The sequence below is a fragment of the Ptychodera flava genome, chromosome 5 (genome assembly GCF_041260155.1).
Source record: "Ptychodera flava strain L36383 chromosome 5, AS_Pfla_20210202, whole genome shotgun sequence".
Lineage (NCBI taxonomy): Eukaryota > Metazoa > Hemichordata > Enteropneusta > Ptychoderidae > Ptychodera > Ptychodera flava.
The window spans coordinates 29,317,289-29,389,377 of record NC_091932.1 but is presented as its reverse complement, the minus strand read 5'-3'; the positions used below and the strand labels follow the sequence as shown (position 1 = coordinate 29,389,377).

The 72,089-nt window shown below is 37.8% G+C and overlaps 2 protein-coding genes across 2 annotated transcripts; both read right to left on the bottom strand.

The window, feature by feature from the left end:
* Window positions 1-39,575: 39,575 nt before the first annotated feature.
* On the bottom strand, window positions 39,576-41,585 carry LOC139133630 (uncharacterized). Its single transcript, XM_070700378.1, has 3 exons — window positions 40,203-41,585; window positions 39,727-40,075; window positions 39,576-39,593 (listed from the first exon to the last, which is right to left on the bottom strand). The coding sequence occupies exons 1-3, from the start codon at window positions 41,570-41,572 to the stop codon at window positions 39,576-39,578; spliced, it is 1,737 nt and encodes a 578-aa protein (XP_070556479.1). The 5' UTR covers window positions 41,573-41,585.
* A 3,717-nt stretch (window positions 41,586-45,302) lies between these two features.
* LOC139133629 (uncharacterized) lies at window positions 45,303-65,160 on the bottom strand. Its single transcript, XM_070700377.1, has 4 exons — window positions 64,926-65,160; window positions 48,578-48,658; window positions 46,857-47,075; window positions 45,303-45,724 (listed from the first exon to the last, which is right to left on the bottom strand). Exons 1-4 carry the CDS (start codon window positions 65,158-65,160, stop codon window positions 45,303-45,305), a joined length of 957 nt encoding a protein of 318 aa, XP_070556478.1.
* Window positions 65,161-72,089: the final 6,929 nt, after the last annotated feature.

Here is a 72,089-nt window from a genome sequence, read left to right as displayed (position 1 = left end):
AAGAAGGTAATGTGACTATGCCGTCATGGACTGGATTCAATCAGCAACTCTAAGCAACATCATCCGGCCTGTCAGCAGAATTGGCTACCTACCGATGATAGGTGCCAGTCCAACAGACAAGTCCACAATAAACACAGTACTGAGTACAAGTGTTGAGATTGCCAATAAACTCCGTCTGGAAAGTGTTGTACGTAAATGGATCTGACAATTTATTTTAAAGGCACAGGAATCGGGTCTGTCTTTTCAAACACATACAAACGGCCCTTTTCAAGGCTTCCAAATTCTCCAAAATGAGAACTACCGTAATTGTAGCACAATAGCAAATACAAATTTACACAAAACTGTGTCACCAAACACATGAACAGGAAAACAACAAATACAAATTAGCCGGAAAATACGGTCCAAGAGATCAAACATAAGATCTCAAACACAATGAAACGCCGTACAAATGCCGAACATAAATAAACATAAATAACAACACGAATCTTAGATCATAAATATATATCATCACACAAGTTAACAACAACAGAAGTGATCAATGCACTTGTCAAAGGGTTGACATTCATCCAACACCAACTCGTCCTCACGGAGGTCATCCCTTACAAGACGCAAACATATTTATTAGGGGAATATCCAATACATGATGCGACACAAATTAACCAAAAAGACAAAGAGAAACAAGTCTCGGTGGACTCCACATACAACTAAAAACACAAATCGACATATTTGAATTCCTACATAGAATATCATGCCATCTGAAATCTGCACTTAAAAGCCTGATCAAAGGCGAAAAACTAAAATACATCAGAACTTGCAACGTGCAAAATAACTTGGTTTCAAAGCTCAAGTCATTAATCAAGATTAGTCGAACGTGGCTAAATCAAATAGGAAACTCTAGTCAAATCGCAAACACAGTTCGTCAGACGAATTACGCAACTAGAACACCAGCGAACAAACGAAGAAACAAAGAACTTTAGTGTTTACAAGAAAATATAGCCAATATACATAGAATACAAGCTATAAAAACAGCAATGTGCGAAAACTTGGAACACCTGAAAAAGGACGAAACACCAAGGACATTATTCTATATTCTCGAAGCAACCGTTCATCTCATAAGACCGAGTAAGAAACGTGGGTCAAAAAGGTCACAGTTGTCTTAGACACACTCGACTACGTCTACATGTCGCCATGGCTTATTTTGAATTATATCACACCAGTATTTTGATGGTGCAAATGCAGCGATCTGATTGGTTGGGGCGCGAAAAGAACCGTGGTATATTGGCGATATACCACAGCTGGCATACGCGCGAGGCTCTCAGCTTGAGCAAAAATCCGCTTTTGACGTTCCTCGCCAGAATTTCAATATACGGTTATATTAGGGGTTCATGGTTCGGTCCCTTATTATTTATCATAATGATAAATGATTTGAAACCCAATGTCCTGACATATATATTCATGGACGATACAACTATGTCTGAGTCTTTTCTTTGTCAAAGCTCCATGCAGGGGACAGTAACTTACACAACTAAATGGCCAGAGGTAAATAACATGAAAAGAGGTAAATAACATGAAATAAACCAAGACAAAACAAAAGACATGCCAATCTGTTGAGGAAAGACAAACCAGACATTCCAAAATTGTTATTAATGGATCGGTCATAGAAAGGGTAAAGGTCAAAAAACTCTTAGAGTTATGATAAATTGTACACTGTCTTGGATGAATTACATTTACATTTACAACAAGCGTTAAAACGTCTGTATTTTCTCAACCTCCTTAAAAGATCAGGGTTGAGCATAAAGCATTTACAAACATACTACATGTCAATCATAAGACCAGTGGTCGAGTATGCATGTCCCTTATTCCATAATTGCCTCACATCAGACTAAAGCACCTTCTTGAATCAGTTCAAAAGAGACCATTTCGAATCATATATCCAGGGAAGTCCTACAAAGAATATATTACAACTAAATGCAACACATTGCATCAGAGAAGAGAGAAGTTATGCCATTCTTTCTTTCATAAAATGGGTAGTAGGCTGACAAGTTGAACTACTTAATCAACCCAGTCTCCACCAGAAAGACTCGTCACTCCAAACAATATGCTACTCCTAGGTGTCGTACACAAAGGTTTAAAAATAGTTTATCCCCTACGCTACCCTATCCCGCTAACCTGACATAAAAAATCAACTTCCAGAGCCTTTTGTACGGTTTGGCCTACTGACTATATGATCCTTACAGCCGTACAGTCCTTGCAGTTTTGCTAGATACAAAGGGAATCCACTATACATTCTAGTGCTGGATTCCAAGTGCCAGGCGATGATGGATACTCTCATGGATTCTTTTGCATACCGTAAGAATCCATCAAACTGCGTTATCTCTATGGCTACAGAACATTTCAAATGGTGCAACGTGGTCTTGTACACTCTCAAAGGACACGGACGAAAGTGATTCCAAACAGCAGTAATGAATGTAACGTTACCAATCTGTATGTGTTTACATGATTAATGGGTCATTGGTAAATTGCGTCGAAGATTAACAAGTAAAGAGTAACGTTTACCAATGCTTATAAAAAACGTTTGCTTCACTCATGCATCAACATGATGACATACATGCATCGTATTGTGGAATTGAATATCGAGGAATCTCATCAGTTTCTTCGCATTCGTTCACTAACTTTATCAGTGTTAGACGACCTACATGTCTCAATAACTCTCTCAGCAAATCTAGGTTACCCAAACTTATAAAGCCTTTGTCTTCGAGATTTAGAAATATCTCAGCTGGAGAAACGTGTTGCTGGAATTCCCGCATGGAACTATAGTTGCCTGTAAGCAAATGCCGTATCATTCCCTCCTCGGTCTGGTTGAGTTCGGATTCTAAACGATTGAACAACAAACGTAATGGGTGAACACTTGACGCCATAGTCAACGTGTATGCTGTTCAGAAGGATTTTAAGTAAAGCATTCCAGGAAAACTGTAGTTGAATAAAGTGTGTTCTTCGTTTGGATAGTTGTACCAAGCCCAGCATGTTTATATCAGCATTGCCCCTGGTAAAAGTTAAGGAGTGTCCTCATTATGCGCAATGACGATTGCGCAAAATACACTTGAGACCTTATGTAGACAAACCGCATTCTCTTTGCCATTTAGTTCTAACCTCTCACCTTGTGCTATTCCTCTCTTTCATACATTTTCAATTTTTAAGAGAGACTTGCTACCGTTCATCGTTTTAAGATGGCAAAAGTTTTCAGTCTTGTTCACACAGAACACTTTAGCAGAGTATACCTACAATACAGAACTGAAGGTTCAAACAAGGGCAAGCTCTCTTATTTACAGCGGCCATGCCTCTTGACAAAAAATCTGAGTCTCGTTTACTCAGAACGATTTTATGTGATGTGATGATTATTGATATGTAACCGTTTCTGTTAATGATAGTTTCTTAATTAGTTAAGTGCCTGTTAATTGTAGCGTTCATGGTTTAATTATAGCTGTGTTTCAATTATAGTAACGAGTAAAGTAGGCATGCACTCAAGAGGTCAGTAGACGTGTCAGATGACATTCCTGGACTACATTCCAGAACGTCTCTCTGTCTTAGCATATGTTGCAATTTATCACTCCTTTCGACATTGTTTGTGCACTGCCAACGTGGCAGTGTTAATATTGAGTTACGGACTTAGTTTCTTGATGTACGCTGCCTCCCTTTCCAAGAGTAAGCCTAGGCTCTGGTGTTACTGCCGTAGCCCTGTCAGGCTGTCTGCCCAGAAAGGACAGTTCCAGTGCTCCGTTGTCATACCAACCCTTTCATTTGGCAATACTTGGCATCCCAGACATTCCCTAGCCGTCTGGTGCTGAGATAACGTTCCGGGAAGTAGGAGCATCTAGGTTTTAGCCCTTGGAAGTTAAAGATGTTACTGCATACCCTGGTGATGATGTATTTAACTATTAAAGAATCTAGGCCGAAGGGCAGAGAGCTGTAATACATGACTCACAGTGTTTTCTTGGCCTGGGCCGGGCCGTTCAGCCGACAGAACTTTGTTGGCAGTTACCATTAAGTCGGAAGTCTACAGGACCCCACAACGGTTTACTATTACTCGGGCCGGCTTCCAACATTCTCTGGTAACATACTGCAAAGCCCTTCATGAACCCTATTCACGACCATAAGACCAAAAAAAAAAGTGTCGCACGGAAGAGCAACTCCTCTTGACAAATTTAACGGCAAATAACCGACACTATCGCTTTTGTATAAAATAATCTGCACATTTGACTTTAAGGGGAGATAAAAAATTGAGGGGAAGTAAGGTAATTTCCTTCCTCTAGGGTCTATGCTGATTTCAATGATGTTTGTCATTTAATAACGACAGATTTCTACCTTGAAAAAGTATCTTGTTTATTGGAAAAAAGTAGAGTCTATTTGCTGCTAGTTTTGATCTAATGTTAAATCTTTAGAGAACATATTTCTTGAATGTGCCTTAGCAAAGCATATCTTACACAACGTTTCTAGAATTTAAAGTTGTTATTTTCATTACTGTGTGAATTATTAAATGCTGAAATAATTTTTAATTGCGATTTGAGTCAAAGTAGATCGCCAGATGTAACTTCATTGTCAATCTCCTAATTTTGTCAGGCAAGTGGTTAATACACAAATATTGGATGACAGATTTCAAATTCCTGTAAACGTTATTTTCAAGAACGAAATCATTCTCAGATATAAAGTCGAAAAAGAGTTAGGACCCGAATCTGTACACCTGGAAGAAATGCGTCATTAATGTTATTTAATCTTTCACAGTCAAACGCACTGATGTTTGCTTTCAAATAATATGTTACTTTCAGGGGTGTATCCGTTAGTGAACGATAAAACGATTCATATCCTGTTAAATGTTGTCTGGCTATTTTTGTACAATCATCATTCATTTGCTGTCAACTTGTGGAAGTAAATAACTAAAACGAGGATGTGTGGAATATGACCAGGTCTGATTAGGGAAGGCGAGGTTCCCGTAGATAAAGCACTTTTGGCGGGAAAAGTGTCTATGAGTCATGAGAAAGGCACATGATGGATTAGACATATTGTCTTAGCAGATGGAATCTCTGGTTTGTAAAATAAACAGTGTGCTGATAGGAAGCGGTGCCTCAAAGCTTAGTCTCAGAAGGAATGCTATTAGAGTTTATTACACCTCGTTCATCAGCGTGCACTGCCATTGGTTAAACACGACTCACGGGACATGTAAAAGAACGTGATGATGCCCTCTGCGAACGTGATGATGCCCTCTGCGAACTTGATGATGCCCTCTGATTTGATATTACATGGATGACGCGACGAAGTGAACGCTATACAGGCGAGTTTCACCCGGAATCACAGACTTGGCCTTCTTGCAGGGTTTGCTTGCTGTAAATTATTCATGAGATGACGTTTTATTTACTTATATACTATTCATAAGATGACATGACTAATTTTTACATATTAGGAGGAGTTACCTATTGACCCCAAGCGAGACGTGCCAAAACTCACATGGAGGTGTTGACAAACGTCGAGTGCATCACTCCAACAAAAGTCAGCACGACCTCCGTTGTATCACCGAAAAAGCGTTAAAATATTTGTGTTGTTTGTGGGCCCATATGGGCCATTGTCAAAATGCGATAATCGTCGCTGGTTATTCAAGGATGGAAAAAAGACACTGTCTCGTGAAGCAACTTTCAGTCCTCTTTCACTCAGCTTCTGAACTTGCTCTGGTGAGCGGGGAGACTACAACTATTACTGTTGTAGCCTGTTCTCTTTAATACGTGCCAATGCGATGGAAATCAAAACAATGAGAATGAGGAGTGACTTCCCACAGTATGTCAGTGATTTTCTGCTGCCGGTTGGTGCGCAGACGAACACATCTTTTTTCCTCAATGTAAACTCCCAACGACCTTTCTCTGGTAATCTCACATGATTAGTGATGGTCGACCTATCAGTTGTAAAACGCGGTCGGTGTACGAACTTGATGCCATTATTGGCCCAGCGCTCTACGAACTCGATGTCTACGTGGCCTTGCACAACATGGAGATGACAACAAAGTTGTTAATATATGCAGAAGTTTATTAGCATGCTTCTTCTTATTGGCGGGAGCTGTCAATCACTTTATATTTGCTTGACGTCACTGTGTACACAGTCCGTCTCGCCGCCGGTACTGTGCAAGAAGTCCAAGTCGGTGAATCCGGCAGAAACTAACTCACTGCTGCGCAGACTCAAAGGTGACGCATTCAATCGCTGGGAAAACCTGGCCTGGGCTGCCAAATTCCAAATAGGTTTGTACGAAATAGGAGAGACACAAGAGAAACTATTATAAATGAGTTCATTTTTAAAAATTCACCGACTTGAATCAAGTCTACCTTCCTAAGAATGCTGGCAACAAAGTCTTTGCTCCCATTTTCTCCCTTCCTAAGAATGCCGCAACAAATTCTTTATCCCTATTTCTCTTTTCAAAAGAATGCAGGCAACAAATTCTTTGCCTCATTTCTCCCCTCCTAAGAATGACCGCAACAAATTCTTGCTCCTATTTCTTACCATCTAAGAATGCTGGCAACAAATCTTTGCCCTCATTTCTCCCCATCTAAAGATGGTGGCAATAAAGTCTCTCCCCTATTTCTCCCAAATTCAGTATGCTAGTATTTCAAAACTTTGGGCAAAGAAAAGCTGAATGTATGGGACCTTACAGGAATACGCTAAATTTGAGAATAAAACTTGTAGCATTTTGATTTTTATGTCTAGTTGGTGTAGACAACAGACATTTTGTGGAACAAAATTGGCAAATTGTAAATAATTCCATTGATTTTAACTCTTTCTATGGGACATAATTCAAAAATCAGCAAATCTCATTTTACAAAAATACATCTCACGGTGTTCATACTACTTGTAGGTTTAGATGCCGACTGCATGCTTCAAAGCCAGGACAGAGTGATCATATCCCACTTACTAAAGACTTGTCATTTTGGTGCAACGCTGTGCAGGTTTGTATTGACTAATTAAGTTTGCAAAGTTTTCAGTTCCTTAATAGCACATGATTGTTAATACTTTTAAATTTTCTATAATTTAAACTTTAAACAGTTGCACTGTTTGATTTTTTGCACGTTTGCATCATTAGGTCGAAGAAGGTAATGTGACTATGCCGTCATGGACTGGATTCAATCAGCAACTCTAAGCAACATCATCCGGCCTGTCAGCAGAATTGGCTACCTACCGATGATAGGTGCCAGTCCAACAGACAAGTCCACAATAAACACAGTACTGAGTACAAGTGTTGAGATTGCCAATAAACTCCGTCTGGAAAGTGTTGTACGTAAAATGGATCTGACAATTTATTTTAAAGGCACAGGAATCGGGTCTGTCTTTTCAAACACATACAAACGGCCCTTTTCAAGGCTTCCAAATTCTCCAAAATGAGAACTACCGTAATTGTAGCACAATAGCCAAATACAAATTTACACAAAACTGTGTCACCAAACACATGAACAGGAAATACAACAAATACAAATTAGCCGGAAAATACGGTCCAAGAGATCAAAATAAGATCTCAAACACAATGAAACGCCGTACAAATGCCGAACATAAATAAACATAAATAACAACACGAATCTTAGATCATAAAATATATCATCACACAAGTTAACAACACAGAAGTGATCAATGCACTTCGCAAAGGGTTGACATTCATCAAAACACAACTCGTCCTCACGGAGGTCATCCCTTACAAGACGCAAACATATTTATTAGGGGAATATCCAATACATGATGCGACACAAATTAACCAAAAAGACAAAGAGAAACAAGTCTCGGTGGACTCCACATACAACTAAAAACACAAATCGACATATTTGAATTCCTACATAGAATATCATGCCATCTGAAATCTGCACTTAAAAGCCTGATCAAAGGCGAAAAACTAAAATACATCAGAACTTGCAACGTGCAAAATAACTTGGTTTCAAAGCTCAAGTCATTAATCAAGATTAGTCGAACGTGGCTAAATCAAATAGGAAACTCTAGTCAAATCGCAAACACAGTTCGTCAGACGAATTACGCAACTAGAACACCAGCGAACAAACGAAGAAACAAAGAACTTTAGTGTTTACAAGAAAATATAGCCAATATACATAAGAATACAAGCTATAAAAACAGCAATGTGCGAAAACTTGGAACACCTGAAAAAGGACGAAACACAAGGACATTATTCTATATTCTCGAAGCAACCGTTCATCTCATAAGACCGAGTAAGAAACGGGGGTCAAAAAGGCACAGTTGTCTTAGACACACTCGACTACGTCTACATGTCGCCATGGCTTATTTTGAATATATCACACCAGTATTTTGATGGTGCAAATGCAGCGATCTGATTGGTTGGGGCGCGAAAAGAACCGTGGTATATTGGCGATATACCACAGCTGGCATACGCGCGAGCTCTCAGCTTGAGCAAAAATCCGCTTTTGACGTTCCTCGCCAGAATTTCAATATACGGTTATATTAGGGGTTCATGGTTCGGTCCCTTATTATTTATCATAATGATAAATGATTTGAAACCCAATGTCCTGACATATATATTCATGGACGATACAACTATGTCTGAGTCTTTTCTTTGTCAAAGCTCCATGCAGGGGACAGTAACTTACACAACTAAATGGCCAGAGGTAAATAACATGAAAAGAGGTAAATAACATGAAATAAACCAAGACAAAACAAAAGACATGCCAATCTGTTTGAGGAAAGACAAACCAGACATTCAAAAATTGTTATTAATGGATCGGTCATAGAAAGGGTAAAGGTCAAAAAACTCCTTAGAGTTATGATAAATTGTACACTGTCTTGGATGAATTACATTTACATTTACAACAAAGCGTTAAAACGTCTGTATTTTCTCAACCTCCTTAAAAGATCAGGGTTGAGCATAAAGCATTTACAAACATACTACATGTCAATCATAGACAGTGGTCGAGTATGCATGTCCCTTATTCCATAATTGCCTCACATCAGACTAAAGCACCCTTCTTGAATCAGTTCAAAAGAGACCATTTCGAATCATATATCCAGGGAAGTCCTACAAAGAATATATTACAACTAAATGCAACACATTGCATCAGAGAAGAGAGAAGTTATGCCATTCTTTCTTTCATAAAATGGGTAGTAGGCTGACAAGTTGAACTACTTAATCAACCCAGTCTCCACCAGAAAGACTCGTCACTCCAAACAATATGCTACTCCTAGGTGTCGTACACAAAGGTTTAAAAATAGTTTTATCCCCTACGCTACCCTATCCCGCTACCTGACATAAAAAATCAACTTCCAGAGCCTTTTGTACGGTTTGGCCTACAGACTATATGATCCATACAGCCGTACAGTCCTTGCAGTTTTGCTAGATACAAAGGGAATCCACTATACATTCTAGTGCTGGATTCCAAGTGCCAGGCGATGATGATACTCTCATGGATTCTTTTGCATACCGTAAGAATCCATCAAAATCTGTGGTTATCTCTATGGCTACAGAACATTTCAAATGGTGCAACGTGGTCTTGTACACTCTCAAAGGACACGGACGAAAGTGATTCCAAACAGCAGTAATGAATGTAACGTTACCAATCTGTATGTGTTTACATGATTAATGGGTCATTGGTAAATTGCGTCGAAGATTAACAAGTAAAGAGTAACGTTTACCAATGCTTATAAAAAACGTTTGCTTCACTCATGCATCAACATGATGACATACATGCATCGTATTGTGGAATTGCATATCGAGGAATCTCATCAGTTTCTTCGCATTCGTTCACTAACTTTATCAGTGTTAGACGACCTACATGTCTCAATAACTCTCTCAGCAAATCTAGGTTACCCAAACTTATAAGCCTCTGTCTTCGAGACATAGAAATATCTCAGCTGGAGAAACGTAGTTGCTGTAATTCCCGCATGGAACTATAGTTGCCTGTAAGCAAATGCCGTATCATTCCCTCCTCGGTCTGGTTGAGTTCGGATTCTAAACGATTGAACAACAAACGTAATGGGTGAACACTTGACGCCATAGTCAACGTGTACTGCTGTTCAGAAGGATTTTAAGTAAAGCATTCCAGGAAAACAGTAGTTGAATAAAGTGAGTGTTCTTCGTTTGGATAGTTGTACCAAGCCCAGCATGTTTATATCAGCATTGCCTCTGGTAAAAATTAAGGAGTGTCCTCATTATGCGCAATGACGATTGCGCAAAATACATTGAGACCTTATGTAGACAAACACCGCATTCTCTTTGCCATTTAGTTCTAACCTCTCACCTTGTGCTATTCCTCTCTTTCATACATTTTCAATTTTTAAGAGAGACTTGCTACCGTTCATCGTTTTAAGATGGCAAAAGTTTCAGTCTTGTTCACACAGAACACTTTAGCAGAGTATACCTACAATACAGAACTTGAAGGTTCAAACAAGGGCAAGCTCTCTTATTTACAGCGGCCATGCCTCTTGACAAAAAATCTGAGTCTCGTTTACTCAGAACGATTTTATGTGATGTGATGATTATTGATATGTAACCGTTTCTGTTAATGATAGTTTCTTAATTAGTTAAGTGCCTGTTAATTGTAGCGTTCATGGTTTAATTATAGCTGTGTTTCAATTATAGTAACGAGTAAAGTAGGCATGCACTCAAGAGGTCAGTAGACGTGTCAGATGACATTCCTGGACTACATTCCAGAACGTCTCTCTGTCTTAGCATATGTTGCAATTTATCACTCCTTTCGACATTGTTTGTGCACTGCCAACGTGGCAGTGTTAATATTGAGTTACGGACTTAGTTTCTTGATGTACGCTGCCTCCCTTTCCAAGAGTAAGCCTAGGCTCTGGTGTTACTGCCGTAGCCCTGTCAGGCTGTCTGCCCAGAAAGGACAGTTCCAGTGCTCCGTTGTCATACCAACCCTTTCATTTGGCAATACTTGGCATCCCAGACATTCCCTAGCCGTCTGGTGCTGAGATAACATTCCGGGAAGTAGGAGCATCTAGGTTTTAGCCCTTGGAAGTTAAAGATGTTACTGCATACCCTGGTGATGATGTATTTAACTATTAAAGAATCTAGCCGAAGGGCAGAGAGCTGTAATACATGACTCACAGTGTTTTCTTGGCTGGGCCGGGCCGTTCAGCCGACAGAACTTTGTTGGCAGTTACCATTAAGTCGGAAGTCTACAGGACCCCACAACGGTTTACTATTACTCGGGCCGGCTTCCAACATTCTCTGGTAACATACTGCAAAGCCCTTTATGAACCCTATTCACGACCATAAGACCAAAAAAAAAGTGTCGCACGGAAGAGCAACTCCTCTTGACAAATTTAACGGCAAATAACCGACACTATCGCTTTTGTATAAAATAATCTGCACATTTGACTTTAAGGGGAGATAAAAAATTGAGGGGAAGTAAGGTAATTTCCTTCCTCTAGGGTCTATGCTGATTTCAATGATGTTTGTCATCTAATAACGACATATTTCTACCTTGAAAAAGTATCTTGTTTATTGGAAAAAGTAGAGTCTATTTGCTGCTAGTTTTGATCTAATGTTAAATCTTTAGAGAACATATTTCTTGAATGTGCCTTAGCAAAGCATATCTTACACAACGTTTCTAGAATTTAAAGTTGTTATTTTCATTACTGTGTGAATTATTAAATGCTGAAATAATTTTTAATTGCGATTTGAGTCAAAGTAGATCGCCAGATGTAACTTTCATTGTCAATCTCCTAATTTTGTCAGGCAAGTGGTTAATACACAAATATTGGATGACAGATTTCAAATTCCTGTAAACGTTATTTTCAAGAACGAAATCATTCTCAGATATAAAGTCGAAAAAGAGTTAGGACCCGAATCTGTACACCTGGAAGAAATGCGTCATTAATGTTATTTAATCTTTCACAGTCAAACGCCTGATGTTTGCTTTCAAATAATATGTTACTTTCAGGGGTGTATCCGTTAGTGAACGATTAAAACGATTCATATCCTGTTAAATGTTGTCTGGCTATTTTTGTACAATCATCATTCATTTGCTGTCAACTTGTGGAAGTAAATAACTAAAACGAGGATGTGTGGAATATGACCAGGTCTGATTAGGGAAGGCGAGGTTCCCGTAGATAAAGCACTTTTGGCGGGAAAAGTGTCTATGAGTCATGAGAAAGGCACATGATGGATTAGACATATTGTCTTAGCAGATGGAATCTCTGGTTTGTAAAATAAACAGTGTGCTGATAGGAAGCGGTGCCTCAAAGCTTAGTCTCAGAAGGAATGCTATTAGAGTTTATTACACCTCGCTCATCAGCGTGCACTGCCATTGGTTAAACACGACTCACGGGACATGTAAAAGAACGTGATGATGCCCTCTGCGAAATTGATGATGCCCTCTGCGAACTTGATGATGCCCTCTGAATTTGATACTACATGGATGACGTCATTTTACTTACTGCGCATCCTTTCTGCGCTTAACAAATTGTCGTTCGCTTAGCGCTTGTACTTGCAGTCTGCAACTATGGCTGCAAAACGTCATGCACAGCTTCACCGGCAAAGATAAACGATATTTTGATGCAAGTACACAGCAAGCGAACGAAAATGGCAACAAGGAATGCAATTTCTGTGTTCAGCGACAAATAGCAAATTTGGATAGGCCTCGCCACCGAGGAAGGCAAACTTTCAGCGGCAACCCTATACTCGGCAATGACAACATCTACGCTTAGGTCCGGACTCAGAAAGGCGAACTGTACTCGAAGAAGTCTTTGTGTTTTTTGTGTCTTCGCATGTATTTTGCTTGTTCGGTGTAATAAAAATAATTATACATGAGAGCTAGGGTACGGCTCGGGCATCATCAATATTTCGATCAAGACCACCATCCCTTGGGCAGGCAATAAATCGTGATATTGCCCTCGCTCTCATGTGTTATTATTTAATATTTCCTAACAGAGGTCACCTGCGTGACATATTCTGTGTTCGTTTCAGTTTGTGCAAATGCAGTTGTAAGCATGCTGTATATTTTGTGCAGTGAAATATCCACGGCTGGCTGACCTACAGTGACTGGAAGCTGCGCGGCTTTGGCTTGCACAGCACAGCCAGCGGTATGACGACAAGGGGAGATCGTATTGGAGTGTCTCGATGCCCCGACGCTTTGTATAAAATCAATTAATGATACACCATGAGAAAGGTGCAAATTTAACTTTCACAAAATTAGATGGAATGCTATCGTGATAGTATTATTTTGCCTTTAAATTATAAATCCGGCCTTGCTTTGGTGTCATTTACATCCTTTCTTGTACTTGTCATCTCAACAAAGTATATGGTTTTAAAAGTCTGTGAAGCATTTCTGCTCAAGCCACTGAACAACAATTATAGTCATTTCAAAGTCACTAATATGTTATTGGGTAAAAGCCATTTGCTTTAGTCAGGTGCTTGTAACGCTAATCAAAATTGGCAAACTCTGATCTTGAGCGTTACCGTTACGGATATTAAAAAATTAAGAAAATATTAAGAAAATCTTAATTTGACTGTATCGACCGCTATTGCGCAAAGATCTGTCATTTGAAGGTAGAGTATAATTTATCAGTGAGTATGCTACAATTTTCCGCATAATTATGTTGTTAAGCAAAATACTGCTGTGTGAAGGTTGAAATTTCTATTTGGCTCACATGTCTCAAACTTTATCATTTGCTTTTATCTTTGCAATCGTTCAGCCACTCGGTATATAATCATCATCACTGCGTGACGAATATAGAATGGTTGTACAGATATGAATTGTCGACAACTATAGACAGTCGCGTGGCCATCGGAGCTGTAAGTATTTTACCATGCGATTACGTGACAGGCTATTCACAGGTCACATAAAACCGTGTGGCGGCGCTTTTAATCGAAAGATCTAACGACTAGTTCGGCCAAGGTCTGATTTCAGGGAGCAGCCAGCTGCCCGGACAAGAGACTTTGGCAAGCGAAGATGCTTAACTTGGAGAATCGATTGGGTGGTCCCGCGAGCGAAAACACCTGCAAGTAGCCAATTGATAGTGGCGTTAGGCTGGAATTCACAAATACTGGTGGGGGAGGAATCGCATTGACATCTCGATACCATCAAAAAATCTAAAATCTCATAATCCATATGATTAAATGTTTTTACATATTTATCAGGGATATACGCGCAGAAAAAATATGTATTGCGTAGTTCTGCGCGCACATGTTCGACATTACCTTTACGACGCATGTATGAATATTCAGTGTAGTGGTTATAGAAATGTTTTCGGCAGTTTGTAAAAGGCATATTCGCGAGGCAAGTTCATAAATTGATTCATTTTTAAATGTATCAGTAGACTTTTGAATTTTAGTCCACGCCGACTAAATCCACATCTAGCCTTGTCAATGGCATCCACTGGTACTAAAGAGCACACGCAATAGTGAAAACGGACATTGTGACCAACGGAAAAAAAAAACAAGTATTTTTAAAGTACAAGACAAAGCCTGCGCTACACAGCCAACACTGCAGAAAAAGCAGGCGCTATACAGCAAAACACAGAGAAAAAGCCGGCACCACGGCCCACACGTTATACTTATTGCAGCTACAGTTACAGTTGCCCAAGGAATTTGAAACGATATCAACAGGACCGTCGCGGATTCTGAACTCTGAACAACTCTGCTGGACGTTGTATGGCCTGTAATATATAAAATAAGGGCATAGGTGCGGCTACGTAGTAATACGGCGACAACAGGTGTACGGTGTGGAACTTGACCAGATTTATTGACTGTGGTGCCGTGCGGGAACGGCCTATCTCGGCCGACCCTAGGCCTCCGTGAGAGATGGGGCTCTGTGTAAAACAGAATCTCCAGTGAATACCCCTTAATCACGAAAGCAACCTCAATTACATTTACAGTTCTTTGTCGGCTCAATCGTCTTAGAAAGTACAATAAATATAACTTTGAGTTCTACCGACTTTGAAAGAAACAATGTACAAGTTATCAGTTTGCCCACATAACAATATCGTTTAAGATCCAAGCCGTGAAGTATGAAAAGCACCCTACCAGCGTCTTTCTATTGTCCAACTTTGTACACAAGGGAATCTATGAATAATCATGAGAATTCATATTATACGGGTCCTGAACGGTGGCGCCATTAATTAGAATAAAGAATTGTGAAAATGCATCTTCGCGCCAATTTTGAAAGATATGCGGGACACAATCTCACGCCCATGCGATTTTTAAGAGGTAAATTTACAGCAAATGAGAAAATTATAGAAATATGACAGGCCAGTGAAGTGAAAACGAAATTGCCGCTAATCATCGTGAACCCTTTCATTGTTTAATCATTCCATCAATAGTAGTAGTAGTAGTTTCATTGTGGAGTGTTTTTATATCAATGTTTTACATCTCACAGTATGCGACAATATTCTCAATTTTTGATATATATACTGATATATTGTGGTGTATAGACGTATACCGCTTGACAGATAGAGAACTGGAAGTTGTTGCTGTGTACGTAAACTGAACCGCCAGGTATGTTGTACATTAAATGGCTTGAAACTGATAAAAATGCAAATACTGCTGAAACTAATTTGGGATAATTGGATCTCATTCCAACTTTTCCCCACACAGAAACTGGGCAGTTTGGATTATTCATACCTATCTTAATCCTACTGTTCGTAATGTTTATGTCGTAAACACATCTATCGCACACTTTAAACACCTTTCCCGGGTTCTTGAACCCGGTTGGTCAAAATTGGCTGTTCTGGCCTTTTTGATCACCCCTCTTAAAATGCTTGGATAGTTGACTTGGAAAACAATTAACATTAAAAGTTTCATTAGCAATTAAGCCAAACACCGGAGACATCATGAGACACGAACAATCGCAACAACACCAATTCAAAGAAAAGTCAAATTGGACTCCACGAACAGCAAAATACAAAAACCTGAAAGCTATCTGAAGCTGCTAAACTCGCACTTCTAGAGATACCCTTTCAAACAAGGAAACAAAACATGTCGCGTGCCCCCAAAAAATCGCGATAAACCAGCTTGCAAACAGTAGACAAATTACCATAAAAACCCTTCGACAAGGGTCGGGTTTTGTCTTTGTCAACACAAAAGATTACGTACACGAATGCGAAAGGCAATTACGCAACAAACAGTAAACAACAGTACACGAACTATTAAACAAAATGTACGAGACAAACACATCGATCATGATACTTGTAAGTATCTTGATCCAGAAAACATAAAATCCGTACCCCGCAGTGGTAATTATTGCCTAAAAATATCACAAACCTCGGCAAAATTCTAAAAGACACACTATTCAAAACAAAATTTACTGAAGTAAAGAACATAAAACAAACAAACTGAACCACCAAACGGACTCACAACGAGACCCAAACATTAACTTACTTGCCTCGCTACTCGAAGAGCAAGACCACATCTAAAATGCATTAAAATAATTTTCACAAACACAAACTAAGGAAAGAATCTACACTGCGACTGATGAGAAACCACACTCGGGTTTCGAAACGCAAGCGTCAAAGGGCCACTCTATCAACTCTGTAACACAATAGGTCCGGCTGCGTCTCGCCATAAGCTTTCCCCACACAAACAAACATTACCGTACACACTGATCCAAACTTCCCTACAAATATCCGAGGCGAAACAAACATTTTTGTTAACACAAACAATCGGATAAGAATGTAGGAACACATTTTTGAAACGAATCAAACACAAACTCGACACAAAAACATTTTGGATAGTTAGGTGGGAGCCTCTTTCACACTTTTTACATTCATTGCTCTTGTGTGGGGGGTTGTCAACCTGATGTAATCGCAAATCCTCAGATTTCCATCTGATATAAGTATGTACGTAACAAGAAAAGTAAACTCATGAATTTTAATAGACGTGGTGGCTGAGACCAATTTCAATGAAGATTGGTCACAGCCACCCCGTCTAAGTCTGTGTGGGGAAAAGTTGTCATGTCATTTTTTTCAAATTTCAAATCAAATGTGTAACGTAAAAAGAAAAGCATATGAGCTTACATTTGCAGATTTGAAAAACACTACTTCGATATCCAATTATCCCAAATTAGTTCCAATCGTGTTTGCAATAACAACGATATAGCTGACAGTTTACTTCGAAAAGGGAATAGAAGTACTCACTTGTAATTTTGTTTTCAAAAATTTACATTGAAAAAAAAATTTCACAATCTGATTGTGACCATCCTACCTCCCAAGATTTAATGGTCCGTCCCTAAGCGTAACTTTTGCACCGGTCTATTTGACATCGATATATTTTGGGCCCCAGTTCTTCGCAGCCAATACTTGGCTGAAAAAAAAAACACATGCAGTTTTGGCTTCGTAAGGCTTAGGCGACTCATGTGAACGCACTCCAAATAATTCGTCCAATGTTCCTGTGCAAATTTTCTAAGATTTCATATCGACAGATAGTTGCAGCTGTACTTTTATGGTTTATTGTTTACGGTGTAGAGTTTTTCCGATCTATCCTGAATAAAAAATAAACATCACTGTGCAGTGTCAGGTCTTTGTCTGACCGATTTTCGAATGAAAAGACACAGTCACTATGGCAACAGGGGCGCAGTAAACTGTTAGACTCTGGTTGAAAGGGGAGACAAAGACATTCAGTCATGCTGCGAGCTTTTCTATATTTGTTCATGTTCTTGGAATGGCATGACTTGTTTTAAATAGTAGTAATTAAAAGGGGTTACAATGACCACCCGCAATTCTAATGATGGAAAAGAAAACTCCAAACACGTCTCACTCTCTGTCCAAGTTCATATCATTCAACTGTGTCCATCTAATACTACAGCAATCGTACAGGGTTGTTCACAGTTCAAATTCCACGTCTGCCAGCTGCTGATTCAAATTCTTAGGTAATTGTCGCTGATCAGGCGGAAATCCGACACACAACTTCCTAGATAGACAGTCCTCTCTCGGGATTAATAGACTAATGGTCCTCACAGAGGATACCGCAAAATATAATACAAGGCCTCTAGTACTATAGAATGCTGGTATTTTCAACCAATAGACGTACTAAGTTACTAAAAAACCCAATTCTTAGTTTGACATTTGAAAATTAAGTTTCTTGATTAAAAACTTACCTTAAAATGCAACTAAATATTTTGCATCTCATGAATGAAAAGTTTACAGTCACCGTTATCACAAAGATTCCATATCACAATATAATGAATCAACATCGCAATATAACAATCACACATCACAACATAACATAACATATCCAGATCACAATATAACGATGGCAAATCACCATATAAAAAATCTGCATCATAAGATGATGAATGAACATCACAATAAAACAAATGCACATCACAACATAACAAATGCAACCACAATATAAAAATGCTCATTATAATATAACAACTGCCCATCACAACATAATAAATGCTCATCACGACATAACAGATGTCCATCACAATATAACGAATTCCCATCAACATATAACAATGCCGATCACTATACAACAGATTCCTATCACTATGTAAGAAATGCCCATCACCATCATAGAGAACATAGATAGAGTGGCAACGGGTATTGTTTAAGGCGTGAAGCGGTTACGTAACCCATCCATGTTCGCCTCGCCTCAGGTTTGCTCTCGCCTTTCTTTTCCGAAGAGTGCCGACCATGAATCCTTCGGTAATTTTCAGATTTTCGCAAATTGTTAAGCGAAAGTATGTTCGGCAAAGTTTGTGTTGTTGTTGCGTGTGGTGCTGAGCAGAATTGACGTGCTGGCGAAACGGGAGTGTTTTGAGCTTCAGAAAAGTGAGTTTTACTGTTTTAAAAATTCCTCTCATATTTTATGAATATATAATGAGTGTGTTTGAACCAAATTTGAAAGTCTTTTATCGATACTGTCTGGTTTTACTCAATGGTTTACGGTCAGTCATACCGTCTTTTACACGTGCGTCAAGGAAGGACATGTTTATGAAACTGCTGGAGTGTTATGTTTTGATTGGCGTGAAGCAGTGTTTCTGGCCTGAGAGCTCACAAAGTAACTATGGTTGCTATGCGACTGGCAGTACGATGCCATCTCGTCGTATTTTTCGCATAATCTCGTGTAATTATCGACCACAATACAAACAAAGCCTCCAAAAAGTTTAACCACCTTTGAAGCTCGTTTTAATATAAAAGCCAATAGTCTACCGAGACGACCATGGAACAAAAGGCATGCAAGTGTTGCCACTCTGTCTTTGTTTCTCTGTGTCACCATATAACAAATGCCATCATATATAACAAGTAGAGGTTATTTAAAGGCAGGGGGAGCCTATAAATACCCCCCATCTCCCTGGGCATTCATAATCCAACATGAGTGGCACATGGTAGCAGCGTCAACGAATGCTCCCAAAAATCTGGATCTGTCAGCACCATGGTGTAAATAAAGCACTGTTCCAACATATTACGTTTTGTGAATACTTGTGGAATCACCTTGTTGGCGAAATTCTCTCATTTTTTCCATTTTAAGTTGCTTTTTGATGCCAAAACTGCTTCGATGCCGTGTTCGAAGCGTCCAAAGAACAATAGATGAAAGCGTTCAAACAGCCGCCAATCACGAGGGGACGCGCAAAGGTGCAAACGATCAAACATTTGTTGTGTACATCGGATCGATCCAATGTCAACAATGAATAAACGATTCTTACTACACTGAGCAAAATACTTGACCAACGGTTACTTGGACAAAACCGGCGACATGCGGACTCATTTTGGATCGGGCAAGAAAAACTTCCTTTCTAACTACTTTCAGCCGAAATCAACTCGATTCCGATCTATGCCTACACATGGAGCTACTAAAGTAGTAGCTCCATGGCCCACCCAAACACTCAACCGCTCACAGATGGCGAAAAATTGCTCTCGTGACGTCCAAAACCGTTGTTTGCTGGCGATGCACGGCCAATGGCCCATGCAGTGGACGGCCATTGGATACGTTCATGCCACGATTATACAGGTGCCCATGAGCTGCATTATTTCCCGGCGGTCGGGTCGGGGGAATGAAACTAAATCACGATCCATTCATCTCTGTTGGAGTTGTCCAAAAAGAGACACTTGCCATAGATTATAGCATCAAATGTTGACCGTTCAGACTGAAACATGATGAAAGGTTTGAAGATCGCCGTGATGTCGTTCTTCTCTATACGTTTTTCTGAGCCCGTTTTTTTGACTAAATTGCTCTAACGAAATCTTTATCAACTTTCTTTCCGGACCAGGGCACAACATTACCTTTTTTACTTTCATAGTAACCTAGGATTCATTTAATTCGCTGATTAATAGACTCTTCTGTTCTTCCTCGATTGTCTGTAACTGACTTTACTGTCCCGATATCGATATTGCGTTCGCACTCACGTGTCTAAACTTACGTCATTCCCTGAAATACTCTTCGGACAAACTCAGAAATTTGACAACTACTAACGAATAGTCGGCGAAATTTACAGAAATTAGCAACAATAATTACATGTATGGTAATTTTACCATCTTTAGCCTAAGCGGGTTCGCTTGGCGGAAGCAGTATATAATGATCTGAGTTCCAATTTTTACCCTACAGTGTGAGTGTAGTATTCGAACAACTGAGATCATAATCTTACGCTGTTCCGTGTGGCCTGGGCATTTTTTATAATATACAATAAATTGACCCTATCAAAATTACTCTTTTTTACATTGCTTGGATATCGATATTTTTTCTATATTTTTGACTTTTGATTTGAAGTCTTTTGATTCTCCATTGGCGGCAGCACATGTACGGTTACAACTGTCATGTGATCACCGGAGTGTGCTTGTAAAGTTGTCGGGAAGTTGTTTGGAAGAAAAAGCATTTTGTATTTAGCGGCTGCACTCGGGATTTTTCAAGATAAACAACCCATTATACATTTCCTACATCTTTGAAACGGGGATTACGGTAATCTTTCCTGTGATGAAAATTTTGTGAACGTCTTTGCAATGTGTTCCCACGATGAGTGTGAACTGATTTTTGCTAGTAAAATCGTCAGCAATGATGGTCCAGTGGCCGTGATAAAATAGACTCGGGTGCAAAATCATTGCGAGGAAGATAGTAAGAAATTCACATTGCGATATTTGCTGTCGTATTTCTCAACAGGAATAACCCATTTTTACGCATTGTGTATAAGAAGAGCAAGGTGTTCGGCAGTCAATTGCTTCTATCATAATAATCTTGATCGCAGCTATTAGGCGAGAAGACAGCGGGCTCTTATAATCTCGCAAAATTATTGATATTATGTCTTTGTGTTGAAAATTTTCGATCGAAGGCAGCAGCTCAAATCAACAGCCGTGGTATATTGGGAATCGTGTTTATCACTGGACGCAGAACTACCTTGATATCAACATTACGTTCTGTACCAATGTACGCCCCTGAAAGTTATAGAGTCAGCTGTGGCATCGGCAGTTACACATTGGTCGTAATCTTTTCTTATTCTGCCCCGTCTTTTGTACCGTCGAGAAATTTCAAAGCTAGAAATTTTTACCCTGACATATAACACAGTGACCTTGCACACTAATGATCATTCCACTGTTTCTGTTGGGGTTTGTTGGTTTTATGATTTGCCCCGTGGCCCCGGTAAAATATTTTCCATACGATACACAGTTGAATTTTTTAAAGGTAATTTTAGTATATTCCCAGTTTGTGGGGTAAAGTTGTCTAGAGTGAAAGGTTGAGTTTACGCTGATAGAGTAGATGTCCGGGCCCGGCACAGCCAACCGAGATCCGGTCGGTTTGGGGTCGTTTAGTCCAGAAATCTGCAAAGTTCTGTATGATCATTGTTCGGCATTTGGGTGTTTTAACTCATTGGACAAAATTATTCAGTAATAATGTACACCAGATTCCTTGTGTTGTTTTTGCCACCGTCATACGCGTATACGGACGGCTTTAGATTAAAAACGGAAAAAATATTCAGTGCTCACAAATGCGTGCAAAGTTTATTTAGTGACTGTTTACGCAGCATAGTCATCAATACAACTAGGATTTGCCACCACGTAACGACTGTAATTCCCCATCAATAGTCCATACGAAAGTTTTGTGCTCAATCGAAGGAGGTAAAAATTGCGGTAGGAAAGGTCGGTCATTTTCCGTCAAACTTGTTGATCTGCAAAATCTGTGCACAAATTACATGACTGGCTGTTATAGGTCTACACGTCCCACGTGCTTTCCACTGTTCCTTGTTACGAGCTATGTTCAAAGCGCGGAGTTACAGACATTGGTGAAGTATCGGGTACATTTATTGTGTTCAAAACCGCTACCTGTTTGCTCCTCGTGTTTTTGGTTTTTTTGTGTCCCTAACGTCGACTGGCTCTATGCTCCTCGCGCTCTGTGTTGCGTACACACATAGCTGTCTGGATTAAGATTTCCTGGGTAAATAGATACACTCAATTCTTTATTCCGCCTCTGACGCAAAGATACACACTGTTTTACATGTGCCACTCCTAGGCCCTGGGATCGATTGCCATACCTTTAATAATTTGCAATAAGCACACCCCTGCGATGGTATAACACGAGATTTTGACCACTTTACGACACATTTGCACGAGCGCTAGTGAGTGCATATACGGTAGTCAAAATCGAGTGGTTTACCGTCGCTGGGTATGATTTATTGCTATAATTATGTCATATCAGTATATTGAGATTCTTGAGTGAACGTCATAAACGGATTTTTGCTCAAGCTGAGAGCTCGCGCTATGCCAGCCGTGGTATATCGCCAATATACCACAGTTCTTTTTCGCGTCTCGACCAATCAGATACCTGTATTTCAACATCAATATACTGGTAAGATATAGTATCCCAATATCGCCTGTCCCTGTGTCGTATACTATCAGCATGAGTGTCATTTGTGCTGGGTCAGACACGAGACGAAGTCGAGTGTCTGACGCAGCACAAATGACACGAATGCTGATACGACGCAAGGAACAGGCGATATTGGGTAATAACCGATTTATCATATACCCATGCCCAGAATTTTACTAATACATACGAAAAACCTTAAATTTTGAGGCTTTACTTTATTACGCCTTGCGCATAAATATCGAAATATTTGTGTGAACATGCTTCATTCATGAACTATACGAAGAAGTCAACATCACGCGCGACATCGCTGCAAGTCCTTTTTATCTCAATGAACCACATGAGGAAAGACACTTCGATTCAAAGATTTCGAGAGGTGGGAAATGTTTTAAGGCAATGATGCTATTATAATTGTAGCCGATCAAAAACTATCCTTTGCTTCAAATCTCTTCTGATTTCGATCGCGTTCGATCGCGCGTGGCGCGGAGAGGGACCGCCATTTTGTTTGTTTACCCTGAGAGTTGCCATGTCGACAGTCGTCCTGCGCGCGACATCGCTGTCACGCCACGCGCTCACTACCTGTTGGAGGTAGACCTGCCGTTGCGAATGGCATCATGTTGCAAGAGCTTGTCTAAAAAAATAGAATAATTTAACAGAGAAACCATGGGAAAACATTACAAGACTCAACATTTTATTTCCGTATTTAGCAATCCGAAATATCCGTGTTCCTCAAAGCCCTTCAATTTTTTACCTCGATGACATCGCTTCGCAGGCGGAGAGCGGCAGCATTTAATGACCAACAAATTGCAAATGTAGTTCTGGAACACTCCAAAACGGATGACGTTTATCGTGCATATCTCGACGTCTAACGTGAAATGTCACAGCTGATATTTAACGGTAATGGTCACTAGGATGAAGCGATATGGGCATGAGTATATGATAAATGCCCGTCATCATCACCATATACGAAATGCGCATCAATATATAATGAATGCCCATCACCATATAAGAAATGCCCATCACTATAAAACAAATGCTCATAATTATATAACAAATGGCCAGCACCATATAAGAAATGCCGATAACAAATATGCATCACCATATAGCAAATGCCCATCACTATATACAATGAATGCCCATCACCATATAGCAAATTCGCATCATCCAATAACAAATACGCATCACCCCATAAATGCTCATTAACGTATAAAAAATGCGCATCACCCTATAACAATTGTCCATCACCATTTAACAAATTAAACAAATGCCAATCACCCTATAACAAATGCCTATCACCATATAAACGAATACGCATCACCATATAAAACGCGCATCAAATCATCATTTTACTTCACTTAAGACAGCTACGGCTTTCCATACATCCCGCACGGGATAGTTAGTGGGAAGTAACGGACCCGTGCGAGCGGACGATGCCATGTAAGATTCACTCATTCTTCGTTCGTTCGCTTTGAAGGGCGCCATCATACTAGGTATTGAGTTAGCGCATGGCACACAGAAAACACCTTTCTGTGGAAATGACCATATATTGTGTACTGCCTAAATTTGTTTTCCTATTTTCACCGACAAACGGACAGCCTTTCCGTTCACACTCTGTACGACTTACTTTCTGACTCGGCACGTGTCTGACATGCGCAATTCATCAGATGTAGATACTTTTTAACAATACATCATGGGGTTGATCAAGATCGTTGCTGATCATGAGAACCTTCAGAGTTAAAATTTGATTCATGAAAAAAAGATAACAAAAACCAAATATATAATAGCAAGGAAAACGATGGAGCATGAGTAGGGATATACCATTCGTAGCAGGTTTGAACTATTTGTTGAGATGTTTTGCAGGCGGTGAGTTTCGTTCCAGGAGAGGCCTATGGCCTTAGTCAAACTCAGATTCCACTTCACAAAGATTATGACAAGAAAAGCTAACACAAAGTGTGATTTATTATTACCTTAAAATGTGGTACATTCATAGCGATACTCGCTGTTTGAGAGTGCTTTTTCTCTGTGATAGCAATTACAGCCCTGCAAGCAACCAGCCTAACTCTTCAAGTTCTATTCCTTAAATCGGCCCCTCTATAGTCCACAAGTGCTGTTAAAATGTCAGATAAGGTGAATGTTTCTCAAATTTGTAATGTTGGCTATCGCGTTGTCAACGGCTTTGACAATTTCTGAAGTAATACCAGGTATACTTTGATGATGTCAAATGTCTATTTGCATGCTCGAACATTTACAATGGGCGAGCCCTTGCACTTTGCTCCGTCAGAGGTGTGAAGGACGAGATCATAGGCACTAAAGTATGAATCTTAAGTTAGATTAATGCGAAAGAAATTACACCAGTGACAAAACACTTTGTTCTGAAAACGAATATATTGTACTTTTTATCACTCTAGGCGAACTGGTTAAACCCTTAATCAGGGGATGCCAACAAGATGTTCTCGTACAAAGATATATGCAAATGGTTAATTTACAGGGGGGGGGGCTTTCTTGCATGTTTAAAAGGACAAATAAAGAGCTTACGACCTCTGCGGGCAATTCGGGAAAACCATGGGCGGACCAGGAGTAGGTGGATTCTATCGTCTGTGAGGATATGCTAGGGTGGGGACGAAATCATGACTCAAAGTGGGAATAGGGTAGTTGGGATTTGCTATAGTGAGGATAAGGCTAAAGGATTGTTTTACTGACGGAATTTGTCGGTTTGATAATTTTTCGGATTGTAGTGGAGGACAGTTTTCCATAATTTTTACTTTCACCTTCTACATGCCATTTTACTTTTTCCAAAATGACTTTTTACCCTCTATGCGTACTGTTATAGCATTGGTACGTGTTACGTCATATTTGTGAACAAACGACTAGTAAGCGAAAAGATAACGCGAAAGGTATGACTGCCAAACACCAGCGAAACGTGTAGTGACCAAATGTAACAACTTTGTGGACGACACACGGTGACCCTTCTTTTCATAATAATAAATCATATAAAGGTCAACCGTTTAGGCAGGAAAGAGTGTTCATCAGATTTGCTGTTCTCACAGTGAACGGGGAGACTGTCACAGTCGGGCATCATCGTCGATCACACTTAGTGTTCATAGTGTTATCTCTCATTATAAGTCGCTTTCTGCGGAGTTGCACTCCCTGCTGAGATGTACTTCGACATCTCTGGCAGAGTAGAGACTAACAAGGTTGTTGATGGCCAATCGGTGTTCGTTTGTTACTGTTAAGTGTAAGGTTAACACATCAGAGATACTCGGGTAAACTGAAGAATGGTCTGTGTTCCCCTCCTTTTAAAAGGAGTCTTTCATTGATTCATAGATTTGGCGCTTCAAATAAAATTCGTTGTTGCCGTCAGCGTGCTGGCAGGCTTTCTGAGAAAATTAAAGAAAACAAAGATAATGTTAACGCTATTATAAATAAAAATATTATTTTTCCAAAAGAAACCAAATAAATGCTAAGCTTATGTTTACACTAGTGGTCTTGTCTGTGTCTCCTTTTTCCCTCGCTGGCTGCTAGATTTCATGAATCGAAGGACGGCAAACAGAGAATTTTCTTTAAATAGTCTTATCTGGATATCTTGATTATCTAGGTGAATAATTCTCCAATCATTAATGAACTAATAATCTCTAATTGGTAAATAGTAATTCAAATATTCTCTCATCGGAAAGTACAATTTAAAATTTTCTCTCATTGGCATCAAATCTATGGAATTTACATAAGCTGCATCCCTGATATAATTGTTAAATAACTATGCCATAACTATGTCATATCCTTCCTTGTGTAATTTTCCCAGCGTCTTGAAGAGGAAGTTAAGTGACATTGATGCATGATGAAGGTAAATTATTATTGTTCACTGACGTTTATACGTTCTTTTGGATTAGACAATAACATTTTTACGTACTTTGGGATTACAAAGTAATATTCAAGGCATAGAAATTTTAGTCTATAACAATATTACATCAACAAAACGATCAGGGTGTTTGAAATATGACATTAAGTGCACACTCACCATGTACGTACCACTGTTTGTAAATATGTAAATGTAATTCCGCCTAAATTTCTCTATTAACTTAATTCTTTAGCCAATGATAAAGGAATACACGTCAGCAATTATATCAAAAAGTAATCTACTGAGAAGAAATAATACATACGATTTAAAAAGTACACGTTAGTCAGAATGTCGCTATTCGGATAAAAGTCGACAGAAGAAGCTCCAATGAAAGTTATACGTATTTCATATTTTCTCGCAGTCCAACCATGGACGTCATATTTGTAAGATAATACGTCACGAATGCCCTAGCAGAGTTTCATGCGAAGGTTGCTGACACTCCAAACAGCCTTATACTTTGTCACGATCAAATTAATATCAAAATACTAATAAATAAGTACACTTATATTGCTGCGAGTTTCATTTCATATACATTGCAATTTCAATATTTGTGTTCTACGTATATTTACCTTCCTGTTATTTTGAGTAAGAGTTTGTGCACCTTCAGCTCCACATCGGGCAGAGCATTATTTGATGTGACTAAGATGACATGTTTGACATTATAAGTTGAGTGCTCGATTCGTTAACAACGTTTCTTGCCTACCGTTTGTAGAGGTTTAATCAGCTCAGTTTAATGAATGCACAAAAGGTAGAGCTGAAATAATCGTTAATGAAGTACATTTGTTTCTCAACTTAAATATGCTATGTTTTGGTCATCATGACAAAAATACTGTTATTTGTCTCCAATTTATAATTACACACAATGATACTATAAATAATAGAAAGAGTGGAAATGTTCCTCTTTATACCGAAACACGATCGTCTAAATCGTTACAGAGCCGGGCTCTACTTTAGATAATTCATCTGTTATCAGAAAAATTGATGTGTATTGCGGGTACTGTAGACCAGCCGGAAAACTATATGACCTCTTTCTTTGGTATTCTAAACAGTTATCAGTGTTTCCCCTGGTCTTTATCATTGGCCGGATGAGGTGTGTGTTTTCTCGGAGGTCCTTTACATATGAAAATCTAGTTAAATTTGTTGTCAAACGTTTATCAAATATAGAAAGACTGTCCCTAAAGAAGCAAGATAGAAAAATGTTCTTTCAAGGATTCAATACCATGTAATATAAACGATACACATCGCTTCATCTAAATATTTGAAAAAATGGTGTACTATCTCGACCCAAAACCACGGAGGGTATCTGTTTCTTTTTCGGTCCATTGTGTAAGAAAGGTAATTGGTAGACTTTGTCCTACATTTCAACATGGTAAATGAGGACGGATGTGTTGAGCAAGGTAAACTGAGGATTGCGAATTTTTTTTAAAACAGCTCTTGTCATATCTATTAATTGATACTTTTTCTAGTTGACAGAAATAAATGATATCAATATATCAAGGCTATTGACTGATCGGCCAGTGTATTTTTTATAATGAGTTAAAATGCGCTTATGGGAGAATACATTGAAGTTAAAATTTACAATTGATTTCTGGTCTGTTGCTGTTTGGACTCATTGTTAAGTCTATTATTGTATGGAATATTTTCTTCCTGTTATTTTGGGAAAATTACAACGCTTTGCTTTTGTCTCCATGGCATTACACAAGGTAAATCGGCCATAATCACAAACTTTCCTCAGTGATTCATAATTTCTTATACCAAGAACGCTCTAGCAAAAGTCGGAGTTTCGTGTTTAATGCGGTTATTCCAACAACGAAATTCGCCTGTTCAGTTAGTGTGAAATGTTCAGTACCACCGATTTCATTTGAACATAAAACCAATGTCATAGCAATACTATTCCACAACATAGGTTGTGCGACCGATGCACCTTGAAGGTGGCTGAAGATGAATTTCATTTCTTGTTAGTTTGTCCACTGACAAATAGAAAAACAAGACTAGCAACGCGGCAAGCCTTTTGTTCCATGGTCGTCTCGGTAGACTATGGCCTTTTCATATTAAAATGAGCTTCACAGGTGTTAGATTTTTTGGAGACTTTGTTCGTGGTTGATAATTGCACGAGATTATGCGAAAAGTACGACGAGATGGCATCGTGCTGCCAGTCGCGTAGCAACCATACTTACTTTGTGAGCTCTCAGGGCAGAAACACTGCTTCACGCCAATCAAAACATAACACGCCGGCAGTTTCATAAACACGTCCTTCCATGACCAACTTTTAAAAGACGATATGACTGACCGTAAACCATTGAGTAAAACCAGACAGTATCGATAAAAGACTTTCAAATTTGGTTCAAACACAGTCATTATATATTCATAAAAATGTGAGAGGAATTTTTAAAATGGTAAAACTCACTTTCCCGAAGCTCAAAACTTTCCCGTTTTCGCCAGCACGCCAATTCACTCAGCACCACACGAAACAAAGACACAAACTTTGCCGAACATACTTTCACTTAAAAATTGGCAAAAAATCCGGAAATTACCGAAGGATACATGGTCGGCACTTTTCAGAAAAGAGAGGCGAGAGCTACCTGAGGCGCGGCGAACATGGAGGGCGTACGTAAGCGCTTCACACCTTGACCAATACCTGTTGCTAGTCTGTCTTTGTATTTGTCTGTGGTTTGTCCAAGTACTACGATTTGAGAGCTAGATATATTCCTCACTACAACTACAACCCTCCTGTCTTGTCAAAAACTTAGTAGATACATATTCTATGCGACAAATCGTAGACACGATTTTTTGATTAATTTTGTAACATAATTTTGTATGTTTCCTTTTCGACAAACTTGTATGTTTGCTTATTCCGTTGTGCAATAGCGACTGATACATTTAATATCCATACCTTTGTTCAGTTTGACCGGTGGCCAATAGTACTGAAAAAACGAACTATCAATATCAGTGACTCACTCATGCAGAATAGTTAAAACCAATATCCCAGCTTTATTCCAATTCTACTTGATGATACGATATAGAGAGCTTTAGAAAATTCTGACCATATGCAGATCAGTTTCAATACCTATAGCCTTGGTCATGGGCACAGGTGCCTGAATCGCCAGAGCGGTATACACAGAGAGAATGAAGATATGACATGGTTTTGCTGGTAGGACCACGAATCCAATAATACATTGAGTTTACAGTCAAACAAAAGGTCTAGACTGTCTACATCAATAGCAAAATACCTCTTGCCTGTACCGCCCAAGTTTCAAGTAGGTAAACTAGCATTTAGTCTCACTATCAGCCCGAAACTCTCTGGTAACCCCTGTCATCAGGTTATTAAGTACAACAGCCATTTTGGTTTCCGTATTCTCTCCCATAGTGTAGCGTCGTTCTTATTAGCATTCAACATGAACCCGTGACCCTACACCGCTAAATTTAAATCAGCTATCAATCGGGCTAAGTATACTAGTGTACAACGTCTAGATTTGCGTTTTGAACAAGCCCAAGTCATGAAAAAGTTTACCCATGATAGTTTGTATTTTAGAAAATAGTTTAGCAAGGTCACGAGCTCAAATAAAAACGCTAATCAATCCGAGCTGAACCATTGGTAATATGTCCTATTCCAAATTTCTGACGTACGTATGACCCTGATGATGTACCTATCTAGGAGTTTGGGGCAAAAAGTGGGACTTCATGACGATTAACACATCTCAGAGCGTCAAAGGTATTTATCTATCGGAGGACGGTAGTATTTTTTTAACTGCATGCGTTGATATACGTGGATTTTTATTGTCTACAGGATTCTGGAGGGCGAAGTCGTGTCAAACCTTCCCTTCTCTCTATGTATACACCACTGGCAATGCCAGGCATCTGTGGTCACAGGTATGCCAAGAAAACAAACAACCGGAGTAATATTGAAAAATTTGTCTGCATAAAAGAACTAAAAGTACAAGTAAATTTAACACCAATTTTCATCTGAATAAGTAGCCTACTATCTTAAATTATTGAATACAAATTTAGTCATCAATGCAGGTATACATTTCCTGATTGCTTGTAAAACCTGTTTTGCAAGTAGAACATCTTTTGATGAACAAACATGCTGATGATTTCATAACCACACTAAGTACATCTTATTTTGTTGTTACACTATGAAAATTTGCAGTCTTATCTATGCACTGTTTAAAACACATTCTCTAATAATTTTCAATATAATTGAACCATCCCTCTCAAAATCGACCAGTGCATCGAATTATATGTACTCACACCAAACTTAGAAAAAGCTACATATGGTGTCTTTGTAACGTTTCAAAAGCTTACGAACAGAAAGTTATAATAAGTTTTAAGACAACTCTACAAGTAACTTAATAAAGTTCTATATGTGCAATGTCAAATGCTAAAAAAATGCATGAAGATCATATGGAACATGTACTAGTACTCACATATTCGCATAAAACTTGTTGTTTTGTGTCTGTCTTTATAACAATTGACCACGTATTAACGAATTATAACCTAGTATTATTGGATTCTGGATGGGTATGATTGTGATTATTTTTCAAAGTACAAAACGTGACACTGATTTAGATGTCGATGAGCAACCCTGCTCCTTCAATAATACAATGAATGGTGTTATATGCATGTACTCGTATATGAAGTATTAAATAAAAGCTGTTTGCAAGGAAAGGTGTTTTACTTTGAATAATTACGTTTAGTCACGCGTAGTACAATATTACTATTCATTGTGTTGCTACAGTATGAGAGATTCACAGTACATATCCAGGCATAGACTAACACAGCTTCCAATTCTTCCGTATCTACCAAAATCCTGGCCGCTTATAATATACCTTATACCTTATGCCCAAAAGTCTACTAAATTTGTTCACTTCCCGAATCAGATTCTGTCGAAGAAATTCATATTTTCCATAAGTCATCGTAAAATTGTTATACTACAACACAGCGCACACAACACAAGAAACCTCTTATGGGTCTTGAAAAAAATCGAAAAATCACTTGATTATACATATCTCTCTCGCATTAACATTGTCGTTGTAATGTGTAAATCCCTTAAGTAAGTCTTAGTATTTTACATTATTCTTTCTCTCATTTCATATCAAAATTGTTCATTATAAACAACGGAATTGTCTCACAAACTTTCTCTGAAGGGTTGAATAATGGAGAGAGTACTCTCATGCTAACATTTTGTATAAATCATATCATTATGCAGTCGTTTTTCGACGAGACATTAATAGCGGCGATTTGTTTCTTTGTGAAAATCCATTTTCCATCACTAAGGCGGGACATTTAAGTAATGCGTATGCAATATACTAAAACCAAACAGAACAAAATATTACTTGATGTGTTGTTACCCCATGAAAGTTTCAGCAGCAATATCCTAGCCTCTGAATAACAATAATGTTACATACTACCTCCGTCCTGACTAAATATCCTATATCCTTTTTTCTCTCCACATCACTTGTATTGAAAAACAAGTATTTTCTAATTTATTTGTTACAATACATCATCGAGCAATAATGGTACATGTACTATAATACGATGTACATTAACAGAAGAAAGCTCAAGAAGGTCTGACAACACTTGTTGAATAAAAAAGATATATAGGATAGTACACATATATTTCCATCTCTGAGGGCACTTATAGTTATGTGCATACACTATTAGATCAACACAGTACAAAATATGTGTTGGTACAGTGTGAAAATTTCAAGGCAATATCCGGGCATACGACTAACTTATCATACTATGTCCCATATTTCTCATAACCGCCAAAATTCTGAATACATATACAACATCCTTTCTCCTCCACCTATCACATTGTCTTGAAATAATGTATTTCCTGATTTGTTTTCTAATAAAAATCTCTATTCATCGGGCAATAGTGGTACTACAATACAATGCACACTAAAACAAGAAAGCTCAAGTATGTCTGAATAAACTTGTACATAAAAAGATATATGTCCTAAAACACATTTATTTCAATCACTTAGTCCACCTTTTAGTGATGTGTATGCACTTTTAGATCAACACAGTACAAAAATATTACATGACAAACTTTTTTCCATACAAATTTCTGCGAGAGCTTTTGCCAGCTTAATGAGTGGTGGGTGTGTGTGTGTCAATATGTACGCACTGATAACAACGAATTTAAATTGACGCCTGAACTAAGCATGGCCAGTGATTGGACAGAAACGCCCTTCCCTTATCACGGACACCCCACCAAGTGTAACATTTTGTTTATTGGGTCCTAAACGCAACTAAATGCAACGTCAGAAGTGAGCTGAGCAAAATCACCTAAGTTTCCAGACAAAGCATAAAGAAAATTTTCACTGGCGCTTGTCGCATGACTATGCTTTCTCAGAGAGCAGGTCATTAGTCAAGATTTCAAAACTTCAGTACTTGATGCTGACCGAATATGACTAGAAAGTCTATTCATCTGTGCAGTCGTAGCTCTCGTTTTCCCGGACGAATATGGATTGCAACGGGAAAACCCCAAGTCATGCAATGGAAAAAAGAGTTATTCCGTCGCAACGTACGAGAGCTATGGCTGCTTGCTACAGCGACATACGAGAAAGAACGATCATCATAATTTGAGTCTTGTTGGTTGAGTTGTAAGAGAAACCGTCTTCGTCTCTTGAACGGAGAGATCTGAATTCTGGTTTATGAAATCGAAAACTTTAGTGTATACACAGTCCATCATAACAGACTAGTTTGTGACAGTGTAATACTGTCAGTAAATTGTCTCGGGTTTATTGGAAGAGAATTGAGAAAATTGAGACATAATTCTTGAAGTTGACCGGCAATGTTAGCAGTGAGTTGAGTTTTCTGTTTGTCTGTGATTTGATATAGTAAATAAGTCAGCATATCGAAATTGGACCATATATATATCTCACATGGCTACACTAGGCTTACATTAGATAAAAGATAAAAACAGTTAACTCCCGGCTAAGTACAAAGCTGGGATCGAGGTACGGGCCCCGGTACGGGCGGAACGAATCATTGTCCCGGGAACGCTAGCGCTTACAAAAGGCGAAGTTGGTCAGTTTTGTTTTAGTGTTATGTCCCCTTGGCCGAAATGTTCTGCACCTGTGAATGCCAGACCCTTGTCCATAACAGAGCAGAAAACATCAAAACAGTTTTGTATATAGTCATTCAAGTCACTTGAACTGGACCATTGATTCATGTCATACCGTCGTACCGATCGACACGATCGCAAGCGCAGCACTCGTCGCTGACGTGTAATGCATACCATTCAATGTCAGCTTAGAGCGTACGGACATACGCGAGCGCGTTCATGTATGGCCGTGGTTTGAGGGACTGTGAAATTATCGTGTGTCGCAACGCATTCCTTTTCATTTTCGACCAAACGTGGTGACTTTGGTATTTTCCAACAGAACATGCACTTTTTGCTAGTATCCGTTTCAACTAAATGGACAATGGACTCATCGTTTGGTGTCGTCGTTCTCAACTATCGAAAAATCCAATCCTTGTGGACTGACCAGGTGGGAGTGCAGAGAAATACTTAGAAGAGCCAAGTGTAGAATTTGGGACTTAGAGGATATAATTTGTTTGCGTTCCTGCAAGCCTTATCCGAAACATTCTTTGTAGTTTTATCGCCCTCGTTCACGCTGAATATTCATAGACGTGGGCACTATCCGGTTCTCGGGGCCTGAACCGGATAGCGCCCACGTCAAAATTTGTATGGCCAAAAGTTGGAATGTACTTAATGTGTTGTTACACTTCGAAATGCCACAGCAATATCCGTGCATATGACTGACATACAATGTCCCATACTTCCCATAACTATCTAAATCCTGAGTAAATATCTTATATCCTTTTTCTCTCCCCATCACAATGTCTTGAAAACAAGTATTTTCTAATTTATTTGCCAATAAACGTCTCTATTCATCGTGCAATAGTGGTACTACAATACAATGCACAGTAAAAACGAAATCTCAGATTGATCTTTATAGAACTTGTATATAATAAGATATATATGATAATACACGTTTATTGCCATTACTGAGACCACTTTATAGTGAGGTAAGTACTATTAGATCAACTCAGAACAAAATATTACTTAATGTGTTGTTACACTGTGAAAATGTCACAGCGATATCTGGGCATATGACTTAGTTAACATACAATATCGAATATTTCTCATAACTACCCAAATCCTGAATAGATATACGACATCCTTTTTTCTCCTGTCACATTGTCTTGCAAAAATGTATTTCCTCATTTGTTTTCTAATAAACTTCTCTATTCATCGGAAAAAAGTAGTACTACAATACAATGCACACTGAAACAAGAAAGCTCAAGTAGGTCTGAATAAACTTGTACATAAAAACATATATATGCTAAAACATTTATTTCCATCACTAAGGCCACTTATGCACTTTTAGATCAACACAATACAAAATATTACTTAATGCGTTGTCACACTGTGAAAATTTCAAAGTAATATCCGGGCATATGACTAAGTTAATATACGATGTCCCATAGTTTCATAACTTCCGAGATCCTGATAAAAATATCCAATATCCTCTTTTCTCTCCCCACCATATTGTCTTCAAAGCAAGTGTTTTCTAATTTACTGGCAGATAAACATTTCTATTCCCCAGAACATAGTATTAGTACAATACCATGCACATTAAAGAGAAAGCGCAAGTAGATCTGATAAAACATGTATATGAAAATATGTATTGTATACACATTTTTTCCATCACCAAGGCCGCCTTAGTGATGTGTATACACTTTTAGATCCACTCAGTACAAAAGTATTGGCTTTTTTCAGTCACATTGAAAATTTCACGGTAATATCTGGGTATATGACTAACATACAATGTCCCATTCTTCTTATATATCCTTTTTATTCTCCCTATCACATTCTCTAGAGAAAATTTATTTAATTATTAATTTTCTTATAAAATCTCAAGCTATCGGAAAATAGTGGTACTGCAATATAATGCACACTAAAACGAGAAAGCTCGAGTAGGTCTGACAAAATCTTGTATATGAAAAGATGTACATGATTTTACATATCGATCTGGCATAAACATGGTATTAATAATATGAAACTCTCTCAAAAGAGTTGCGATTTACTGATATAACCCAGAAAGATACCATAAATAGGATATGGTCGAGACCATATGTCGTTGAAACAATGAACAAATGAGTAGTCAATACGTTTATGCCAGATCATGCAACCATATTTTATCAACCACAAAATGATATAGCAGAGACTTAAGTCTTTGTGAAAACCCATTCCTCATCGCTTAGGATAACCTTCGGTAATTAGATATATGCCATTAGATCCAGGGTAGGGACTAAATGTGTATAAGCAAATGTATAGTGTCAACTTGTTTACATAACATTGTGACGTTACTTCACATTGAATCGTCACAGCTTGTCTTAATTAATTTTACTGCATATCATTTCAAATATTATGATGCAACAAAGCCATTTTTATAATCACAGGTATGTTGTGATTAATTAATCTGAAAACTTAACTCAGTTTTCCAAACTCATTTGATAAAACCTCTAAATTTCAATAATCTTGATTTCAATTCTAAACGGCAACAGAGCAGCTTTTGGAAATCAATTTAAGTCACTGTTATGTTGCTCGGTGCATTGGTAACAGGCCCACAATCTTCCACCATTCTTTCGATCTGCAAAACGAGAGAAAATACCAACGATTGTTATTCAAACGATTACAGCTGTCGAAACAAGGCCAGTAATCAATATATTCAAACTGAAGGTAATATGTAATTTACAAAGTCAAATAAAAATGAGAAAATGACGATAATAGTAGGGTCATCTTGAATCATTTTTACTGGTAGTACCGGGTGTTAACGATGAGTAAGTGTACCCTGATAGCACGCTGTTAGATATTACAGCCGTCAAGACCTCCTCAAATAATTGTGCATGCAGTTGACAATCGAAGAAAAAACTCAAGCGGGTTTTATGTTAGATAGCAGAGCTTTCACGGCGTCTTCATCTCTAAAGAATGAAGGTATAATGTTACACCAAACTGGTAAATTGTATTCAATTTGTGGAGGGCACGGGCAGAAATAACTTTAGTTGGAACCGGTGCATTTATAAAACTTATGCTCCTGAGCTTCCACCTTTGCTTTTACCAACATGATGACTCTCTCTTCTTATCCTTCATTTAAACAAATGGACTCATTATGCTGTTATAAACGGGTATATAGGTGTAGCGTTTTAATCAATTGTATCGGTATTCTTTAAAGGCTTGCAATTTGAGTGAAAATTATTCGCACCGTCAACAAAGAAAGTATACTCGGTCCCGCAATTAATTGTCGAATGTTGAAAGTACGTCAGCAGTGCACGTGTCAGCCATAATATCGTTCACTATACACATAAGAGTGTTTACAATATAATTTCAAAGACATATTGAGAGGGTAGAGAACAAGAAAGTAAACTTTATCTATCTAAAATTTATAAGAATAAAATTACTGCACCTTGAACAAAGGCAAAACAATGAAAAAGTGGTGATCAGTGTTTCATCTTTGATCGAAAGATAAAATCGTGTGTTCTTGTGTTCTGCACACAAATACCGGCTGTCTGACTTCAATTCGAGTGTTGAATGAAGAAAAAATATTGCCAGAACTGTGAACAAGGGTGACTGATAGGTAGAAAAAAATACAAGTGATGTTTGCTAGACTGAAAGATAAAAGCAACAATTCCAGAGAATAGAAAGACACTTGCTTTGAATAGAAAAAAAATGGTAAAAGAAAGCAGGGAATATTATTAAAACCCTGCAGCTTTTCATGGAATGCTTAAAACTTTGATAAAAGATGCCTTTGGTAAAATACATCTAAATAACTAATAAAAGGATCAAAAATCAACCGTTAGGATATTTAACATCTTTACATTTGTCAGATGAAATCGAGGCTGTTAGTTTGGAAAATGACAATAATGCAATGACAATTGTGACAATGAAGGAGACAACAGCAATAGTGTTGGTGATGATTAATGTGATACGGTTATGTAGGCCCTGGTAATGCTTCAAGTAGTTCTTCTGGTGACAGTGAAAATGAATAATTCTGTGCACTTATACACATAATTTCTGAGGTTATTTGTATGGCACGATTACCAATTAATATTTTTATTGTAAATAAGTTATGTGCCACGATTGTATTAATAAAAATCGGGTTGGGGTCAATAAAGTTATGTCTATTTAAAAATCATACAGTATCAATCACAATGCTTGTTTTTGTTGATGAACATTCCAGCAAACGCTTTTTACTGATAATCTTTCAGTCCGTGTGTAAAGCGTGGTGACCTCCCAAATCGATGCGTAACTTAAACAGGCCTCCCAAACCGTTGCATGAAAAAGTGCACTGGCCCCCTGTTAACGTTCTCAATGTTCGAATTCGAAGAGTTCAATCTTCACATGCACATCGAGAATTTACAATGATCTTGCATATAAATCATGTTAGAACGAGCGTACGCATCGATGGGAATGAAATCTCAATATATTTCACGTTAAACACATTTCCGTAAAGCATGCATTTTAGTATTCGGATGAAAGGATAATGCCCACTTCAAATACTCAAAATAATTGATGTTATATCACAATGGAATTGAAACAGCTAACCTTAACGCAGCATTATTTAATGAGCGTACCTGTTTCCCCATCATAGTCAGCCAAAGACCAGAGACGGTGACCACAACGAGGAATAGTGCCCTCACATTTCGGTATTCGCCATCGTCCCGACTGTAAAATAGGCACAGCTTTGTAGCAATGCATAAGATTACAATAACTATGATAGATATGACGATGCACTGGGCAAACACAGCAATCCCCTTCTCGGTGGATGGAAAGGCGACGCAATCGAAGACAGAATCTTGGATTTTGAGCGGTAACATCCACAGGAGGACAATTATCACAAATGCAGAAGCAACAACCTAGGAGGGAATGACAACGCGACTTTATTTACTGTTGCTTGACAAAGAAATTCTTTTCACAAATAACAGATTGCCTAAAAGCCATATGATCAATCACTATCAAATACCTTCATTTGTAAATGTCTGTGTAATGCAGACAACGGCACAAAGGAAATCGATAAACATGAAAGTTGGTCCACACGAATAGCCATTTGTCACTCGTTAGGGAATGTTTTGTTCAGCAACGTTTCATGCAGAATAATGTCATGGGACACAGTCACTCTCTATTGCTATTAGGCATGTCTAATGAATATTGTGCACTTACACCTAATTTCGGCATCCGTTCGGAGAAACTTGAACAGAATCCCCGAATTTTGGACCAATACGATACATCTGTAATAAGGTAATTTAGGCACAGTTAAGTAATTATCTGTATTACAGATTTATTTTTTTTTCGATGATACACCAACTTATATTCCGTGGGAGAGGACGTAGTGTATACTGCAAAATTCGAGATTAATGTTCTTTTTGTATGACTTATTATAATGTTTCTTGAAGACCATGCTGGAAACAGTAGTTAATATTCTGGTGGAAGGTATACATTCGAGGCCAATCAGGTTATCATGATTGAGTGTGATATGAAAAGTGTTTTTAGCACGAAAAACATGTCTTATTATTACCCCACCCCTCCTGATGATCACTGCGGCCTGTCGAATTTCTCAAATAGCTGAAATGTGTCACAAGGTTGAATATTGACAGAGAAACGTTGTTACTCACGATACCATGACTTCAGTGGTCTCAAATCCATCATATTTGACATCTCTGTACAAAGAACTCTAGCAGGACCAACGTATTTTCTATGTCGCTCGACGTTTTCATCAGGCGCTGATTGAGTCTCCTCTCTTACTTGAGAATGTGGATCTTCTTCGACCTCATTTTGCTCGACGTTTTCACCAGGCACTGATTGAGTCTCCTCTCTTACTTGAGAATGTGGATCTTCTTCGACCTCATTTTGCTCGACGTTTTCACCAGGCGCTGATTGAGTCTCCTCTCTTACTTGAGGTGGACCTACTTCGACCTCATTTTGCTCGACGTTTTCATCAGGCGCTGATCGAGTCTCCTCTCTTACTTGAGGTGGACCTACTTCGACCTCATTTTGCTCGACGTTTTCACCAGGCGCTGATTGAGTCTCCTCTCTTACTTGATAAGGTGGACCTACTTCGACCTCATTTTGCTCGACGTTTTCACCAGGCGCTGATTGAGTCTCCTCTCTTACTTGAGAAGGTGGATCTACTTCGACCTCATTTTGCTCGACGTTCTCGCTAGGCGCTGATTGATTCACCTCTGATGCTTGATAAGGTGGATTTACTTTGACGTCATGGTAGACGAAGTTATCGTCATCAATCCGATTTTCACTGTCGGTATTTTTGTTTGTGCTCTGGTGGCCTTTACAGCAGCATCGAACCATGGCTTCATACCTGAAATAAAATTAGGTTATGTATTGGAGGGGAAAAAGGCTCATTTTCGTAAAACTAGAACAATACCGTTTGTGTACAAATCTTTACATTTACATTACATCGTCAGTTATCAATTTTCAATTCTTACCTTAGGGTAGGCATCCAATTCTTGATAATGTCATTCATCGTACGTTCAACAAACGCCCTACTACTAATGCATATTGATGGCTCAGGTTTTGTCGAAAGGGGCTGAAACCATCGATCAGACGTTGAATACCACATTACCATGATGATATCGGGCCCTTTTTTCGTCAAAGACAATATGTGACGCTTGCTGACTGGGATGCGAGTATGATGATACTTCAGGTTTTGCTTGAGATCTTTTATATCCATCTGCTTGGGATCTTTCACATCGATATGTTTCCCCCAAAAGTTAAGACAACGAACGACAAGTCGATAGTAGAACCCTTCTGGAAGGAAACCACCTGAGAAATGATAATATAAAGGTATGGTGTGGTTGCACTTTTCTTCTCCGAGAGGAATAACCTCCCGTTTACCAAGTGGTAGCAAGGAAGGTACGATATATAACATTGACTGATCAGCAGAATCTAACCGGTACACCAAGTCAAACTCCTGCAAAACTGTCATTACTTTTTCACCTGCACTTTTCGCCTGAGTTGATGGCTCATTATGTTCCATATGCGTATCTTCTCTGTCTCGTTCTCTATTCGTTGGGGCTAATAATCCACAATGTTCCGTATGCGCATCTTCTCCTTCGTATTCACTATCCGCCCGGGCTTGTATCTTAGAAAGTTCCATTGTTTCTCCATTGCACTCATCATTTTCGGCACGGAAACCTCGGCACATACAGCATAGGAGATGGTTCTGGGTAGGGGAGTTCTGGGTAGCATTAGTCACGTGATCACCATTTCGAACTTTGGAAATCTTGCACTCTGCATAATTGTCAATTTCTTCGATAGGAATATCTTTTCTGTGATAATCTTTCCGCAAAATATCATCTAAAAGCTCCTTATGCAAGATACCATGGCGTCGGAGGTCAATAACGGATCTCTCCTTATTTCCGTATTGAGTTTGAACATCCCCGAGTCTAATCGATATGACTCGACCAAGGAAGGAAGTCAGCCATTCTGTATCAAAGACGATCAAATGTTTGTAGAGGTATACCATACCAATCTCATGGAAATGTTTCAAAATATCTTTCTTGCTCTCTTTTGAAATACCCAGCTCAGTTGCACTGTCCATAAGGGACTTACTCGTCTCTGCAGCTTTTGTGAGCTCTCTCTTCAAGTCCAGGGCTAGTTCTAGCCACAACCATTTCAAAGGGACATCTTTTGCGAAGAGTTTTGCTTCAGCAATGCTTGTCAAACACTCTCTCAATTCTTGGATATCTGGATCTTCTCCTGGCGTTCCACTTTTGCTGTTGTCAATAACGAAAGTTTTCCAGAATACATGTGCATCGAAAGCTTCTTCGCATTTTTCTGCGAGATATAGCCTCATTTCTTGTACAAAATCATCCTAAAATGTCGAGATAATGTAATAGCGTAGAATTCGGAAAAGATATTACACCATGAGACGATACAATGCTACAATTACTGGTAGAGTTTGAAAATGAAATACTGAAATGCGTGAATACAACTCGCCTGTCCTAGAATGTTATTCAGACATATGGATATAACAAGATGCTGTAATGTGAGTGTACTGTTTTGTAGTTGGATGATGAATTCTGAGAAAAGTCAGTTCGCATACTGACAGAAAATTAAATACTTTCAAAATAACAAACTACCTACCAAACACCTCATATGTGATTTTTACAAAACCTGTCGGTTGCTGATAGAACAGGCATCATCTTCGCAAATGGCTAAAACGCTAAGCTTATAGAGTTTTAAAGTTGTTAACAACTAGTCATTGTTAAGGCGTTGGTTGAGAAGAAAGGACGAGACAGAATGTACATTATTATGCAGAAAGACATTCTTCTCTTCTCAATTGTTACAACAATTAATAGGTAATGATGTCTCGTAATACAAATTCAAATAAGTTAAATCACAGACTACCTTTAGGCTTACCTATTACGTCTTTGACTAAATGAAAAGGTTAAATTTCGTAAAACCTTATACCTCTTTCAAAAGGCAATTTCTCGATTCGCCCTCTTTATATTTGGCTCAATTTCTGCACGAGGAAGACAGATCTTTACACAGACATTTCAAGTTGCTTGACGAACAAAGGATATACTGCTGGTTATTTTTGCCCACTCTTTGATTAGGGAGGTGCATTTCCGTCATATTGTTTATTTCTTTAATACAAATATTTCTTTGCTTCCTGCGTAAAGATAATAGTTGTCCAAATATGCATGTGACTGTGACCTAACTTGTTCCGAAAGAGATTTCCAGTAGAATGTTTAAATCACATTTACATCTTTGATTACGTCTCTGGCCATAGTGAATTACACCAAATTGAAGCCATTTGGATTGATTGGTAGTTAGTTATAAGAAACGCAAAGATCAGCCCTTCGAAGCAAAATGCGCACAACAATCCTGATAAAAATTGTGAAGATCTTTGTGTTATACACCTAGGCTGGAGCCCTGGAAATAAACTTCACAGCATGGCCCGAAAGCTTACTACATTCCTTTTATTGTTCGAGATGCGAGGTAAAACATCAGGGAATATTTCAAATTATGAAAAACTTGGAAATTTCGACTGGTTTTGAAGATAATGTCACCGTTCAGCTGGGAAAATATAAAAGAAATCGGTTGCTGCTCTCCTTCCTATTGAGTGGGGCTAATAAGGTAAGCAGTTGAAAGGCAGCGGATAAGCCATGCCAGATATTAGTCTAAAAGAAGATGAATACGGCCTTCCCTATGAGCTTCATAACAAATGTGAAAACTGTGCTACTGGTGTAATCTCTCTGGCGAATAATGTTTTGATTGAAAATAAGAAATCCCGCCAAAAACATTGCACGTTGCATTGGACGTTGGACAGTTGACGCCACGGTCAATATCTCTATAGCTCATCATCTCTGATACTGTAGCTAAATAAGTAAATTGGGGTGAACACATCTCAATTGTACAACGATCGTCAACAACAGTGTACCTGTACAGCAATGATCAAGTGAAAAGGCGGATTTCCTACCGAACTAAGTTAACTAATGCTTCTTTACTCTCTCACTGATCGCAACTTGAAATTACACTTGGGAATAATTTTCTTACTTATATATAGCAACGGACGGTCATTTTTCACAAGGACGTCTCATCTAACCTCTTTATCATACCGATGCTGTAGTTTGAAAGTATTTCATCATGTATTTACTAAACGGTGAACACTCATACCAGCATCTAATCATGTCAATACCGAAAAATACCACGCTAGAACCGACGGACAGTACAGTATCCTAACTTTGCTGTATGTTATTGAACTACAGTATGCTACAACGGTGATGCAAAATATAAAAAGAATGCTCTGGCGAATGAAATGCCTCGTCCGATGTCAAGAATGTCCTCTCTGGATCGAGAAACTGCTTGCGAACACACTTTTTCAGAACGGCTTTGTCGGCTCAAGGTAGAAATTTGGAATGAAGTCATATGACAAATAAATTACCGCTCTTGTTTAGGAGAAGGAAGAGCTGTCACAGATTTGATCACACATTTTGGCTGGCGTTCGTATGTCAATGAGAATGGAAATATGATCAAAAGGAAATTCGAATTATTACCTTTTGTTTCGTCAGTTTATCCTTCTTTGTTGCTACCAGTATTATCAGAGGAGCCGTGTATCGTCGATTATCGATCAAGATTTTCGTATTTGGTATGCTGTATGCATGGATTAAATTCAGCCAAAATGCTAAATAATCTATATTTGAGAAAATGGAACATAAGGTCGTGAGCATCATGAGATGAGCGCACTTTATATAATTGAAAATGGGGATTGAAATGATGCTATGAAAAGTGTTCCGGCGAAAACTTTATTCTGTAGTTGAAGGGGCAGAAGGAAGAGTTTCCATTCTATCATCCGCACAACTAATATGTATCTGTAGATTTCCGGCATGGAAACAAACAGGAAACAGTATTCATTGGCAGCTCATGAAAATCACCGAAAACTGATTGTCTAAAAATGCTGCAAAAACATTTCTCTTTATGGATTCAGGCAAGAGTATCTAAATTAGGTACCTTTGTATGTCTTGTGTTTCATCCAACAGTGTCCTTCAGTGTCGGACAGAGATTCATCTTCTGGACACTGGTCATTCAGATTACAGGATGCATCGGCAACCAAAAGGTAGATGGATTTGTTATCCAAAAATACCTGCAAAAGATGCAAATTCGTAATCAAACACGACGATCAGATCACAGAGAAAACAATTTGCTTTCATCATACTTAATTATATGTACATTCACTCTCTTGCTTTAGTGAGACAATCCAATGACATGTACACAGTCATCTATCTTAGTTAATTTAAAACCACGTTATCTTTTAAACATCAAACGGATAGCAGTCAGACTGAAAGCGTGTGAGATGACGGCGGATTAATGATAAGACATTCAGGCAACAAAAGGACAGACTTATTCATTTTTAAATGATTAGCTGAAAAGGTTAATAGACGCTTCGGAATAAAATAAATAAAAGTTTGTGTTATCTGAATTATATTTTTGGGAGCCTTAAGTTATTGTAGGGAAGATGGACCGAGATATGAAGGGCAAACCTTCTGTACCTGTACTATAATACATTCCATTCTTGAAAATCTCAGAAAATTGGTTGTGTGCCATGGTGTAACTTTTCGAGTCTGCTTGACATATAGCGAAACAATTCTTATGTCAAATTTCTAATATAATTGTAAAAAATTAAAATGTCGGACCGGAGTCAATATTGATCATAAATGTTACTGTTTTAAAGGTCTACCCGGTCCTATCGAAAGCTAATGCAACTTTGTCAGATATCAAATACATTTGAAAAGGTCAGTTTATACGTAAGTATCATTGACTCTCAAATTAATATGGCCTTTAGATAGCTTATGTTAAAAAATTTAATGACTCCTGACAGATTTGTCAAAATGCCCAAAAGTATGACAGCTAAAGCACAATACTTCTCGAATGTGAAGTCCCCTATGCTTCTCGAATGTGAAGTCCCCTGCAACCCCTTTGTAATAATGATTGAAGTTTCCTTTTGATAAAATGTTTATGAAATTTAGTTAATCGAGTCTATTATTGATCTGGTATTGCTTGATTCGCTGAGCTGTTTGGCTCTAAAAGACTGATAAACTGTTTGATATGAAAACGATAACCTGGTGAGTCGTATAGTATTCACTTTGTCCGGCAAAGCCCCACAAGCTGAAATCGATGAACGAATCAATATCTGCTTGATTTTCTGTGGTGATTAGGTTTGTGATTAGTTTGTCTTCATCCTCGCCTTCGAGCTGCAATTGCTTTATAAAGTCGGTAAGCTCTTCACCACCATTTGTTGGACCTGATTCATTTCCGTTTATAAGGCTCGTCCCCTCGTCGTTTTCAGAGGTTGTACTCGTCCTGTTAGCCCTGCTTTGCATTTCAGGGCTATTTTCTGGAACAGGTTTGCTGTGGCTTTTCTTTTTCAGTCGTTTTTTGAATGCGTCAGCAAGTCGCCTTCGCATTTCTTTTTGTGTCCGTGAACCTTTGCTCTTGTCTGGCCCTGCAAGATGTGTACATGTGAATGAAAATGGTTGATTATGGCTCTACTATTATCATGGTGAACGTGGGAAAGGGCACAGTGACCCGGGCCAAATCGACTTATTTGTACGGGCCACTGGACTGTTGAGTCATATCATCAGCTTCCCTGTCTATCACATTGTCACACAACATGACGTCAATAATGACCACACATCCTCTCACTCCTCTCCCCTTCAAGAAAACAAGCCACACCTGCCATGCATGGCACTAATCTTATACCATTGTTACGTAACTTCCTATCACATCATCACATGTCCATCTCAGCCATTTCAGCCTTTGTCAAACTGACAGTCAATTAATAAATTCCCACCCACACACCACCATTTTCATCATGTTGAAAATATCTGTAGGAAAAAAGGAAAAAGTCTTGCTGCGGTGTAGCAGCTCAAAACACAATTAAACAAACAAACACGCGGCGATTATGGCAGCATAAAAAAGCAAAACCGTACAACAGCAAAAAACCCAAACAAGCATGCTGCAGTGGTAGCAGCTCACACATCGACTTTTGTCTCAGTCTTGTCATTTTGTTTCTTTTGTATGATTAAATAAACAAAGTTCCATTCGATTAATGTTCACGGTCTAGAGAGCTTGATACAACGTTGCCCGATGTGCCATAGGGTCCCACAAGGGTTGCGGTCCGCCTTCCAGGCCGCTATGACACCTTGTGACCCTGCTTCTGCAATAGGGGACATTGTGGGTAACAAGCTCTCCTCCCTTGATGCCATTCTAATCTGCGACTGCCTTCACGGGAAAGGCCGCTACGACGCCTAGATGCAGGTGCCGCCAATAGAATTTTTTCATGCAAAGAGATAATCGTGCGCAGTTTTTCGCGGCGGGCTGGCAAATTTCAAAACAAATCAGAAAAAATTATTATTTTCAGTGGGCGGGTAGAAAGTTTTTGACAGTGGGTACAGGAAAATAAGTATGTGACACCGTGATTGATAGAATTTGAGGAGACATTAAGCCAAGTTTGCCCCTAGATTTCGGCTCCAATGTGTCTCTGTGGCGTTTCTTTATATTAATACCCCCATGCAATTATAGATTTGTACACTCGTACCTTTATCTGTTTCTGTGTTATTTTTTAATTTTCGTACCTGCGAAGAAGGTCGATATATCCATAGAAAATTGAAATAACTCGACGCCTATCGTTGAATCATGGTTTTCATTAAATTTTTCCTTGAAGAGGCTTCTTTTTAGACTAGTTTTCCCAACTCCATACTGACCAACTATCATCACTCGTCCTCGCTTGGTTTTAACTATGTCTTTTGATTCAATCAGCGTTTTCGTAGCTTCGGCTTTGTCGCTTTGTGAAACTGTAACGAGAAAAAATAGAAGAACTAATCATCATTTATTGTATAAAATATATCGTAGGAAAGAATTGTTGACATTTGGAACTTTACTTCAATGTTAGTCTTGATCGAACAGCAACTACATTATTTTGAATTTCATTTTTCATTTTTTCGCCGAGCCATTGCAGTCAAGCTTTGATTGAATGGAGACTTACAATAATAACGCTGCTGCGGTAAGGGTACTTTCGTAGCTAGTTAATGTAATGGTGTCGTTAGAACGTTAAGAACGTTTAGATAGTTATTTCCCCTCTTTTATTAAATTTTGACGAAAAAGAATCAGAAAAAGTTGAATGAGCAAGACCTAAAATAGATTGAGAGGATATTTATTGAAACATTTGGTCACCCAAAGTTTAAAGATCAGCTCACATGTTTTGAGCACATACTCTTATGACAAAAGACAGAAATGTATGTCTTTACACCATACCACCATCAGTAGATAAAATCGATAGAAATCCATACTTCGACCTAAAGAAAAAAATGTTCTCGGTATTGTCAACTATTGGTATGATTCGAAGTCTTACAATATTGCACTAAATACATTTATCTGCATATTCCTGTTAACGTCCAAAAAGAAATGATTCTTATCGAAGATGACGTCCACCAACCTCAGGTTGGTCGAAAATATTATGTTCGTTTTATTTACAGAGTGATTCATCAATGTATGTATGCATAGAAAAAGACAATGCAGTTATATTTCCTTCCTTTTATTCATAACCAGTTTTCCATTTTGAAACGCTTATGCTAGTCAGAACAAGCGATATGTCCATTTTAATGGTTTGTGTGGTTTTGCAGGACTTGACTGCTGCCAGGCGATCAACTAGACAGATTAGACCGGGGCCTTATGTCAGTGCTTTGAAAGATAGTTCAAAGTGTTTACCTTCAATATGTACAGGTCAAAATCAAATGCCTAATAGTATTTAAATTTAAGTCAACTGGCGTAATAATAATATTGCTGAAAAATTACGGCGATGATGCTTATTACAAAATGTCACGTCTTTTAAGCCGTTAGTTTAAGCAAGAGAAAAAGTGAATATATAAGGATGCCTTTTTTAATTTTCAGTGAAACAAATTTTTATAAACTACATGCACTTTTCATTGAGGTAAAGCGATTTAATCATTTATCTTATGATCAGCTTGAACACGGGAACAGAAATCTATTTTCAACGAAAACCTTTCCAATTTAACCAACATTAAAGATTATGCTAAACTAACGTTTGAAAGCTGATTTTGGGTGAATGGTGACACAATGACAATTATGTTTCGAGTCATCATTAGCCGACAGACATCGCAAAGCGATACATTTAAACTGCATTGTCACATCAGATGTGAGACATCAGGCTTTGCAGCTCAGAATTTACAGCGGGGCAGATTTTGGGAAAAGGGCATGCCACTGTTGACTGTTGACTTTTCCTTTTGCAATCCCTGTAAAACAGAAACATTACTCTGTAACACTTCAGATAACTTACTCGATGGATGATTATCATCAGACCCAATCTTGACAACAGTGGTATCCTCATCGTGATCGACATGAGGTTCCCGTTCGGTATCTGCCAATTGCAAACACATGAAAGTTAGGTTTTTATCCTGTAAAGTTTTCACTTAGAAATTTAGGCCTTCCTACGACCCATCACTTATCCTTTCGTTGATTTACAAATACGACATCGTAACAACAAGTTCTGTATAACTAATGGTTTTGTTGAAGGCATCAGTCTATCTACATCACCTTCAGAAACATAAAAGCATTTTTGATATGTTTAGCTACAGGCCGTTGGCCGATAGTGTGCGAATAAATAAATAATAATAACAACAAATTGAATATACATATGATTGTGATGTCGTCGTCCTTGCTTCTTTCCTCCAGTGAAAGATAAATAGGAGTTGCATGCGTTTCGATTTTTATTTTGTTCAGTCTGCTAATGAAAATGAACTGCTTGTTCTAGCTCACAAAATATTTCAATTTATGCTTACTGCGCAAGTTGATTATCATCACATCCTGTACATTAATTTTACTAATGGATTAATAACTCAAAAATTACAGTTGTGATGTAATTTTCGATAATAGCATCGCTAAAAATCCCCAAGAAAGAATACTGAAATATTTATGGTATGGTCAAAATATGCAACTACAGTTCCCTTATCGTTGCTCTGAATGAAGAAGGTTTGCTTCTTTTCGGTCACGGATAGGTTTCTGTATTTTTCATGCCTGCAGGTTTTGAGAACCACATCCGGGTGTTAATTTTCGCCAGGCTCCAGCTCAACCATATTGAGAACGATGGCAACAAGCAAGTGGCAAAGTTCATCTATGTTACAGACCTCGTTAGTATTCGACAGATGTTCATCACAAAGAACGACGGCAGTGTTCGGTTGTCACAAGGGACGACGACAGTTACGGTGTCTATGAAACCAAGAAATTTCTATTGATCGACACCCTGTAAACTACCTAGTAGGCCTATATTTTCGGTTCTTTTTTCTAGGGAGGCATCATGGGCCAGTGGCTAGAGCAGTGGACTCACGATCACAGGATGGTGAGTTCGAGCCCCGGCATGGCTATGGTGTTGTGTCCTTGAGCAAGGCACTTTATTCCTCATTGCTTCTCCCCACCCAGGAGTGATGGGTACCTGGTAGGACAGTGGTTGTAATGTGTGCGTTTAGCTCTGCTGCGCTTATTGGCTGCACATGTGAGCTGTTGTTTGCTCCCCAGGAAGTTGAGTGGTATCATATTAGGTCCAGTGACCAGGGGTAATAATAATTGTAAAGCGCCTTGATCACATGTACTTGTGGATATGTGCGCTATATAAGAACCCAATGTTATTATTATTATTATATTCAACGGCCAAGGGTTGTCGGTAAATGCCCTCAAGATGACTACCTACAGACAACTTGGCCCGGTTTGGCTTGTATGAAATCAGGTAGTTGAATGGCTCTTTATGTTCACACTATGTATCAGCCTAATACTTTTGACACCTAATACCCTCAACTGTATTGTTAGAGTGGTGGCTGATCTGTGAGTAGTCATATAAATGGGGTCACGGATACGACGCATGAAATAAAAGGATGTAGTATGTGAGGCTTTATAATAATCTCATTTCTTGTTCCATTACGAAAATAAAGCATCTCCGACTTGATCCGTTTTTTATTAGTTCTTCACTTTTCATACAGCAAACATTTTAATTTGGAATGTCCAGAAGATAAGTTTTTAACATTAAATTAGACAAAATGATTCATATACGACAATATACACATATATACTGATTCTGTACATTTCCAAATACACTAGGTGTACACGTACAGTACGTTTACAAATAAAATGCACAAGTAAAGTGTACACTTGGTTTGCATAGGTCTGTGTTGCGTATATTCTTGTTCTGCATACACAATACATATATGTCTTAATATTTTCCATATACAAAGATGTGCTTTTTATACAAAATAATCCTTTCACGTTATGATTCTCCAAAATATTATCAATCAAATCTGTTTTTATGCCCCCGGCAGAAATTAAGGGAGGAAGAAACCCGTATTTTATAGCAGACTTGTGTTCTGTTAGTTGTAGAAAATTCTCGACAGTGCCCAGATGCATGTCTGTTTTTATCGATATCTCTTTAAAATGTTAAAAACAGATATTTTTTCTTCGCTGAGTAATTTTAAAACTATTTGATCCAGTCATTTGAATAGTACTTTTTTATATCTGATTGTTTTCAAATTTAATCTAGCGTGTTAATTTTTTGTGGTTGCCTTGTACATTTGTTTGTGTGTTTCGCAGATCTGTTAGTGGGTTTGCCCGTTGATCTGTGCATCAAATATAATGAAAAATAAAAGGACTGTACAGTTTAGTCTCATTTGAGAATTGGCTGCCGGTCGAGGTCTGGGCTTTCCTGCTCAACGGTAATAAAGCATCTTATGTTCTACCAAATACATCAGCTCATGGCTCTTGTCATACATAAATCTTCACATACGTATTTGTTGATTCGTACTCTCGTGGTTCCGACTTCTCTCCTCCAGTAGGAGATTATGACATTTCCATGCATTTCGATTGTTTTTGTTAATGAAGACGAATTGCTTGATATATTTTACACAATATTTCATTACCTACTGGGTGAATTCATCGTCGTAAACACGCGCCTCTTTACGGCAACAGCTCAGCGCTACTGATTTTTGCGTAGGTCAGCGGAGCGGAAATTATTGCTCTGGCTCCCGATAATGGGTGAATTGTCATCGCATCTTGTACATAAATTTGGCGTTTGGATTGATAAGTCATAATTTGCAAATATGATAGAGTTTTGAACAATTGTATCGCTAAAAGATGCCCAAGAAAAGATACTAAAATATTTATATCATGGTCAAAACATGCAACTACAATTGCCGTATCGTAGCTTTCCATTTTGGAGGATCACCTTTTAGGCTCTAAAAAAAGAGTAGTTCTGTATTTTTCATGCAGGCAGTGTTCGAGAGCCATGGCCCGTGTTAATTCTCAACAGGCCCTAGCTGAACCATGTTGAGAACGGTAGCAAAAAAAAAGTGTCAAAGTTCATCTTTATTATTGCGACCTCGTTAATATTCAACAGATGTCTATCAAAAGGGGTCGTAACCCCTTTTGATAGACAAATAGAAACAAATAAATTGTTATTGATCGAAGCCCTATAACCCAGCCAACGCCTTCATAAGGTTTATTCCAACAGCCATAAGTTGTCGGTAAATGACATTTTAATAACTACGAGATTCATACATATTTGACGGAATTTCAACACACCAAGAGGTCACACAAAACTTGGTCCGGATGGAATTGTAATCATGTATAATTATATGGCTCTTTATGTTGACCCTGTGATATCAGCCGAATGCTTTTGACACGTACCTTATCCTCAACTTGTATGGATTAAGTTGTGGCTGTTTTGTGATTTTTAAGGCCCCAGCATATCTGCCGGATGGTTGATTCATTTAATCAATATCGATTTTATACAGATGATAGCGAAACTGCTGTTTAGGTGCAAAAAGAAAACTGACAGAGATAAATTACATTTACTTAGAATTCACATATATTTATTTGCATTAACAAGAATTTATTTCAGTGAGTACTAATAATACAAATTACTGAAAGATGCCATTAACACGTACATTTTGATTTCATAACGAGAGCATCTGATTCGGAACGAATATCACATGTTTCATCACATATTATATATATATATATATATATATATATATATATATATATATATATATATATATATATATATATCAGAAAAATATATATGTACGCTGTGTAGTTTTAAAACTTTTTTATCCAGTCATTTACTGAAAATAGTACTTTTTTATTTGGGCATTTTTATCAATTTTATTTAACGTGTTATTGTCTGTGGTTCTCTTGTACATTTCCCTTATGATGCTTTGACTTTCTTAGTTTCGCAGATCTCTGAGTGGGTTTGCCCGTTGATCTGAGTATCAAACAAGCGACCTAGCGGCCGATATAGCTCCACTGTGTTTATGTAGAGAATAACTATTTTTGACACATGTTGATGAAGAAGGTGGAAATCTTTGATAACTCAATGCAGTGGCCAGAAAAAAGTGGCTAAAATAGCTGCAAAAATACACGATTGAAGATATCATCATACTTTGAATGTATCACATCGGATCATCCCTAAAGAACATGTCAACCAAAGCTATCTGATGAATAGTTTTTTGAGAATAAAATATTCTGACCAACAATGGCAACGATTGCCCAAAAATAAAAATTGCAGATTTCATCATAATTTCAAAAAGACCAAATTTAGTTCATCTATAGAAACCTGTATACCAAATTTCAAGCTGTTAGACCAGTACTTTTTGAGAAACACATTTTTTGACCAAAAATGGAAAAAAATTGCCCCAAAAATTCAAAATTGCAGATTTCATCATAATTTCAATAAATATCATTTAGTTCATCTATAGAAACCTGTATACCAAATTTCAAAGCTATGAGTAGTTTTGGAAATACACATTTTTTGACCAAAAATGGCAAAAATTGCCCCAAAAATACAAAATTACAGATTTCATCAGAAATTCAATACATATTACTTAGCTCATCTGTAGAAACCTGCATACCAAATTTCAAAGCTATCAGACCAGTACTTTTTGAGAAACACATTTTTTGACCAAAAATGGCAAAAATTGCCCCAAAATTAAAAAAATTGCAGATTTCATCATAATTTCAATAAATATCATTAAGGTGATCTGTAGGAACCTGTATACCAAATTGCAAAGCTATCAGATGAGTAGTTGTGGAAATACACATTTTTTGACCAAAAATGGAAAAAATTGCCCCAAAAATACAAAATTGCAGATTTCATCATAATTTCAGTAAATATCATTAAGTTCATCTGTAGGAACCTGTATACCAAATTTCAAAGCTATCAGATGAGCAGTTTTGGAAATACACATTTTTTGACCAAAAATGGCAAAAATTGCCCTAAAAATACAAAACTACAGATTTCATCAGAGATTCCTATTACTTAGTTCATCTATAGAAACCTGTATACCAAATTTCAAAACTATCTGACCAGTTCTTTTGAGAAATACATTTTTTGACCAAAAATGGCAAAAATTGCCTTAAAAATGCAAATTTGCATATTTCTGCACAATTTGAACAAATCTGAAAAAGATCATCCCTAGGGACATATGTACCAAATATCAAAGCTATCTGACTGGTAGTTTTAAAGAAGAAGATTTTAAAGGTTTTTTTACCAAAAATGACAAAAATTGCCTTAAAAATACAAATATGCAAATTTCACCACGATTTGAACAAATCTGACTGAAGTCACCCTAAGTAAACTGCATATCACATTTCAAAGCAATCGGACAAGCGGTTCAGAGAAGAAGATTTTTTACCATAAACACCAAAAAGTTCCCCAAAAATACAAATATGCAAATTTCACCACGATTTGAACAAACTTATGTGAGGGCACCCCAAGTGAACTGCATATAAAATTTCAAAGCAATTGGCCTTGCGGTTTCAGAGGAGAAGGCAATTGTTGACGGACAACGACGACGACGACGGACGACGACGGAAAATAACGTATTTGATAAGCTCCGCGTCGCTGACAGCGGAGCTAATAAAATTCAAAAAGTACTGGGCAATTTAGTGTCATTTCAGAATTGGCTGCCGGTCGAGCTCTGGGCTTTCCTACTCAACGGGAATAAAGAATATTATGTTCAACAAAATACATCAGCTCATGGCTCTTGCCTAAAATTTGCACATATGCACATTACGATTTGTAAACTCTTGGTTCCTTCTTCTCCCTCTAGTGAGAAATCTTGACATTTCCATGCATTTTGATTGTTTTTGTTAATGAAGACGAATTGCTTGATCTATTTCACAAAATATTTCATTACCTACTGGGCGAATTGTCATCGCATCCTGTACATTAAGTTGGCGTATGGATCAATAACTCACAATTTGCAAACCTGCAATTGATTTTTCGACAATATTGCAAAACAATGCCAAAGAAAGAAAACTGAAATACTTATATCATGGTCAAAACATGCAACTACAATTGCCATATCGCAGCTTTCCATTTTGGAGGATCAATTTTTAGGCTCTAAAAAAGAGTAGTTCTGTATTTTTCTTGTAGGCAGTGTTTGAGAGCCACTGGCCTGTGTTAATTCTCACCAGGCCCTAACTGAACCATGTTGAGAACGTTAGCAAAGAAACAAGTGTCAAAATTCGTCTTTGTTATTGCGACCTCGTTAATATTCAACAGATGCCTATCGAAAGTGGCGATGACAGTGTTCGGCTCTATGAAACGAAGAAATTTGTATAGTACGAAACCCTATAATCCAGCCAAAGCATTTTTAGGTTTTACCGACAGCCAAAACTTGTCGGAAAATGACATTCCAATGACAACCTGATTCATACATATTTAGCGGAATTTCAACACACCTAGAGACCACACAAAACTTGGTCTGGTTGGAATTGTAATCATGTATAATTATATGGCTCTTTATGTTGACCCTGTGAGATCAGCCGAAGGCCTCTGACATGTACCTTATCCTCAACTAGTATGGATTAAGTTGTGGCTGTTTTGTGATTTTTAAGGCCCCAGCTTATCTGCCGGATTGTTGAGTTCCTTTAATCTATAACTTTAAGAGAAGTTTCGCAAAAGGTACTTCACTTCATAGTCTTATCAACACAGAAGGAAGGCGATTCGCCTTAAGTTATGTCGAAATAGGTAGTGCTGAGATACGGTGCAGAGAAACGGTGATGTCAGAGAGAGAAAGAGATGTTTTCCTATCAACTGTTACGATATAGATATGGTCCGTCAGGGTGGACGCCATATTGAGAAATGTATAGGACAAAACCGCGCATAAGTGTGTACAGTTGGGTATGTATTGCGGCATTGATCGTAAATTTTAACAAAACCAACAACACGATTAGAACTAATTTGGGATAATTTGATGGTGAAGTAATGTCTATTTGATCTGCACATATAAGCTCATCTGATTTTCTCTTTAAATTACACACTTGTTTTTATGAGTGATTTGTAATATCGCAACATTCAGCTGTAGGGCACCTAACATCTTTGAGAAATTTGAAAAATATGAAAATCCAATCATCCCAAATTAGTTCCAATAATGTTTAACATAACTCAAGCCTCCTCAGACCCATAAACTCGCACGAATTTCGATTAGAATGGAGCCTTTGCTTTATGTTTATGTTTATTTAAGTTATCATATCGGATGTATAATTTTATATTAGTTACTTTTGAATTACTCAGTTGACATTGGTCATCATTCGTATTTAATCTGCAACCTACTTTTAGAGGGGATCCATGTACCAGTATTCATGCATAATGTTGTAACTTTACAAGCTATCGATCGCCCTGCATGTCTTCTCTAAAACAAATTCATTTCAAGAACTGTCATCAAAACTACAAAAAAGCCAACAAAACCTGAAACAATAACGCTGAAAATACACAAACAAAATAACAAATTTACTAATTTTGCCAACCCATAAAAGTCTGGAAATTCGACCTGACAACTCTGACTCAGCTGTACATAACTGTTTTGTTTTGTTTTGTCTTATTGGCTATTTAGGACAAATATTAACCCACTGCTCCTGCTTTTTAGCGAAATGTTTTCGAGAACCATTTTTTCTCCCTGTCTTTCATAATTTTGAACATAACATAATAACATTCTGAGATTGCCCGGCCCTGCACGAAGCACAGCGTATTGAGCTCAAGATCACTTTTTTTACAAATATTAACTATAGTTGTAAGTATTTTTTAACCCAAGATGAAAACATTGGTTAAGTTCACCCTTTAGCTTGACAAGAAGTCGTAAGTTGGGAGATCAAGAAGTGTAAAATTATGCAAATTATACAAATCACCCGATTTCTTGGATTCTATTTCCTCCCAATTCCAAGATTTCCAAATCATTAATAGCACCCTACTGGCTGAGTCTCTTTTTCTGAAATTTTCACATTATGTTCTTTAAATACTTTTCAATAAAACTACTGTTGTGTTCGGCAATAAAATTCATGGATTTTGAATATGAGCCATATTAGTTTTGCTTATTACGATTTTAATCAATCTTTTGAGTGCCAGTCTCTCAAACCCTGCCATATTGCAATAAAGATAGTTAATGCAAAATGAAATTGTAGTTCTTTCTACATAGATAATTTTGTTTCAAGTGAAATATTAAACTTCAGAAAATAGAACCAAGTTTTGGGCTTAAATTAATTGTTGTCATTAATATCAAAATTGAGTTATAAACCCCTTCATCCTTCGAGTATACTATTGCTAACATAATAAACGTTAGATTTTCCGCGTTTTAAAAGAAATATAGTATAAGGCCGCGGTTTCCGTGTCATATTTGATGAAAAAGACTTGGAAAACTATGCAGGACGGACCACCTTCAAACAGAGTAATACATGACTTGAAGGCTCGCTCATTGACAGCAGCCACCCCTCAGGACAAAGTTAACAGTAAATCTTGTTTTTGCATGATATCGTCTGCACATTTGACTTTCAGGGGATTTTAGTGTTAGTAATGATAAAGCTATATGCTAATTTTAAGCACGGTCGTCAGCTTATAATGACAGATGAAAAGCGGTTCATATCCTGGTAAATTTTGTCTGGACTTTGTGTATAATCACGATTCATTTGCTGTCAGTGTGTGAAGGTAAACAACCAAATGTGGTCATCTGCGTGGCATAGTGCTGTGTTCGTTTCAATGTCTGCAAATGCATTTGCAAACGTGCAGTTTATTTTGCGCAGTGTTGGTAACCGGCTAACCAACAGTGACTGGAAGTTGCTCGGTTTGGGCTTGCACAGTACAGCGAGTTAAGTGGTATGGCAATAAAGGGACGATGGTAATTATGTGGTTTGCAAAATATTGCTGCTTGTTAATTGAAGGTGGAAATTTCTATTTGCTCCAGAAATATAAATAGACGAGTTACAAAAATCTAATTTAATACGTCCCATATTTTGTAAACTTTTTATAATTAACAATTGTTAAGCCACTCGCTATATTACTAATTATCACAACGTGACGAATAAAGGCTCCGTGTACAAATACAGATGATAGTGGAATTGCTTTCTTTGGTGCATAAATGAAAGTGACAGAGGAAAGTAATAATTAATTACAATTCACGCATATTTTTTGCATTAACAAGAATTTATTTCAGTGAGTACTAATAATACAAATTACAGAAAGATACTACTAACATGTATATTTGACTGCATAACGAGAGCATCCATTCGGAACGAATATTACTTGTTTCATCACATCTGAATATATAAGTAAACTTTATTGGTACTGTGCAAGTTTGCTTCCTTTTAGGCTCAGCTGCCTGCCGAGCTCTAGCCACGGTCTCTCCTGGTCAATGACAATAAAAACATAATATTATTCAACAATATACATCGGTTCATTGCTCTTGCCTCAAATCAGCATATATATATGATCGTTAAATTTTGTCAATTTTCTGAAATCTAAAATGTATACATTATACATATTTATCAATATTCATATTTTACGCCTCAAAGAAGTGTTCTAGTGCAATATTAAATGTAACAACAACTTCTGTGTAACTAATGAATTTTGTGGAAAACAGTCTAATTACAGCATCTTCGGAGTAGTAAAAGCATTTTGATATGTTTACCTATAGGCCGTTGTCCTATAGTGTGCGAATAAATAAATAATAATAACAACAAATTGAATATACATATGATTGTGATGTCGTGCTCTCAGCTTCTTTCTTCCAGTGAGAGATAATAGCAGTTGCATCCTTTTAGAATTTTCTTTTGTTCAGTCTGTTAATGAAGATTGATTGCTTGTTCTAGCTCACAAAATATTTCAATTTATTGCTTACCTGCAAGGTTGATTGTCATCACATCCTGTACATTAATTTTACTTGTGGATTTATAACTCATAAATTACAGATGTGATAGAATTTTCGACGATAGTTTCGCTAAAAGATCCCGTTGAAAGAATATTTAAATATTAATGGCACGGTCAAAACATGCAACTACAGTTCCCTTATCGTTGCTCTGAATGAAGAAGGTTTGCTTCTTTTCGGTCACGGATAGGTTTCTGTATTTTTCATGCCTGCAGGTTTTGAGAACCACATCCGGGTGTTAATTTTCGCCAGGCTCCAGCTCAACCATATTGAGAACGATGGCAACAAGCAAGTGGCAAAGTTCATCTATGTTACAGACCTCGTTAGTATTCGACAGATGTTCATCACAAAGAACGACGGCAGTGTTCGGTTGTCACAAGGGACGACGACAGTTACGGTGTCTATGAAACCAAGAAATTTCTATTGATCGACACCCTGTAAACTACCTAGTAGGCCTATATTTTCGGTTCTTTTTTTCAACGGCCAAGGGTTGTCGGTAAATGCCCTCAAGATGACTACCTACAGACAACTTGGCCCGGTTTGGCTTGTATGAAATCAGGTAGTTGAATGGCTCTTTATGTTCACACTATGTATCAGCCTAATACTTTTGACACCTAATACCCTCAACTGTATTGTTAGAGTGGTGGCTGATCTGTGAGTAGTCATATAAATGGGGTCACGGATACGACGCATGAAATAAAAGGATGTAGTATGTGAGGCTTTATAATAATCTCATTTCTAGTTCCTTTACGAAAAAAAAGCATCTCCGACTTGATCTGTTTTTTTAGTTTCTTAACTTCTCATACAACAAACATTTTAATTTGGAATATCCAGAAGATTAGTTTTTAACATTAAATTAGACAAAATGATTCATATACGACAATACACACACATGTGCTGATTCTGTACATTTCCAAATACACTATGTGTACATGTACAGTACGTTTACAAATAAAATGCACAAGTAAAGTGTACACTTGGTTTGCATAGATCTGTGTAACGTATATTCTTGTTCTGCATTATATGTCTTAATATTTTCTATATAAAAAGATGTGCTGTTTATACAAAATAATCCTTTCACTTTATGATTCTCCAAAATATTGTTAATCAAATCTTTTTATGCCCCAGCAGAAATTAAGGGAGGAAGAATCCCGTATTATAAATCAGACTTGTGTTCTGTTAATTGTAGAAAATTCTCGACACACTGATATTTTTCTACGCTGAGTAATTTTAAAACTATTTGATCCAGTCATTTGAATAGTACTTTTTTATATCTGATTGTTTTCAAATTTAATCTAGCGTGTTAATTTTTTGTGGTTGCCTTGTACATTTGTTTGTGTGTTTCGCAGATCTGTTAGTGGGTTTGCCCGTTGATCTGTGCATCAAATATAATGAAAAATAAAAGGACTGTACAGTTTAGTCTCATTTGAGAATTGGCTGCCGGTCGAGGTCTGGGCTTTCCTGCTCAACGGTAATAAAGCATCTTATGTTCTACCAAATACATCAGCTCATGGCTCTTGTCACAAATCTGCACATACGTATTTGAATGATTTGTAATCTCATAGTTCCGACTTCTCCCCTCCAGTAGGAGATTATGACATTTCCATGCATTTCGATTGTTTTTGTTAATGAAGACGAATTGCTTGATCTATTTTACACAATATTTCATTACCTACTGGGTGAATTGTCATCGCATCTTGTACATTAATTCTGCGTTTGGATTAATACGTCATAATTTGCAAACGTGATAGAGTTTTCGACAATTGTATCGCTAAAAGATGCCCGAGAAAGAATACTAAAATATTTATATCATGGTCAAAACATGCAACTACAATTGCCATATCGCAGCTTTCCATTTTGGAGGATCAAGTTTTAGGCTCTAAAAAAGAGTAGTTCTGTATTTTTCTTGTAGGCAGTGTTTGAGAGCCACTGGCCCGTGTTAATTCTCACCAGGCCCTAACTGAACCATGTTGAGAACGGTAGCAAAAACAAGTGTCAAAGTTCATCTTTGTAATTGCGACCTCGTTAATATTCAACAGATGTCTATCAAAAGGGGTGACGACCCCTTTTGATAGACAAATAGAAACAAATAAATTGTTATTGATCGAAGCCCTATAACCCAGCCAACGCCTTCATAAGGTTTATTCCAACAGCCATAAGTTGTCGGTAAATGACATTTTAATGACTACAGGATTCATATATTTAACGGAATTTCAACACACCTAGAGACCACACAAAACTTGGTCTGGTTGGAATTGTAATCATGTATAATTATATGGCTCTTTATGTTGACCCTGTGAGATCAGCCGAAGGCCTCTGACATGTACCTTATCCTCAACTAGTATGTATTGAGTTGTGGCTGTTTTGTGATTTTGAGGCCCCAGCAAATCTGTCGGATTGTTGAGTTCCTTTAATCTATAACTTTAAGAGAAGTTTCGCAAAAGGGACTTCACTTCATAGTCTAATCAACACAGAAGGAAGGCGACTCGCCTTAAGTTATGTCGAAAAAGATAGCGCTGAGAAACGGCGCAGAGAAACGGTGATGTCAGAGAGAGAAAGAGATGTTTTTCTATCAACTGTTACGATATAGATATGGTCCGTCAGGGTGGACGCCATATTGAGAAATGTATAGGACAAAACCGCGCATAAGTGTGTACAGTTGGGTATGTATTGCGGCATTGATCGTAAATTTTAACAAAACCAACAACACGATTAGAACTAATTTGGGATAATTTGATGGTGAAGTAATGTCTATTTGATCTGCACATATAAGCTCATCTGATTTTCTCTTTAAATTACACACTTGTTTTTATGAGTGATTTGTAATATCGCAACAGGGGCACCTAACATTTTTGAGAAATTTGAAGAATATGAAAATCCAATCATCCCAAATTAGTTCCAATAATGTTTAACATAACTCAAGCCTCCTCAGACCCATAAACTCGCACGAATTTCGATTAGAATGGAGCCTTCGCTTTATGTTTTATGTTTATGTTCATTTAAGTTATCATATCGGATGTATGATTTTATATTAGTTACTTTTGAATTACTCAGTTGACATTGGTCATCATTCGTATTTAATCCTACTTTTAGAGGGGATCCATGTACCAGTATTCATACATAATGTTGTAACTTTACAAGCTATCGATCGCCCTGCATGTCTTCTCTAAAACTAATCCATTTCAAGAACTGTCATCAAAACTACAAAGAAGCAAACAAAACCTGAAAACAATAGCACTGAAAATACACAAACACAATAACAAATTTACTAAATTTGCCAACCTATGCAAGTCTGCAAATTCTACTTGACAACTCTGACTCAGCTGTACATAACTGTTGTGTTTTTTTTATTGGCTATTTAGGACAAATATTAACACACTGCTCCTGCTTTTTAGCAAAATGCTTTCGAAAATATATTTTCTCCCTTGTCTTTCATAATTTTGAATTTCCTGATATGTAACATTCTGAGATTGCTCTGCACCAAACACAGCGTATTGGGCTCAAAATCACTTTTTTTGCAAATATTAACTATAGTTTAAAGTAATTTTAACCAAAGATTAAAACATTGGTTAAGTTCACCTTTTAGCTTGTCAAGAAGTCGTAAGTTGGGAGATCAAGAAGTGTACATTTATGCAAATTATACAAATCACCCGATTTATTGGATTCTATTTTCTCCCAATTTCAAGATTTCGAAAATTAACTCCACCCTGCTGGCTGAGTTTAATTTTCTTAAATTTTCACATTATGTTCTTTGAATACATTTCAATAAAGCTACTGTTTTGTTCGGCAATAAAATTCATGGATTTGAATATGAGCCATATTAGTTTTGTTTATTACGATTTTAATCAATCTTTTTAGTGCCAGTCTCTCAAACCCTGCCATATTACAATATAGATAGTTAATGCAAAATGAAATTGTAGTTCTTTCTACATAAATATTCTTGTTTCAAGAGAAACATTAAAATTCAGAAAATAGAATCAAGTTTTTGGCTAAAATGAATTGTTATCATTAATATCAAAATTGAGGTATAAACCCCTTCATCCTTCGAGTAAACTATTGCTAACATACTAAACGTTAGATTTTCCGTGTTTTAAAAGAAATATAGTATAAAGTGGTTTCCGTGTCATATTTGATGAGAAAGACTTTTGAAAAATCTATGTTGTTTACTTGCAGGACGGACCACCTTAACACGGAGTAATACATGACTTGAAGAATCGCTCATTGACAGCAGCCACCCCTCAGGACAAAGTAAACAGTAAATCTTGTGTTTGCATGATATCATCTGCACATTTGACTTTTAGGGGAAAATTGGTTTTAGTGTTAGTAATGAAAAAGCCATATGCTAATTTCAAATTACAAAACGATACTACTCATATGTATATTTGACTGCATAACGAGAGCATCTATTCGGAACGAATATCACTTGTTTCATCACATCTGAATATATATATAAGTAAACTTCATTGTACTGTGCAATTTAGTTTCGTTTGAGGCTCAGCTGCCTGCCGAGCTCTAGCCACGGGCTCTCCTGGTCAACAACAATAAAAACAAAATAACATTCAACAATATACATCGGTTCATGGCTCTTGTCTCATATCAGCATATATATATATATATGATCGTTAAATTTGTCGAATTTCTGAAATCTAAAATGTATCCATTTTACATATTTATCAATATTAATATTTTACGCCTCAAGGAAGTGTTCTAGTGCAATATTAAATGTAACAACAAGTTCTGTGTAACTAATGCATTTTTTGGAACACATCAGTCTAATTATAGCATCTTCTGAGCCGTAACAGCATTTTTGATATGTTTACCTATAGGCCGTTGTCCTATAGTGTGCGAATAAATAAATAATAATAACAACAAATTGAATATACATATGATTGTGATGTCGTGCTCTCAGCTTCTTTCTTCCAGTGAGAGATAATAGCAGTTGCATCCTTTTAGAATTTTCTTTTGTTCAGTCTGTTAATGAAGATTAATTGCTTGTTCTAGCTCATAAAATATTTCCAATTTATTGGTTAAGTGCACTGTAAATTAATTTTAATTGTGGATTTATAACTCATAAATTACAGATGTGATAGAATTTTCGACGATAGTTTCGCTAAAAGATCCCGTTGAAAGAATACTGAAATATTAATGGCACGGTCAAAACATGCAACTACAGTTCCCTTATCGTTGCTCTGCATGACAAAGGGTCGCGTCTTTTCGGTCAAGGATAGGTTTCTATATTTTTCATGCCTGCAGTTTTTTAGAACCACTGCCCGGTGTTAATTTTCGCCAGGCTCCAGCTCAACCATATTGAGAACGATGGGAACAAGCAAGTGTCAAAGTTCATCTGTTTTACCGACCTCATTAGTATTCAACAAAAATTTATCAAAAATAACTACGGCAGTGTTCGGTTATCACAAGGGACGACGACAGTTTTGGTTTCTTTGAAACCAAGAAATTTCTATTGATCGACGCCCTCTAAACCAGCTAGTATATTTCGGGTTCTTTTTTTCAACGGTCAAGGTTGTCGGTGACCTCTGGAAGACTACTCACAAACGACTTGGCCCGGTTGGCGTTATAGGAAATCATGTAATTGAATGGCTCTTTATGTTCGCCCTATATATCAGCCGAATACTTTTGACACCTAATACCCTCTACTTGTATAGGGGTTGAGTGGTGGTTGTTCTGTGAATGTTTATGGCTCTAGTGCATCCGCCGGGTGGTTGAGTTAGTTAATCAGTAACTTTAACGAAAGTCTAGTAAAACATTGATTTTGTTTGCATTAATCTCCTTTAAATTTATCATCAACCCCTGTGTGGTGCTTTTAGCATTATGGAAAAGTTATTTTTCTGTGATTCTTCAGGCATACTCTATGGTTCATCCATAATAATGTTATTTGGGCATTTTACGTGATGTCCATTGAGGTCACAATGACCACCATCAGCTGCCCTGCTGTACCCTTTTCACAGCAGAAATTTCAGAGTTATGTCACTGGAACAAAGTTCATAAAATATTCAAATGAGCAGATAATTGACATGACACTCACAGTATCATCATGATGTTCTGAGATTGTCATCTGTGAAAAATTTAATGAAATTCTGTGCAGTATTTCTTGATATATGTCGAACTGTCATTACTGTCTCCACAGGGAAACCATTATATGAAAAAAATTGAATCTGTTCAGGCATTTTTGAGTTATCATGTAAACAGACAGATAGACAGACTAACAGACAGACACACTCACACACACGGACAGACATAGAGACATCGCTATGACATTAGCTCACGTGTGTTAACACGTGAGCTAAAAAACGTAATGTTACCAATCCATATGAGTTTACATGATTAATGGGTAATTGTTAAATTGCCTCGAAGAGTAACCAGTAACCATTTTCAGTGCTTATATAAAAGCGATTGCATCACTCATACGTCACCTTGATTACATACCTGCATAATGACCACGAGGAATTTCACCAGTGGTCGTCCGAGTTTTTTCGTATTCTTCCACTATCATTATGAGCTCTTCACGACCTATTACTGGTAATAATTCCTTCAGCAGTTCTACGTTGTGCGAAGTTATGTGTCCATTGTCTTCGAGGTATATAAATATCTCAAATGGATCGTGTAGTTTATTCGCGTGCCTTTCTGAAATCTGCTTGCCCTTCAGCAGACTTCGTATCATGTTGCAATCGCCCTCGGTGAGTTCTGACTTTAAACGGCTGAACAACACACGTAATGGCAGAATACTTGACTCCATAGTCAGCATGTAAGCAGTTCACAAGGGTTTTAAGGTTAGCATTCCATGGAAACATAAGTTGAATGAACTACGTTTCCGTCTTTCAATGTTGCGGTACCGACCCTAAAATGTTTATATCAAGATGATTATTCATGCATGCGCAATGACGACTGCGCAATATGCAATACCCCTATAAAAGCCAGATTATCGTAAATCTATGCAAGTGTAAAAAAACACGCTACTGATCGGACGTACCATTTTTGTTCCCAGAATGCCATAATTTTGCCGTGTTTCAGGCGTTCATTGTCATTGAATCTTGCATATGATGTCTGTGAATATATAGCGAGTAAACTTTGGTCGAAAAAAGACTGAAAGAAAATGTTCCATTTTTTGGTCGGACACCGCATATGTTTCAAACTTTGTTCCGTGTACGACCATTTGACCCCTCTATACATATATCACTAAAGTGCCCATCATGATGAGGCAAATCTATCATATACTGTCAAAGCGACGCTATGAGAATTCAAAAACTGCCTGGCTGCGTTATCAGTAATCCCCTTTTGTGAGCCCACTGTCCTGCACAGTAAGTGAGGCTACCCACAATTCTCCATGATCCGTACACACGGAGATCACTCACTGAACTGAAGCAAATTTCTTCTGTACACAGAACAACTCGGTCCATATTTCAAAATTCTGGGACCATAGTTCTGATAATCATAATTTTCTGATTTCTCACTGTGAATAATGAGAAAATCAACCCCTTTTCCGCAGAGGAGATAGCAATTTTGTAATTTTGTCGACATAGTTTTTGACAGCCATATGCAATATTTTCAAGGAAACTAAGGGAATAAGTAGCATCTGTGTTGGCAAAGAAAGGGTATTGATTTTTTGAATGTTTGTAACAAAGGGAATTAACATGTCTGACAGGTGGTATGATGAGACCATCTTAGTTGCTGATAACTTTACCTTGACAAGTGTACATTTTTAGCACCCTCAAACATCGAATTATTATTAAATTTACTCCTGAATATTAAAAATGGTCAATAATTTTGGAACATAGTTTTAACCAATAGTCCTTAAATTAAATTCTTAGTTTTAAATTGTTCCGAAACTGATACAATTGAAGACGCCTTTAGTAAATAATGTCTGAGCACACAAATTAAGGGGAATTGTGGGTAGTCTCACTTACTATGTCCTGTAACTTCCCGTTTAGGATCTTCTTTTGACAAAACGCATCCTCTTTGCCATTTAGCTGATTTAGATCTAACCTTTTACCTCGTGTTGTTCCTTATCTTGATACGTTTTCTATTCCTAACAAGAGAATTTTTCCGGTTCATTATTTCAAGATTAATAAAGTTGACAGTCTTGTTTACGCAGAACACATTAATACGTTACAATACAGAACTTTAAAGTGTGAGTCCTGCCACATTTTGAGACTTTTTCATTTGACTTGGAGCATATACTATAGTTCTGGTTGTCAATGAAATTGGTATTAATAAAACAAACATTTACACACAAACTGAAGCTTATTTGAGCGGTTTTTAGACGGTTGTATTATGTTATTTCGACGAAAACACGGGAAAAGTTGCACTTTTCGATTTCCATCATGGCGACATTTTCCGGAAATTGCCGAGCTCGCCCCGTTTTGGCGTAAGTAGCTGTGACGTCACTAATAGAACGGGTGATGGTGACTTCGTGCATTGACTATGGAGATAGTGATAATTTCATGAGTGAAAGCAGTGCAACTGAGAATATCATCGTCACAGACGATATGACAAAGCTGTTCAGAATTTACAGGCCTGCAAATTTTAACAGTCGGAACCTAACCTAAACGAGAACAAGAGCGGAACTCTTGTTGACCGTTGCGTCAGTGACAAGCCCACCGTGACCACAGTCAACAAACACACCAGTGCACTACCGTACACACAACCGCAAGCTAACAAAATATAAATATAAGTCTGGAGTTGCCATCCCACCTTATTATTACTTCTCAACACAAATTGCCTCGTTCAAAATCTGTATATAAAAATTTGAATTACACCATGACGCTTGTAGATAAATGTAGTAGAGATCAAGTTGAAAATTGTCCACCGTTCATAACACACATCTTTCCTATCAACAGCTGGAAGTGGAACAGGCTGGGGGTCATGTTAGCATAAACACCAAAGGTAGTATTCTCGCCGCAAAATCTTCAATTTGGCGTTATAAAACCTCACATGAACATTGGCACTTTTAAAAATATGTGACCGTAAAGACATGTCTAGCCAAATTCTCGGGAAGAGATAAATTAAAATTGACATGATGTAAATATCGGGCACACTGGCACCCGAGGCCGGGCGGCTCAGCCGGCCATTTCTGTGACGGAGTGATCAGCTACGCTTCCGCAGTTTTTTCTTGATTAAGTGTCAGCGATATAAAGCACAGTGTTCATTGTTTCATGACTGCGAAATTCTCAAAGAAGCTAAAATATTTTAGGGGAAACTTAGTCGAGCAGAAGGGAACAGATGACGACAACACGCGACTGCTTCGTCAACAGTATAAACTTCTTTGCTACACGTTGTGTCACTGTTACTGGCAGCGCTGTGCTGTATTATACACAACCTATCGTTCAGTCTCGCAAAGAGTCAGTCAATCACTACGTAAACTTTTAGGAATATAAAATTAGATATCTCCTAACGTTACTAATTATAGAGTCACACATGCATGAGATCTAGTACTTGTATTCATTTATTTATTTACAATCACTTTCGTAAAGCATCTGAATCAGCGACCAGTCTTGGGGGATGTAACACGGCCATACTTCTCCGCGGCCCCCGCATCCTTGACATGTTTTGGGCAACCTGTCGCAGTCTTGCTGCTGTTCTCGCTCTTGTCCACAGTTGATGATGATACACGCGAAGCTTTCTGGTGACAATGGTCGTACTGTTACGGCATTGCGATTACATAATCGATGTAGTAACTCCAGGAATTAAAGTCTATCTTACCGTACATCTGGCTTCCGAACCGTGTTTATTCTAAGTCACGGCACTCGAAAATGTGCACCGCAGAAAACGCTTGTCTGAATGCCTCTTTTCCGACCCTTTCTTGTAATTTTGTCAAATGCGGCTAATACATCATCCTAAAATGCAATAAACTGACAATGGCTGCAGTTATTTCAGCCACCAAAGGCGTAACTTCTCACCATGTTGAAGCCACAGCGGTAAGCATTCGCTATGGCCGAGGTGAACACACTCACTCGTACATTCTATTAGTTACGTTGTTTCCGGTGGCAATGCCCGCGAATTCCGAAACGACCCGAATGGCAGCTAACTTCAAAGTCGCACAACATATTGCATTTTAATAATATTTAACCGCGTCGTTTCATTGGGGTGATGCATTTATTTGATAAAGTAGGGGTGGCAAAATCATATAGCATGGCTCATTTTAAGCAAAATTAAATTTGAATTTATGCGGGACATACACTTTAAGGTTCAACCACAGCCTTCTCCTTGTCAGTGGTTCAACCTAGGTCAACCTCCCTTATTGACAGCGGCAACGCCTCTTGACAAAAGTTCTGTCTCTTTGACTGAGTACACATTAGGGTGGCCCTGCACCATTCCAACTTTTCCCACACAGAAACTGGCAGTTTGGAATATTTATACCTATCTTAATCCTACTAGTCCGGCAGCCAGTGGGGTAAACCTGCTTTGTGGTCTTAAGTTTTTTCTTGGTGGATTTCGTTTGTTAAGACCATCACAAAGAGAAATATAATTACTGGCCCTCTGTCAGCATTGAGCAATTTGAGAAAATTAGCATAATCAAAATGGCCGCAAGCTTATTGCACTTTGTATGAGAAAGAAGACTCAAATGGCTTTATACATACTGTAACTTTGTTTTTCTCGTTTAAACCCCAAGCAGTTGCTGACGGCAAACTGGAACCTACATATTGGCATATATTATTTGATTGACATGCTAATTTGCATAATTTCAAGATGGCGGCTAGCTGTAAACATGTCTGGCAGCCAGCTGCCAGTTGGGTAAACCTTGCTTTGTGGTCTTAAGTTTTTTTCTTGGTGGATTTCGTTTGTCAAGACCACCACAAAAAGAAGTATAACTACTGGCCCTATGTCAGCATTGAGCAATTTGAGAAAATTAGCATAATCAAAATGGCTGTCAGCTTATTGCACTTTGTATGAGAAAGAAGACTCAAATGGCTTTATACATACTGTAACTTTGTTTTTCTCGTTTAATCACCAAGCAGTTGCTAACGGCAAACTGGAACATAAATGTTGGCATATATTATTTGAATGACATGCTAATTTGCATAATTTCAAGATGGCGGCCAGCTGTAAACAATTCTTTGTTAAGCGTAACTCTACATTATTATCATTTACTGTACTTTGTGCAGTTATTTTAACACAGTAGCTTTTACATCACTGTTTTAATAGTTGCACGTACATAAACTTCTTTTTCTGTTGCAAATTTAATGTTGATAATCAGACATGTAAGCAGCGACTAGTTTAGTGTTCTGGTAATTGTGTTTCACTCTGCCAAGAGCCTCTGTTATGTTTCTAAGTAAGTTAGTGATCTTTATGCCTTGGCTAAAACCAACCTGAGTCGTGATTTTCTAACCGAAACAATGATTAAGTAAGGTGGGAACATTTTCCTAGCTCGACTATCAATGCATTTTATGTACATTTAAGAAAAAACGTTGTGATTTACACTACTTTCGAGGTTGATATGGAATCTGCTGACGTCACATTGAATCCATGATTAGTCACACTTTGTGTATCAGAAAAAGACTATGGGTTTGGAGTACAATGACTTATAGAAGATATTTCCAAAGTTACTCGGGTTCTCTAATGGTAAAAAGGGGAAGGCGGCTCAACACACCATACTATTTTGAAGATGTTCAGTTTTTTCGTATGTTACTCTTAATATGTGTATTTTTTGGGGGTTTAATTTATTTTTGGATGTACTATGACGATTCGTCGTTCGGTCTGTAGTGTCAAAAATCATTTGTGATCCTTAACGTGCATTTCGAAACTCTTAAATGTGAGTTCTTCTTCAGTATCTTAATATTGTTATCCTTATTTCGTTCGTGTATGACCTTTAGAATTACATTTGTTCATTTAGTAACGAAAATATTATTGATATATTTGGATCTGAATCCAATCCAGTGTGAGATTGTATATTTGTATTGTCTGTGTATGGTCTGTTGAACTCTCTTGTTCTTTTCTTATGTGTTTATCTGTTTGTTTTTTTTCTTTTCTTGTCTTTTGTTGTTTTTTGTTGATTTTGGCTCTTACTACAAGTAATTCATCTTTTATGTTTTGTTTCTCTTGTATGCTATTATTGATTTTTCATTTTTCATGTGTGGACTGTATTTGGTTGCGTATGTATATTAGTTTTGTTATTTAAGCAATAACCCCCGCCGCAGGAGGGTATACACGAGATTTTGGTACAATGCGCGACATATAGCACGAGCCGATAGGCGAGTGCTATATGGAGCGAATTGTACCAAAATCGAGTGTATACCCGACTGCGAAAGGGGTTATTGCTATTATATTATATCAACTTGTGTGTCTTTGTCGTCTTGGTCCGGCATTTTCGTCAGTTTCAGCCCAAAATGCAGAAAACGGACGTCTGAGAGATCGAACGTCGGAAAATCATCGCCCGAGACCGAGCATTTTTATAAGTTTGGATTACGTTGACAACACACGAACACAATATCCTACGATAACATACGCATTACGTTCATCAAAATTTCATTAATATTTACATGCAACACGAACTGCTTCAGACACAGAAATGGGTCAAGAGTTCAAAGCAAAAGAAAAAGTAACAATTTTTTTTGTAAATTTACATAAAAACAATAGCGCTGGCTTTTTTTGGCGTAGTACACTAAAAATAAATTTTTTCTCATTCACTGTCAGTCCGGTGTGCGCCAACCGTCGTAACATTCAGACAGAGGAGGTGGTGCAGTGGGGTTACAGGTTCTATTTTTGATGGATATTTTGGATGGATAATTTGTGCCAGAAAACGTGCAGTTTTGAAATAATCCAGACATGGATTACGGCGACTGTATGAACAGTTGTAATATGCGAGCAGAGTGTGTTGCCCGATTCAGCGAGAGCTGGACGCTGACAGCGATTTTCGTCGCAGTCGCCAGGAATGATCGCATTGTTATTTTGAACTTCTTCAAGTTCTTGGGCTACATCGTTAGAACACCCTGGTCTGTTACAGCCCAAACTCTAGGAAGGAATATCTGACGTACCGTTACTGTGAGGAAGTTTCAATTTATTTGTGTATGTCGCGTCTCGACTCCTGCTGAATCGATCAAGCAAACTACACAGTGCGCTGTTACCCTATACAATTTTGTACATCATCATACCAAAATAAATGTGTTGCTTTGGAGATTTCTTTCATCATAGACCGCTTATTTTCACCAAGAGGTGAGTTACAGAACCATACTTTATCTCTGTATCGAAATTCGAACTCGGTCTTTGAAACAAAGCGGACTGTTTCGGATTAAGTTCAGAGCCACATCGTTCAAATGCACCGACCGGGCAATTTTCAAAAATGCTGGTTTAGGGGCCCGTTTTACCACCGCTATCAGTGCTAAAACAATATTTTAGCATCGCTCTCGTCCATCAGAATGGCGCATGGTAGCATGATATAATATAATATTGATTTTCCCTAGTTTGAGGTACGATTCGCACTTTGTGTGTCCAACTTCCTTTTTCGATTGTGCCATTTCCGTGGTCTTATAACCTTGTTTTTGTTTTGTTTTTGTTTTTTGTTGAAAATTCAACTTTCTTGTCAGGTCTTGAGTATTATTATATGTTGTTACACGGGCATATCTCAGCAATTTACCTTAATTAAACCAGTAAAAA

What these genes read in the sequence shown, in the direction of transcription:
- LOC139133630 (XM_070700378.1), bottom strand. Translation starts at nt 41,572, where the DNA reads ATGAGGCTATATCTCGCAGAAAAATGCGAAGAAGCTTTCGATGCACAT. An exon ending in AATTGGATGCCTACCCTAAG is followed by an intron (nt 40,076 to 40,202) that starts GTAAGAATTGAA and finishes ATTTTATTTCAG; the next exon opens with GTATGAAGCCATGGTTCGAT.
- LOC139133629 (XM_070700377.1), bottom strand. Translation starts at nt 65,160, where the DNA reads ATGATACGAAGTCTGCTGAAGGGCAAGCAGATTTCAGAAAGGCACGCG. An exon ending in TGATGATAATCATCCATCGA is followed by an intron (nt 47,076 to 48,577) that starts GTAAGTTATCTG and finishes TTCTCGTTACAG; the next exon opens with TTTCACAAAGCGACAAAGCC. An exon ending in TATATCGACCTTCTTCGCAG is followed by an intron (nt 45,725 to 46,856) that starts GTACGAAAATTA and finishes CACATCTTGCAG; the next exon opens with GGCCAGACAAGAGCAAAGGT.